The 72,089-nt window shown below is 44.9% G+C and overlaps 3 protein-coding genes across 5 annotated transcripts; 2 read left to right on the top strand and 1 right to left on the bottom strand.

Moving 5' to 3' along the window:
* The first annotated feature begins 22,435 nt into the window (after nt 1-22,435).
* On the top strand, nt 22,436-25,977 carry LOC125514594 (uncharacterized). 2 transcript variants are annotated; one of them, XM_048679940.2, is made up of 3 exons: nt 22,492-22,780; nt 22,861-25,409; nt 25,542-25,977. In XM_048679940.2, coding segments are annotated over exons 1-3 (2,910 nt in total). In that variant the 5' UTR covers nt 22,492-22,778; the 3' UTR covers nt 25,901-25,977. The 2 variants fall into 2 exon arrangements, with proteins under 2 accessions (XP_048535889.2, XP_048535897.2); XM_048679932.2 differs by having other exon boundaries at nt 22,436-25,409.
* Nucleotides 25,978-26,795: 818 nt separating this feature from the next.
* Nucleotides 26,796-31,418, bottom strand: LOC125514612 (uncharacterized). The gene is made up of 5 exons (XM_048679950.2): nt 30,674-31,418; nt 29,670-29,983; nt 29,485-29,544; nt 28,169-28,653; nt 26,796-27,647 (listed from the first exon to the last, which is right to left on the bottom strand). The coding sequence occupies exons 1-5, from the start codon at nt 31,024-31,026 to the stop codon at nt 27,225-27,227; spliced, it is 1,635 nt and encodes a 544-aa protein (XP_048535907.1). The 5' UTR covers nt 31,027-31,418; the 3' UTR covers nt 26,796-27,224.
* A 17,591-nt stretch (nt 31,419-49,009) lies between these two features.
* Nucleotides 49,010-55,102, top strand: LOC147991439 (uncharacterized). Of its 2 annotated transcripts, none has more exons than XM_087522912.1 (5): nt 49,010-49,347; nt 51,312-51,472; nt 52,281-52,311; nt 54,240-54,342; nt 54,586-55,102. In XM_087522912.1, the coding sequence occupies exons 1-5, from the start codon at nt 49,060-49,062 to the stop codon at nt 54,678-54,680; spliced, it is 678 nt and encodes a 225-aa protein (XP_087379038.1). In that variant the 5' UTR covers nt 49,010-49,059; the 3' UTR covers nt 54,681-55,102. The 2 variants fall into 2 exon arrangements, with proteins under 2 accessions (XP_087379038.1, XP_087379035.1); XM_087522909.1 differs by having other exon boundaries at nt 49,012-49,347; nt 52,278-52,311.
* The last annotated feature ends 16,987 nt before the right edge of the window (nt 55,103-72,089 follow it).

Genomic DNA, 72,089 nt, shown 5'->3' with positions numbered 1-72,089 from the left:
CTCTGAATATCCACTCGGATGGAGATAATACACTCGGACGCTTCACCGCTAGTTGGTTCCACTAGCGAGCATTCGAACATGGAAGGCAAGAAGGCCACGCGGAACCTGTAACGTTCAGGGAGCATAACGCCGGGCATCTAGCGTAGTTATGACGGTAGTTACCAGTAACGCATGTAGTAATTCTCTCCTTCATCTCCCTTGTGTAACACCCTCGATGCAGCTATATCTCCTACGTGTCGAAGCACGACTTAGAGGCATAACCGCATTGAAAGCAATGTCGCAAGTAAGGTAATCTTCACAACAACCCATGTAAATAGATAAAAGGGGAAAAGGTACATAGTTGGCTTACACTCGCCACGTCACACAAATACATGAATAACATTACAATCATCCAATACACTCATGGTTCGACTACGGTACCAAAATAAAGATCAACCCCTACATGCGACAAAGTCCCCGATCGCCCCAACTGGGCACCACTACTGATCATCTGGGAAAGACACATAGTAACGGCGAGAGTCTTCATCGAACTCCCACTTGAGCTCAAGCACATCATCTGGAACGGTATCATCGGTCCCTGCATCTGGTTTTGGAAGTAAACTGTGAGTCACGGGGACTCAGCAATCTCACACCCTCGCGATCAAGACTATTTAAGCTTATAGGTAAGGCAAAGGTATGATGTGGAGCTGCAGCAAGCGACTAGCATATATGGTGGCTAACCTATTCGCAAAAGAGAGCGAGAAGAGAAGGCAAAGCACGGTCGAACAACTATGATGAAGAAGTGATCCTAGAACGACCTACATCAAGCATTACTCCAACACCGTGTTCACTTCCCGGACTCCACCGAGAAGAGACCATCACGGTTACACACGTGGTTGATTCATTTTAATTAAGTTAAGTTTCATGTTATCTACAACCGGACATTAACAAATTCCCATCTGCCCATAACCGCGGGCACGGATTTTGAAAGTTCAAATCCCTGCAGGGGAGTCCCAACTTAGCCCATCACAAACTCTCACGGTCAACGAAGTATATTCCTTCTCCTGAGACATTCTAATCAGACTCGGCATCCCGGTTACAAGACATCCTCGACAACGGTAAAACTAGAACAGCAACACCGCCCGAATGTGCCGACAAATCCCGATAGGAGTTGCACATATCTCGTTCTCAGGGCACACTCAGATTGTCCAAACTTCCGGTAGGCCAGCCCAGACTTGCCCTGGTGGCCACCGGCGGCTGACGAGGTTGACCAACACTCAGAGGAGCACTAGCCCGGGGGGTTTAAATAAAGATGACCCTCGGGCTCCGGAAACCCAAGGGAAAAAGAGGCTATGTGGCAAATGGTAAAACCAAGGTTGGGCATTGCTGGAGGAGTTTTATTCAAGGCGAACTGTCAAGGGGTTCCCATTATAACCCAACCGCGTAAGGAACGCAAAATCCGGGAACATAACACCGATATGACGGAAACTAGGGCCGCAAGAGTGGAACAAAGCACTAGGCAAAAGGCCGATCCTTCCACCCTTTACCAAGTATATAGGTGCATTAAGATAAACAAGATAATATGGTGATATCCCAATAATAAACAATGTTCCAACAAGGAACGATCTCCAATCTTCACCTACAACTAGCAACGCTATAAGAGGGGCTGAGCAAAGCGGTAACATAGCCAATCAACGGTTTGCTAGGACATGGTGGGTTAGAGGTTTGACATGGCAATTTGGGAGGCATGATAAGAAAGTGGTAGGCATTGTAGCATAGGCATAGCAAAAGAGCGAGCATCTAGCAAGCAAAGATAGAAGTGATTTCGAGGGTATGGTCATCTTGCCTGCAAAGTTGTCAGAGTTGACTTGATCCTCGTAAGTGAACTCAACGGGCTCCTCGTTCACGAACTCGTCTCCCGGCTCTACCCAAACAAGAACAACAAGCAAACGGAACATAATCAACCACGTGCAATGCTCAAACAAGCATGGCTAATTCATCAATTAACAGGTTCAAACAAGCATGGTAAAAGTGCAAATGACAACAAGTTTCAGACTTAGTGAAATTAACACAAGTCTGGAATTTATCATCAGGAAGCACACTCTAGAGCATGAAAACTATATGGTACAGGAACTTAACATGGAAAAGCAAGGCATGGCATGAAGCTACTCAAAGCACTTAACAAAAGTCCTTAGTGACCTTGAGCCAAAAGGGATCAGAACATACAATTGCAAGCATGTGAACATGGCAAAAACATAAACAGATCTCAGCCTTAGTGAAAAACTGGAGCATGCAAATCAGTTAACAAGTAGGCATGTTTACGAGCTCGATGCACTCACTACATAGCATGGCATGACAAGATAAGCATACAACCATCAAGAATACATGGCATAGGAGCCAGACATGGCAAGAACAATAACAAAGCATGCACGGATCAATAGCAACATCCTCGGCAAAATCGCTAAACATGTCAACAATCTGCCAGGATTCACGATATAGCAAAAGTATAGCTCGATTGACTCAAGCTAGGGTGCGCCATAAATGCGAACAAAGACACGGATGGATAGAGCACCACAATGTTAACAAATCATCCTTACTGATCATCCTCACAAGAGGCATGGATCACTAGGAAACAACATGAACATATGGCATAACGACAAAAACGGAACAAGGACTTAGTGAAATTCTAAGTCCCTGAAATCAGCATTACCGATTACACTACTTTGCAAGCTTGTGCTAGTCACCACAAATATCACAAAAATACATGGTAAGCACCCCTGTAAAGATGGCATGCATATAACAAAAGACATGTAGAGCTCAGGATCATAGCATGCACACATTAAACATGGTAAAAATGACAAATAGCTATTTGCTGAAACAGATCTACCAAACTCATCACATAGCCCTCTTCCAACAGCATTTCGGGCATCAAGATGAGCTCAAATGAAAATGATGCAATGAGATGAAATGATGTACTCGTCGAGACGAACATTTTGATATGCTACATGCACAAATCAGAGCTACGGATGCAGAGTTATAGCATGCCAAAGTTTGCAAAAAAATAGGGTTCAGGAATGAAAAGTCAACCCTCGCGGATCTGGATCTGGATCTGGCGCGTGTACTGTTCACCGGAGCACGACTCCCGAGGTTCGCCGGACTTGGAGCTTGAGGGCATCGCCGGTGACGAGGTAGGGTAGGGCGGTGGAGGTGGCCGGCGTGGCCGGGCGGCGGAGGCGCGGCGCCGGAGCTCGGTCGGCGCGGTGGAGTGATACGTCTCCAACATATCTATAATTTTTGATTGCTCCATGCTATACTATCTACTGTTTTGGGAAATATTGGGCTTTATTATCCACTTTTATATTATTTTTGGGACTAACCTATTAACTGGAGGCCCAGCCCAGATTTGTGTTTTATGCCTATTTCAGTGTTTTGAAGAAAAGGAATATCAGACGGAGTCGAAACAGAACGAAATCAACTGGAGAAGTTATTTTTGGAAGGAAACACACTTGATGGACTTGGACCCCACGTCAGAAGATACAGGAGCTGACCACGAGGGTGGGGGCGCCCACCCCCCTAGGGCGCGCCCCCTGCCTCGTGGGGCCCCCGTGGCTCCCCTGACGTGCTTCTTCTGCCTATATAACTCCATATACCCTAAAACTTTCAGAACACACAATAGATCGGGAGTTCCGCCGCCAGAAGCCTCCATAGACACCAAAAGTCAATCGGGACCCTGATTCGGCACCCTGCCGGAGGGGGGATCCCTCACCGGTGGCCATCTTCATCATCCCGGTGCTCTCCATGACGAGGAGGGAGTAGTTCTCCCTCGGGGCTGAGGGTATGTACCAGTAGCTATGTGTTTGATCTCTCTCTCTCGTGTTCTTGATTTAGCACGATCTTGATGTATCGCGAGCTTTGCTATTATAGTTGGATCCTATGTTTCTCCTCCCCCTCTTCTCTCTTGTAATGAATTGAGTTTCCCCTTTGAAGTAATCTTATCGGATTGAGTCTTTAAAGATTTGAGAATACTTGATGTATGTCTTGCCGTGGATATCTGTGGTGACAATGGGATACCACGTGCCACTTGATGTATGTTTTGGTGACCAACTTGCGGGTTCCGCCCATGAACCTATGCATAGGGGTTGGCACACGTTTTCATCGTGATTCTCCGGTAGAAACTTTGGGGCACTCTTTGAGGTCCTTTGTGTTGGTTGAATAGATGAATATGAGATTGTGTGACGCATATCGTATAATCATACCCACGGATACTTGAGGTGGCATTGGAGTATCTAGGTGACATTAGGGTTTTGGTTGATTTGTGTCTTAAGGTGTTATTCTAGTACGAACTCTAGGGCTGTTTGTGACACCTATAGGAATAGCCCAACGGATTGATTGGAAAGAATAACTTTGAGGTGGTTTCATACCCTACCATAATCTCTTCGTTCGTTCTCCGCTATTAGTGACTTTGGAGTGACTCTTTTGCATGTTGAGGGATAGTTTTATGATCCAATTATGTTAGTATTGTTGAGGGAACTTACACTAGCGAAAGTATGTACCCTAGGCCTTGTTTCAACACATTGCAATACCGTTTACGCTCACGTTTATCACTTGCTACCTTGCTGTTTTTATTATTTCAGATTACAAATGCCTTTATCTACTATCCATATACCACTTGTTTCACTATCTCTTCGCCGAACTGGTGCACCTATACAATTTACCATTGTATTGGGTGTGTTGGGGACACAAGAGACTCTTTGTTATTTGGTTGCAGGGTTGCTTGAGAGAGACCATCTTCATCCTATGCCTCCTACGGATTGATAAACCTTAGGTCATCCACTTGAGGGAAATTTGCTACTGTCCTACAAACCTCTGCACTTGGAGGCCCAACAACGTCTACAAGAAGAAGGTTGTGTAGTAGACAACAAGCTCTTTTCTGGCGTCGTTGCCGGGGAGGTGAGTGCTTGAAGGTATATCTTTAGATCTTGCAATCGAGTCTTTTAGTTTCTTGTTTTATCACTAGTTTAGTTTATAAAAGAAAAATATATAAAAAATGGAATTGAGTTTGTCTCATACACTTCACCTTTTTAATATCTTTCGTGAGTATGATGGAAAGGATAATTGTGCTCATGTGCTAGAAGAAGAAATCTACAAAATGTTTGGCACTAAATCTTTGAATGATGAGCATGATTGCAATGTTGTTAGTACAAATTCTTTGAATATCCATGATGCTAATGATGATTGCACTAGTTATGATGAAAATACCTCCTATAAACATGTCAATTTTTGTGGAGTAGATTGGGTTTGCAAGTACACACTGAATAGGGAAGATAGATATTGTAAGAGGCATAAGTACTTAGAAACCAAATTGTTGCAAGAAGAGCTAGATGAATGTGCTGAAAATTTAAATTATCTTGGCCGTACTTGTGGACTTTGCAATGAAAGTGGTCATTTAGCTATCCGATGCAAATTGTTTCATGATCTGATCGTGTCCAAAAATTGTGATGACTTGATTTCCCTTGCACATTATAATGAACTTAGTTTGCTTATGGTTTATGAAGAAATGAAATGTTTAACTAATGATCTTCCAGAATTAGCCCATTACAAACTTCTTGGTTTTGATCTAGAGAAGATTTATATGTATTGTGCGGTGAATTGCATTGAAAATCCTTATATTGCCAACTACATAAAGAAAAGGAAACAAATAGAAGATGAAGAGAATACTAATGAAAGGGAAGAGACTTCCCAATATCCTCCTATTATCTCTTATGATGAATCAGGTAACGAGGAGGAGCCTCCTATTCAACCAATCTCATTAATAAGGAGCTCCAAAAAGAGGATTGAACCCACACACGATGTGGTAAAGAAGAAGAAAAGAAAAAGGAAGAGAGGTAAAAAGGTATCTCTCCCAAATAAAGTTGCTCCTATTATTGTTGTGCCTCATGAAAATGAAGATAATGATACTTCTTATGATCTTGAAAATCTTTTTGGCACATGCTTGGAAGAATATAATAATTGCTATACTATTGGTGTTATCCATGCTATTAATGATGAGAGTGATTATGCTTATGATACAAAAAGGCCCAAGCTTGGGGAAGCTATGTTTGATGAGGATGACATATTTGAGAATATATTTACTGCAAGTAATGATTGTCCCAAGCTTGGGGATGCTATGTTTAATAATGATGATATTTTTAGCCTTCCATGTTTTGATATGCAAAGTGATTATGATGACAACAAAGTTGCTACTTATGATGATTATTGTGATGAAACTTATGCTATAAAAAGTAGTGATGATTATATTTATAAAAAATTTCATGATTATGATTACCTCTTTTCTGAACATTACTCTTTTAGTGTGGAAACAATTTATAGTATTCAAGTTTCCTATGATACTCCCACTATTCCGAATGAGAAGAATTTTGCCTATGTGGAGAGTAATAAATTTTCTATGCTTGTAGATCATGAAAAGAATGATTTAGGTGCTGGTTACATTGTTGAATTCATTCATGATGCTACTGAAAATTATTATGAGGGAGGAACATATGCTTGTAGGAATTGCAATAATGTCAAGTTTCCTCTCTATGTGCTTGAAATTTTGAAGTTATGCTTGTTTTACCTTCCTATGCAAGTTGATTCTTGTCCCCATAAGTTGTTTGCTCACAAAATCCCTATGCATAGGAAGCATGTTAGACTTAAATGTGCTAGTAATATTATTCATGATGATCTCTTTATGTTCAAAGTCTTATCCTTTAGGTGAGCATCATTGAAATCATCATGCCTAGCTAGGGGCGTTAAACGATAGCGCTTGTTGGGAGGCAACCCAACTTTATTTTTGTTCCTTGGTTTTTATTCCTATTTATTAATAAATAATTCATCTAGCCTCTGTTTAGATGTGGTTTTATGCTTTTAATTAGTGTTTGCGCCAAGTAGAACCTTTGGGAAGACTTGGGGAAAGTCTTGTTGATCATGCTGTCAAAAACAGAAACTTTAGCGCTCATGAGAATTACTGCCATTTTTATTTGGAGAGTGATATTTAGTTAATTATTTTTGAAGATGATTAATAGATAAATTCCTCAGGTCCAGCAATTTATTTGAGAATTTTATGAGTTCTATAAGTATACGTTTGATCCAGATTACTACAGACTGTTCTGTTTTTGACAGATTCTGTTTTTCGTGTGTTGTTTGCTTATTTTGATGAATCTATGGCTAGTAAAAGAGTTTATAAACCATAGAGAAGTTGGAATACAGTAGGTTTAACACCAATATAAATAAATAATGAGTTCATTACAGTACCTTGAAGTGGTGATTTATTTTCTTATACTAACGGAGCTCACGAGTTTTCTACTTTAAGTTTTGTGTTGTGAAGTTTTCAAGTTTTGGGTAAGGATTCGATGGACTATGGAATAAGGAGTGGCAAGAGCCTAATATTGGGGATTCCCAAGGCACCCCAAGGTAATATTCAAGGACAACCAAGAGCCTAAGCTTGGGGATGCCCCGGAAGGCATCCCCTCTTTCGTCTTCGTTCATCGGTAACTTTACTTGGAGCTATATTTTTATTCGCCACATGATATGTGTTTTGCTTGGAGCGTCAATTTATTTTGTTAGGATTTTCTTGCTGTTTGAATAAAATACCAAGATCTGAAATTATTAAATGTTAGAGAGTCTTCACATAGTTGCATAATTATTCGACTACTCATTGAGCTTCACTTATATCTTTTAGAGCATGGTGGTAGTTTTATTTTGAAGAAATAGATGAACTCTCATGCTTCACTTAGATTATTTTGAGAGTCTTAAATAGCATGGTAATTTGCTTAAAATCCTAATATGCTAGGTATTCAAGAATAATAAAAATTCTCATATGAGTGTGTTGAATACTAAGAGAAGTTTGATGCTTGATGATTGTTTTGAGATATGGAGATGGTGATATTAGAGTCATGCTAGTTGAGTAGTTGTGAATTTGAGAGATACTTGTGTTGAAGTTTGTGATTCCCGTAGCATGCACGTATGGTGAACCGTTATGTAACGAAGTCGTAGCATGAGGTGTTTATTGATTGTCTTCCTTATGAGTGGCGGTCGGGGACGAGCGATGGTCTTTTCCTACCAATCTATCCCCCTAGGAGCATGCGTGTAGTACTTTGTTTCGATAACTAATAGATTTTTGCAATAAGTATGTGAGTTCTTTATGACTAATGTTGAGTCCATGGATTATACGCACTCTCACCCTTCCACCTTTGCTAGCCTCTCTAGTACCGCGCAACTTTCGCCGGTACCATAAACCCACCATATACCTTCCTCAAAACAGCCACCATACCTACCTATTATGGCATTTCCATAGCCATTCCGAGATATATTGCCATGCAACTTTCCACCGCTCCGTTTATTATGACACGCTTCATCATTGTCATATTGCTTTGCATGATCATGTAGTTGACATTGTATTTATGGCAAAGCCACCATTCATAATTCTTTCATACATGTCACTCTTGATTCACTGCATATCCCGGTACACCGCCGGAGGCATTCATATAGAGTCATCTTTGTTCTAGTATCGAGTTGTAATTCTTGAGTTGTAAATAAATAGAAGTGTGATGATCACCATTCAATAGAGCATTGTCCCAAAAAAAGAAAGGCCAAAAAAAGGGAAAGGCCAAAAAAAATAAAGGCCAAATAAAAAAAGAAAATAAATAAAAAGGGGCAATGCTACTATCCTTTTTCCACACTTGTGCTTCAAAGTAGCACCATGATATAGCGAGTTTCATATATTATGCTTCAAAGTAGCACAATGTTCTTCATATAGAGAGTCTCATATGTTGTCACTTTCATATACTAGTGGGAATATTACATTATAGAACTTGGCTTGTATATTCCAATGATGGGCTTCTTCAAAATGCCCTAGGTCTTCGTGAGCAAGCAAGTCGGATGCACACCCACTAGTTTCTTTTGTTGAGCTTTCATACATTTATAGCTCTAGTGCATCCGTTGCATGGCAATCCCTACTCACTCACATTGATATCTATTGATGGGCATCTCCATAGCCCGTCGATATGCCTAGTTGATGTGAGACTATCTTCTCCCTTTTTGTCTTCTCCACAACCACCATTCTATTCCACCTATAGTGCAATATCCATGGCTCACGCTCATGTATTGCGTGAAGATTGAAAAAGTTTGAGAACATCAAAAGTATGAAACAATTGCTTGGCTTGTCATCAGGGTTGTGCATGATTTAAATATTTTGTGTGGTGAAGATGGAGCATAGCCAGACTATATGATTTTGTAGGGATAGCTCTCTTTGGCCATGTTATTTTGAGAAGACATGATTGCTTTATTAGTATGCTTGAAATATTATTATTTCTATGTTAATATTAAACTTTTGTCTTGAATCTTATGGGTCTGAATATTCGTGCCACAATTAAGAAGAATTACATTGAAATTATGCCAAGTAGCATTCCACATAAAAAATTATCTTTTTATCATTTACCTACTCGAGGACGAGCAGGAATTAAGCTTGGGGATGCTTGATACGTCTCCAACGTATCTATAATTTTTGATTGCTCCATGCTATACTATCTACTGTTTTGGGCAATATTGGGCTTTATTATCCACTTTTATATTATTTTTGGGACTAACCTATTAACCGGAGGCCCAGCCCAGATTTGCTGTTTTATGCCTATTTCAGTGTTTTGAAGAAAAGGAATATCAGACGGAGTCGAAACGGAACAAAATCAACTAGAGAAGTTATTTTTGGAAGGAAACACACCTGATGGACTTGGACCCCACGTCAGAAGATACGGGAGCTGACCACGAGGGTGGGGGGCGCGCCCACCCCCCTAGGGCGCGCCCCCCTGCCTCGTGGGGCCCCCGTGGCTCCCCTGACGTGCTTCTTCTGCCTATATAACTCCATATACCCTAAAACTTCCAGAACACACAATAGATCGGGAGTTCCGCCGCCAGAAGCCTCCGTAGCCACCAAAAGTCAATCGGGACCCTGATCCGGCACCCTGCTGGAGGGGGGATCCCTCACCGGTGGCCATCTTCATCATCCCGATGCTCTCCATGACGAGGAGGGAGTAGTTCTCCCTCGGGGCTGAGGGTATGTACCAGTAGCTATGTGTTTGATCTCTCTCTCTCTCTCGTGTTGTTGATTTAGCACGATCTTGATGTATCGCGAGCTTTGCTATTATAGTTGGATCCTATGTTTCTCCTCCCCCTCTTCTCTCTTGTAATGAATTGAGTTTCCCCTTTGAAGTAATCTTATCGAATTGAGTCTTTAAAGATTTGAGAATACTTGATGTATGTCTTGCCGTGGATATCTGTGGTGACAATGGGATACCACATGCCACTTGATGTATGTTTTGGTGACCAACTTGCGGGTTCCGCCCATGAACCTATGCATAGGGGTTGGCACACGTTTTCATCGTGATTCTCCAGTAGAAACTTTGGGGCACTCTTTGAGGTCCTTTGTGTTGGTTGAATAGATGAATATGAGATTGTGTGACGCATATCGTATAATCATACCCACGGATACTTGAGGTGACATTGGAGTATCTAGGTGACATTAGGGTTTTGGTTGATTTATGTCTTAAGGTGTTATTCTAGTACGAACTCTAGGGCTGTTTGTGACACCTATAGGAATAGCCCAACAGATTGATTGGAAAGAATAACTTTGAGGTGGTTTCGTACCCTACCATAATCTCTTCGTTCGTTCTCCGCTATTAGTGACTTTGGAGTGACTCTTTGTTGCATGTTGAGGGATAGTTTTATGATCCAATTTTTTTAGTATTGTTTAGGGAACTTACACTAGCGAAAGTATGAACCCTAGGCCTTGTTTCAACACATTGCAATACCGTTTACGCTCACGTTTATCACTCGCTACCTTGCTGTTTTTATTATTTCAGATTACAAATACCTTTATCTACTATCCATATACCACTTGTTTCACTATCTCTTCGCCGAACTGGTGCACCTATACAATTTACCATTGTATTGGATGTGTTGGGGACACAAGAGACTCTTTGTTATTTGGTTGCAGGGTTGCTTGAGAGAGACCATCTTCATCCTACGCCTCCTACGGATTGATAAACCTTAGGTCATCCACTTGAGGGAAATTTGCTACTGTCCTACAAACCTCTGCACTTGGAGGCCCAACAACGTCTACAAGAAGAAGGTTGTGTAGTAGACATCATGGAGCGGCGGAGCGGCAGACCGCGGCGGCGAGGTGGCGGCGCCCACCGGCGAGGGAGGCAGGCGGCAGCGCGGCGAGCGTAGGCGGCGGGGCGGCACGGGCAGCGCCTCGCCAGAGCGCGAAGGGATGAGGCGGCGCGGGGCGGTGCCACTGGCCCGGTGGGTGGCTCGGGCGGGCCTCCCGCAGGCTCGTCGGGCCGCGCGGTCGAGTGGCGCGACAGGGACAGGTGGCGGTCGCTGAGAGGGCGCGGGCGGTGGCGGACGTTGTCCGGCGCCGGCGGACACGTCCGGCGCGCGGAGAGGAGCGGGGAGCTAGGGTTAGGGTAGACTTGATCCGAAATTTTCGGGGAGGAGGCCTTTTTATAGATAGGAGGAGCTAGGAGGCTCCAAATGGAGTGCGGTTTTCGGCCACGCGATCGTGATCGAACGCTCTAGATGATGGAGAGGGTTTAGGTGGGTTTTGGGCCAAATTGGAAGGGTGTTGGGCTGCAACACAAACGAGGCCTTCTCGGTCCCTCGGTCAACCGTTGGAGTATCAAACGAAGTCCAAATGGCACGAAACTTGACAGGCGGTCTACCGGTAGTAAACCAAGGCTACTTGTCAAGTCTCGGTCCAATCCGGAAATGTTTAACCCCCACGCACGAAAAGAGGTAGAAAGGACCACCGGAGGACATAGGAGCGCCGGAATGCAAAACGGACAACGGGGAAAATGCTCGGATGCATGAGACGAACACGTATGCAATGCAATGCACATGATGACATGATATGAGATGCATGACAAAGGCAAAAACATACGGAGACAAAAACCCGACACCGAGGAAAATAAAATAACTTAGGCCGGAAACGGCAAGGGTTGGGATACAGATATGGTAAATTACATCCGGGGTGTTACAACAGTCCACCACTACGAAAGGATCTCGTCCCGAGATCTAGGACTGGAAAAACGCCGAGTACTCAGAACGGAGGTGATCCTCGCGTTCCCAGGTGGCTTCACGGTCGGAATGATGTAACCACTTGACTTTGAGGAATTTGATTGATTTGTTGCGAGTCTTGCGCTCAGTTTCTTCAAGAATAGCAACTGGGTGCTCACGATAAGAAAGGTCTTCTTGGAGATCAATGTCTTTGAAGTTGACGGTGCGGTCAGGGGTCTTGAAGCACTTGCAGAGCTGAGGGACATGGAACACGTCATGCACGTTTGCAAAGTTGGAGGGAAGCTCAAGTTGATAGGCGAGATCGCCTCTCTTGCTGACGATATTGAAAGGACCCACGTATCTAGGGGCAAGCTTCCCTTTGATACAGAAGTGACGAGTACCTTTCATTGGAGAGACGCGGAGGTAAACATGGTCTCCGATCTCGAAAGCCAAATCACGATGCTTACTATCATAGTAGCTCTTCTGGCGCGATTGCGCTGCTTTGAGGTTATCACGAATGACTTTGCACATTTCCTATGCCTCTGTGATCAAGTCATTTCCAAGAAGTTGACGTTCACCGGTCTCTGACCAGTTAAGAGGAGTACGGCACTTCCTGCCATAGAGAATTTCAAATGGGGCCTTGCCCGAACTCGCTTGGAAGCTGTTGTTGTAGGAGAACTCGGCATATGGAAGACAATCTTCCCACTTCATACTGAAAGAGATCACGCAAGCCCTGAGCATATCTTCAAGGATCTGATTGACACGCTCGACTTGACCGCTAGTTTGAGGATGAAAAGCTGTGCTGAAATGGATGTTGGTGCCCATGGCCTTCTAAAAGAATCCCAAAACTTGGAGGTAAAGATGCTGCCACGATCTGAAGAAATCAACTGCGGAATGCCGTGCAGAGAGACAATCCGAGAGGTATGCAGCTCCACCAATTGAGCTGCAGTGATAGACTCTTTGATAGGCAGAAAATAAGCCACTTTAGTGAGTTTGTCGATGACAACGAATATAGCATCATTGCCACGCTTGGACTTTGGAAATCCCGTCACGAAGTCCATCTCAATGTGGTCAAACTTCCATTCTGGAATGGCAAGAGGTTGGAGGAGTCCAGCTGGTCGTTGGTGTTCTGCCTTCACTCTTCTGCAGACATCACATTCATTCACGAACTGAGCAATCTCACGCTTCATTCGAGTCCACCAATACGCCTGCTTGAGATCCTGGTACATCTTCGTGCTCCCAGGGTGGATAGAGAGGAGAGAATTGTGAGCCTCGTTCATAATGACTTTACGAAGGTCACCTTTAGGCACAACAATGCGATCCTCAAAGAAGAGAGTATCCTTGTCATCAAGACGATAGCACTTGTACTTGGGTTGACTCTTGGCAATCCCAATCTTCACCTTCTTCACCATAGCATCAAGAAGTTGAGCCTCGCGAATTTGATCTTCCAAAGTAGGAGAGACTTGGAGGTTGGCGAGGAAACCTTGAGGAACAACTTGCAGATTGAGTTTGCGGAAAGCTTCACAAAGCTCGGGTTGGTAAGGCTTGAGAATCAGACTGTTGCAGTAAGCCTTTCTGCTCAATGCGTCAGCAATTACATTGGCCTTGCCTGGAGTATATTCGATACTCGGATTATACTCTTGAATCATTTCGACCCAACGAATCTGCCTGAGGTTGAGATTAGGCTGAGTGAAGATGTACTTGAGACTCTTGTGGTCAGTGAAGATGTCCACTTTTCTTCCCAATAAGAGATGTCTCCAAGTCAAAAGAGCATGCACAACTGCCGCCAACTCGAGGTCATGAGTGGGGTAGTTCTTCTCGTTGGGATTCAACTGGCGAGAGGTATAAGCCACAACTTTCTTCTCTTGCATCAACACTGCACCAAGACCTTGAAGAGAGGCATCACAGAAGACCTCGAACGGTTTGGATTCATCAGGAGGAGTCAGAACTAGAGCAGTGACTAATTTCTATTTCAGGGTGTTGAAAGCGATGTCACTTTCCGGAGACCAAACATACTTCACGTGCTTCTGGAGAAGGTTTGAAAGAGGCTTCACGATCTTTGATAAGTTCTCAACGAACCTTCGACAATAGCTTGCGAGACCAAGGAAGCTGCGGAGTTGCTTCACGTTCTGAGGTGGTTCCCAATTCACAATTGCAGACACCTTCTCAGGATTCACAGCAATGCCCTTGGTAGAGATGATATGCCCAATATAGAGAACCTCATCGAGCCAAAACTCGCACTTTGAAAACTTGGCGTAGAACTGATGTTCTCTGAGCTTATCGAGCACCAAACGCAAGTGCTTGGCATGATCTTCCTTGTTCTTGGAAAAGACCAAAATGTCATCGAGGTAGACCAAGACGAAGTCATTTGTGTAGGGGTTGAAGATGAAGTTCATCATGCGAGAGAAAGTCGAAGGAGCGTTGACGAGGCCAAAAGACATGACGGTGTATTCATATGAACCATAGCTTGTTCTGAACACCGTCTTGGGGATATCTTGCTCACGAATTCGAATCTGGTGACAGCCCATACGGAGATCAAGCTTGGAGAATACTTGAGCACCTTTGAGTTGTTCAAACAGCTCGTTGATGTTGGGAAGTGGGTACTTGTTCTTTATAGTCTTCTTGTTCAATGGATGGTAGTCAACACAGAGTCGGTCCGTTCCATCCTTCTTCTTCACAAAAAGAATTCCACAACCCCACGGAGAAAAACTAGGTCGGATGAGACCCATACGCTCTTGTTCATCGAGTTGTTTCTTCAGCTCCTTCAACTCTTTGGGTCCCAGCTTGTAAGGATGTTTGCAAATAGGTTCCGTGCCAGGCTCAAGATCGATGACGAATTCAACTGGCCGGTGCGGAGGCATTCCTGGAAGCTCTTCTGGAAAGACATCTTGATATTCGCAAATGACCGGAATTTGAGAGATGGCATCCAGTTCATCCTTCTCATTGAGAGAAAACAGACGGATGGTATTATCCCGAGCGGCAAAGACAATTACATCCTTAGACGAATGAGTCAACTGAATCTGCCTGGCTACACAATCAAGCTGAGCCTTGTGCTTAGAAAGCTAGTCCATTCCAAGAATAAGATCAATATCCGAGTTACCAAGAACCATTGGAGAAGCCAGAAACTTGAAATCACCCATCATGATAGAAATATCTAGAATCTCGTAGTTTGCGAGCAAACATTTACCCGGTGAGACAACTGCTAACGGTTTATGCAAAACTTGAGAAGACAACTCATGCTTAGATGCAAAAGGTCTCGAGATGAAACAATGTGATGCACCAGTGTCAAAAAGTACTTTTGCAGGAACATCGTTAACAGGAAGTTTACCCATGATGATATCTGACGAGTCCTCTGCCTGAGCTGCATTCATCAAGTTAACCTTGGCGTGCTTGGGGTTATGCTTGACCACAGCTGTACTTGCCGATCTCGCAGGAGGAGGAGGAGGAGGGAGACGCCTCTGATTGAAGCATTTGTTGGCATAGTGACCCTTCTGTTGGCACTTGTTGCACATGACCTCTGAAAGCAGACGGTGATACGGAGCACTTGATCTTGGAGCTTGAGACGAAGTCTTGTTCTGAAAGCCAGGGTTGGGTGGGTGGGAAGATCCACTGCCACCTTTGCTCTTCTACTGATAAGGCTGGCGGAACGGAGGAGGAGAAAGCCAATACTTTTGCTACTTAGACACTTGAGTTGAGGAAGGAGGAGTAGCATCTCTGACTCGCTTCTTGGAAGCATCGCACTTCAGTTGAGCAGTCTCTTGCTTCATTGCCATGTTGTAAAACTCATCGTACCTCTTGGGCTCAAAGAGAACGAGAGCTAGCTGGATTTCTTCTCTGAGACCACCCCTGAACTGGTATATCATGCTCTTCTCGTCAGGGACGTCCTGCTTAGCAAAATGGGCGAGCTTCTGAAACATTTTGTTGTACTCGTAAACAGACATAGTGCCTTGCTTCAGGTTGCGGAATTCCTCACGCTTGCTCTCAACCACACTCTGAGGAATATGATGAGCTTTGAAGTCTTGACGAAATTCATCCCAGGTAATCACACGGCCTCCTCTGGAATCTTTGTACTGTTGAAACCATTCTGCAGCTAGGTCTTTGAGTTGGAAGGAAGCGAACTTGACAAACTCCTCAGGCCTGATGTTACTGCACTCGAAATGCTTGCATATGTCCATGAGCCAATCATCAGCATCTGTTGCCTCAACACAATTGCTGAAGGTCTTTGGCTGGTTAGCAAGGAACTGGTTGAGTGTAGCAAACTGATTCTGATTGTTGCCATGACCCTGGTTCCCTTGGTTGCACTCTTGAAGAAGTTGCATGATCAGCTGCGTGTTTGCATTGGTAGCGGCCATCACAGCTTGCCATGCCTCTGGAGGTGGAGGTGGTGGTGGCGGATCAGGATTCGGAGTCGTGCGCGTTGGAGGAGCCATCCTGAAGAGGTTGGCATCCGTTAGCAACTTGACAGACAAATATTGAAGCTAAATCAAACGGGTTGAAATTGCAACATATAGTCTTCACGTCCGAACCCAAATGAACGAATGCATTCCAATTGAAATGGTCACATATCCATAAATTGAGAAGCCACTTAGAATTGAGGTAGAAGAAAAACAACAAGGTATGGACAAGAACGAATACTTGGTGAGGATTACCCAATCCCAAACCAAATATCCACGAAAGAAGAACTAGAGCTACAAGAATTCCCACCTATGAAACTTCCGAACCTTTCCGATTATGCAATCAGGTGTTGGGGATACAGGGGAAGCATAATATCTCACCCAAAACTAGAAAATCCTACATCCAGCTGTATCCATACTTCGACACATAACTGAGAAACCTTCGGAAATCATTTACCTCAACCTTCGAAAAGCATCCGTTATACGAGTTATGGCAATACTCCCGAACTCCCGCCCTAGTACTAGGTGGCGTCGAGGTTATCTCACCAACAACTGCATAAAAGAGATTTTTGATGTCGGCAAAACTCAGGTATTCCAGAATCTCAACGATAAAATTGTGACAACAACACCTCGGAGCTCAACTCCCCGGGACACTGCCACAACCCCTAAATGACAGGAGGCACCAAGAACAATGTTCTCGTCACAAATCGATCGGAACGATTCCAAGATACCCGCGTGATCCTAAAAAACAATTTAGTGAAATTTGAGAAGAGAAGAGTCAAAACTCTATGTCAGGATGCCTCACCAGAGCGATGAAGGGACTGGGGAGTAAAAAGAATTCCTAACTCTCCGATATATATAATCCTAAATGACTCAAAACATTTTTCTAGACTCAACAATGCCAACGATTCGATCAAGCAGGGGGCTCCTAAGGTCGGGGAAGGCTCTGATTACCAACTTGTAACACCCTCGATGCGGCTATATCTCCTACATGTCGAAGCACGACTTAGAGGCATAACCGCATTGAAAGCAATGTCGCAAGTAAGGTAATCTTCACAACAACCCATGTAAATAGATAAAAGGGGAAAAGGTACATAGTTGGCTTACACTCGCCATGTCACACAAATACATGAATAACATTACAATCATCCAATACACTCATGGTCCGACTACGGTACCAAAATAAAGATCAACCCCTACATGCGACAAAGTCCCCGATCGCCCCAACTGGGCACCACTACTGATCATCTGGGAAAGACACATAGTAACGGCGAGAGTCTTCATCGAACTCCCACTTGAGCTCAAGCGCGTCGTCTGGAACGGTATCATCGGTCCCTGCATCTGGTTTTGGAAGTAAACTGTGAGTCACGGGGACTCAGCAATCTCACACCCTCGTGATCAAGACTATTTAAGCTTATAGGTAAGGCAAAGGTATGATGTGGAGCTGCAGCAAGCCACTAGCATATATGGTGGCTAACCTATTCGCAAAAGAGAGCGAGAAGAGAAGGAAAAGCACGGTCGAACAAGTATGATCAAGAAGTGATCCTAGAACAACCTACGTCAAGCATTACTCCAACACCGTGTTCACTTCCCGGACTCCGCCGAGAAGAGACCATCACGGTTACACACGCGGTTGATTCATTTTAATTAAGTTAAGTTTCATGTTATCTACAACCGGACATTAACAAATTCCCATCTGCCCATAACCGCGGGCACGGATTTTGAAAGTTCAAATCCCTGCAGGGGAGTCCCAACTTAGCCCATCACAAACTCTCACGGTCAACGAAGTATATTCCTTCTCCCGAGACATTCTGATCAGACTCGGCATCCCGGTTACAAGACATCCTCGACAATGGTAAAACAAGTCCAGTAACACCGCCCAAATGTGCCGACAAATCCCAATAGGAGCTTCAGATATCTCATTCTCAGGGCACACTCAGATTGTCCAAACTTCCGGTAGGCCAGCCCAGAGTTGCCCCTGGTGGCCACCGGCGGCTGACGAGGTGGACCAACACTCAGAGGAGCACTGGCCCGGGGGGGTTTAAATAAAGATGACCCTCGGGCTCCGGAAACCAAAGGGAAAAAGAGGCTATGTGGCAAATGGTAAAACCAAGGTTGGGCATTGCTGGAGGAGTTTTATTCAAGGCAAACTGTCAAGGGGTTCCCATTATCACCCAACCGCGTAAGGAACGCAAAATCCAGGAACATAACACCGATATGACGGAAACTAGGGCGGCAAGAGTGGAACAAAACACTAGGCAAAAGGCCGAGCCTTCCACCCTTTACCAAGTATATAGGTGCATTAAGATAAACAAGATAATATGGTGATATCCCAACAATAAACAATGTTCCAACAAGGAACGATCTCCAATCTTCACCTGCAACTAGCAACGCTATAAGAGAGGCTGAGCAAAGCGGTAACATAGCCAATCAATGGTTTGCTAGGACATGGTGGGTTAGAGGTTTGACATGGCAATTTGGGAGGCATGATAAGCAAGTGGTAGGCATCATAGCATAGGCATAGCAAAACAGCGAGCATCTAGCAAGCAAAGATAGAAGTGATTTCGAGGGTATGGTCATCTTGCCTGCAAAGTTGTCAGAGTTGACTTGATCCTCGTAAGCGAACTCAACGGGCTCCTCGTTCACGAACTCGTCTCCCGGCTCTACCCAAACAAGAACAACAAGCAAACGGAACACAATCAACCATGTGCAATGCTCAAACAACATGATGCAAACATGGTATGATATGCGGGATGCGGTATGCGAAGAATATGCAAGATTTGACAAGGAATGATTGAACCTGGCCTAAACTTGGAAATACAAGAGTGCCACTGGAAAGGTGAGGTGATTTCGGTTGAAATCGATATAAAGATCACCGGAATCGGATGCACGGTTTGGAAATGGCAAGCAAAACAAATATGGCACCGGTCTGCGATAATCAGCAAGTGACCAACTAAATGCATCAAGATAAATATGCTGCAGCACTCCAACATGACAACAAAATACATGGCAGGGATCCACTCATCAAGCTTGACAAAAGATGAACACTGAGCTATGGCTAATTCATCCATTAACAGGTTCAAACAAGCATGGCAAAAGTGCAAATGACAACAAGTTTCAGACTTAGTGAAATTAACACAAGTCTGGAATTTATCATCAGGAAGCACACTCTAGAGCATGAAAACTATATGCTAGAGGAACTTAACATGGCAAAGCAAGGAATGGCATGAAGTTACTCAAAGCACTTAACAAAAGTCCCTTAGTGACCTTGAGCCAAAGGGATCAGAACATACAATTGCAAGCATGTGAACATGGCAAAAACATAAACAGATCTCAGTCTTAGTGAAAAACTGGAGCATGCAAATCAGTTAACGAGTAGGCATGTTTACGAGCTCGATGCACTCACTACATAGCATGGCATGACAAGATAAGCATACAACCATCAAGAATACATGGCATAGGAGCCAGACATGGCAAGAACAATAACAAAGTATGCACGGATCAATAGCAACATCCTCGGCAAAATCGCTAAACATGTCAACAATCTGCCAGGATTCACGATATAGCAAAAGTAGAGCTCGATTGACTCAAGCTAGGATGCTCCATAAATGCAAACAAAGACATGGATGGATAGAGCACCACAATGTTAACAAATCATCCTTACTGATCATCCTCATAGGAGGCACGGATCACTAGGAAACAACATGAACATATGGCATAACGACAAATCGGAACAAGGACTGAAATTCTAAGTCCCTGAAATCAGCATTACCCATTACGCTACTTTGCAACCTTGTGAGTCACCACAAATATCACAAAAATACATGGCAAGCACCCATGTAAAGATGGCATGGCATATAACAAAACACATGTAGAGCTCAGGATCATAGCATGCACACATTAAACATGGCAAAAATGACAAATAGCTATTTGCTGAAACAGATCTGCCAAATTCATCACATAGCCCTCTTCCAACAGCATTTCGGGTATCAAGATGAGCTCAAATGAAAATGATGCAATGAGATGAAATGATGTACTCGTCGAGACGAACATTTTGATATGCTACACGCACAAATCGGAGCTACAGATGCAGAGTTATAGCATGCCAAAGTTTGGACAAATTAGGGTTCGGGGATGAAAAGTCAACCCTCGCGGATCTGGATCTGGATCTGGCGCATGTACTGTTCACCGGGACAGGTGGCGGTCGCTGAGAGGGCGCGGGCGGCGGCGGACGTTGTCCGGCGCCGGCGGACACGTCCGGCGCGCGAAGAGGAGCGGGGAGCTAGGGTTAGGGTAGACTTGATCCGAAATTTTCGGGGAGGAGGCCTTTTTATAGATAGGAGGAGCTAGGAGGCTCCAAATGGAGTGCGGTTTTCGGCCACGCGGTCGTGATCGAACGCTCTAGATGATGGAGAGGGTTTAGGTGGGTTTTGGGCCAAATTGGAAGGGTGTTGGGCTGCAACACAAACGAGGCCTTCTCGGTCCCTCGGTCAACCGTTGGAGTATCAAACGAAGTCCAAATGGTACGAAACTTGACATGCGGTCTACCGGTAGTAAACCAAGGCCGCTTGGCAAGTCTCGGTCCAATCCGGAAATGTTTAACCCCCACACATGAAAAGAGGTAGAAAGGACCACCGGAGGACATAGGAGCGCCTGAATGCAAAACGGACAACGGGGAAAATGCTCGGATGCATGAGACGAACACGTATGCAATGCAATGCACATGATGACATGATATGAGATGCATGACAAAGGCAAAAACACACGGAGACAAAAACCCGACACCGAGAAAAATAAAATAACTTTGGCCGGAAACGGCAAGAGTTGGGATACAGATAAGGTAAATTACATCCGGGGTGTTACACCTTGTAACGTAGCTTTAATGGGGGCAGCAAGGGTTGGCAACCCTTCTATAACCAGACACCCAGAGAAAACATAGCCTCGGGGCTCGAGACGTAGGGCTTTTACCTCTCCGTGAGGTGTTTGAACTCGTAAAATCCGAGTGTCACACCTCGCTATAGCTAGGTTCCACCCCTATTCGTACCCCTAGTACTCACTTGCAGATTCATTGCCTCGGCAAGTTGCTCTAGGCCGGCACGCAAGGAAGCACTGTGGCACCGACATCGTGGCTGCCGTGGACGAGGTCGCGTCGTACCGCCCACACCATCACTGTCAACGTACACGTAAGCGTACCCTGTCAGCAGAGAAAGAAGCCGGCTTCGCTGAGATGAACGAAATTGTGGCTAGCACGTTCGCGCCCGCCTCCATCGTCGCGGAGAAGTAGAACACGGAGGTCGCCGCTGCTTGGGTCCCATGAAGGCCACCACTGAGGCGACGCCGGCGTACACAGCTGGTGTCTTGCCCAATCGCAAATCATCGTCTTCCACTTCCTCTCCGGCACCGAGAAAAATACTCTCTTTGTTTATTTTTATAAGACCTTGAAGACATTTCAGACAATGTATAAAACAGTCCATTTTAAGTTATCTGGAATGACTTACAAAAATGAACTGAGAGAGTAATAAAATTCATGATGACGTGGCCACGGCGACGCCCAGAATAATACTGCAGTATAATTTTGTGAACCGGAGAAGGCAGTCTTGCAGTAAGACGTGACCGTGGCATGTCCCTCCTGAGCCCGGTCTCGACGCTACCCGAGATACTACTATCGATCAGCATTTAAGCAGTATACGCTGCATTTTTCCTGCATTTCACGATCGACAGGTCTAGTCCGTTGCAAAGCTGGCGTAGAGGTTTCGTCCGATCCTATCCCAATCGGGTAAATCCCTGGACGTGGGATGCATTTACGATTGGCCTGTAGAAACCGTGTCGCTCGAGCAAGGTTGGATAGCTCCGCACATTAATTGCGCGCCGTGTGATCGCCGGCAATGGCAAGGTGACTGATCGACCCGCCTGTGGCACACGAAGGATGGGGTTCTGCTTCTGCACAAAGCCCATATCCATATAAATTCAACACCACTCCCGCTGTAATCTGCACATAGCCAAACAGCCATTTCCTGCCCAGCTCAATGGCCTCGCCGTCCTCCATGCCTGCCCGTATTCACATCTTCCTCCTAGCAGTCCTGCTTTCTCCCGTCCCGTTTTCTTCTTCCGGTCCGACCAACGGCAGCGACACCGACCTCGCCGCCCTTCTGGCTTTCAAAGCGCAGCTCGCGGACCGTCTCGGCGTCCTTGCCGCCAACTGGGCCACCGGCACGTCCTTTTGCCGCTGGGCCGGTGTCTCGTGCAGCCGGCGCAGGCAACGCGTCACCGCCTTATCATTGCCCGACACGCCTCTCCTTGGGCCACTGGCACCTCATGTCGGTAACCTCTCTTTTCTCTCCGTCCTTAACCTCAGGAACACCAATCTCACAGGGCCTATCCCTTCCGAACTTGGCAGGCTACGTCGTCTCAGATTCTTCGGTCTTCATCAAAATAGCCTGTCAAATGCCATACCTGCTGCCCTAGGCAACCTCACGAGGCTCGAGTTTCTCTATCTTCATTTGAACCAGTTGTCAGGCCAGATCCCTCCTCAGATGATGCTACGCATGCGCAACCTTACACAGATTAATCTGTACGGGAACGGCTTGAGTGGACAAATACCTCCGTATTTGTTCAACAACACGCCTTTGTTGACGTTCGTTAACTTTGGGAACAATAGCCTCTCAGGTCCTATACCACACGCCGTTGCATCACTATCCATGCTTGAATTATTAAGACTGGATTTTAATCAACTCTCTGGCCTGGTGCCACAAGCCATGTTCAACATGTCTAGATTACAGGAAATTTCCTTAGTAAATAATCGTAACCTGACCGGAACATTTCCGAGCAATCAAAGTTTCAGCCTCCCAATGTTACAGGTTGTTTCCATATATGGTAACAAATTTGCCGGTCGGTTACCATCAGGGTTTGCATCATGCCAATACCTACAAGTAATTGATTTGCACGAAAATTCTTTTGTGGATGTTCTGCCGACATGGTTGGCCAAATTGACAAACCTCAAAAAACTTAACTTGGGTTTTAATCACCTTATTGGCTCGATCCCAGCGGCCCTTGGTAATCTTACCAAAGTCACTAAACTACAACTCGCAAACGGCAGTCTAACAGGGGAGATTCCACCAGAATTAGGTCTTATGCAGGAACTCTCTTATCTTGATCTTCAATACAACCAATTGACTGGTAAATTTCCAGCTTCGCTCGGTAACTTGTCCAAATTGTCTTACCTAAATTTCCAAGTGAATCACTTGTCCGGTCAAGTACCATCAATGCTTGGAACAAATACAGTTTTGAATATTCTTGCTTTGGGAGACAACAATTTAGAGGGGAATCTAGATTTCTTGTCAGCTCTTTCCAAGTGCAGACAACTCCAATTCCTTGATTTTGAAAAAAATCGTTTTACAGGCACCATCCCTGGCTATGTGGGAAACTTCTCTTCACGTTTAAACTATTTTGGTGCAGGTGCCAACCAGTTGATAGGTGGCCTTCCAGTAGCAATTTCAAATATAAGCAACCTTCTATGGATTGATTTTCGGGATAACCTATTCACCGAGCCAATTCCAGAATCTATCACTACGCTGGAAAATCTTGCATGGCTTGATCTCTCCTGGAATAACATGCCAGGCCCTATCCCTACACAAACGGGTATGCTTCGAAGTCTAGAACGATTGTTTCTCCAAGCCAACAAATTATCAGGCTCCATACCAAGAAACTTTGGTAATCTTAGCTGGTTAGAAAGCTTAGACTTTTCATATAACCAGTTAAGCTCAACGATACCAACGAGTTTCTTCCACCTGGATAAACTTATCACACTTGATCTTTCACACAATTCCTTTACTGGTGAAGTACCGGTAGATGTTACTGGTCTAAGACAAACCTATCAAATAGACATATCTTCTAACTTGTTGATAGGAAGCATACCAGAAACATTTGGACAACTTAGTATGCTTACCTACCTAAATCTATCACATAACTCTTTCAAAGGCTCAATTCCAGTTCAACTCGAAAAAGTAAAAAGCCTAGCATCATTGGACCTCTCGTTTAACAATCTCTCTGGTACCATTCCAATGTTCCTTGCTAACTTGACGTACTTGAATACCTTGAACCTATCATTCAATAGGCTAGAAGGACAAATACCCGAGGGAGGTGTTTTCTCAAACCTCACATTGAAATCTTTGGTTGGGAACCCTGGGCTATGCGGCGCTCCGCGGCTAAAATTTCCACCATGCCTTGATAGAAATCATTCAAGTAAAAGCCACTTGCTTCCATTTCTACTGCCAACCCTCATATTAGCTTTTGGCGCCATTGCCATTTACGTATACCTATGGTTCAGAAAGGAACTTAAGAAGGGAAAGGACAATGTTTCTGTTGATCCAACTGATGCCATAGGCCATCAGATAGTCTCCTATCATGAGCTTGTTCGCGTCACCAATAATTTCCATGATGAAAACATCTTGGGATCCGGAAGCTTTGGAAAAGTCTTTAAGGGCCAACTGAGCAGTGGTTTGGTGGTTGCGATAAAAGTTCTTGACATGCAACTAGAGCAGGCCATCCAAAGCTTTGATGCGGAGTGTCGAGTGCTTCGTATGGCACGACACCGCAACCTGATAAGGATACTTAACACATGTTCCAACCTTGATTTCAGAGCACTGGTGCTTCAATACATGCCAAATGGTAGCTTAGAGATGCTCCTTCATGGATCACAGAGCACAACAACGCGCTTGGGATTCCTTGAGAGACTGGGCATCATGCTTGATGTTTCGATGGCAATGGCTTATCTACACCATGAGCACTGTGAGCTGATCTTGCATCGTGACTTGAAGCCTAGCAATGTGTTGTTTGACGAGGACATGACGGCGCATGTGGCAGACTTTGGCATTGCAAAGTTGGTTCTAGATGACAACTCCATGATAAGTGTGAGCATGCCTGGAACAATTGGGTACATGGCACCAGGTATTTAATTAGCTAGATGTTGTTATTTTTCTCAGCAAACATTTGTTTGAACCAATGATAAATTACGACTCTACTCAAAACAACATGGTTGAGCAACTACATCTAATCTATATTTTGTTCTTTCTCAAACAGAGTATGGGTCACTTGGAAAAGCATCGCGGAAGAGCGACGTCTTCAGCTATGGGATTATGCTCCTTGAACTCTTCACTGGAAAGCGACCCACTGCCACTATGTTTGGCGCACAATTAACGCTCAGGCGGTGGGTTCATGAGGCATATCCTGCAGAGCTTGTCAAGGTCGTCGATGGACAGCTATTACATGGCTCCTCTCTTTCTAGCTGCATCTTGGACGATGGCTTTCTTGCTTCAATATTTGAGTTGGGTTTGATTTGTTCTAGCGACTCTCCAGACCAGCGAATGACGATGCACGATGTGGTCGTGACGCTGAAGAAGGTCAAAGCTGAGTACACTAAACGGACAACAAAAACATGACGTGGCACAACGGAATTATCGTTCTCCCTTGTTGCTTGCTATAACTATATACAGATGTATCTGTTCTCATTTTGTCACTTACTGCAGCACATGCCTTTTGGGTCGTATTATACACTTGACACATATAGCTAGTTCGAGTGCATATGTATACAGGATGAATTCTACCTGTATAAGTATAGCTAATTCGACATACATAAATATACATGATGATTATACTTGTGTACATATAAATAATTTGAACTAGCTACTATGTCTTAATTCCATAATAAAGCGGTCCACTTGAGTGTTGCGATATGGCTCCCGGTGACAAGTAGCCATTTGTTTTGAAAAAAATTGAAATTGACCTTTATAAGTTTGAAAAATCTGATTTTGTTTTTTACCAATTCGTGGGAGATGGCGCAGATTGAAACAGAGGGAGATGAGGAGAACACTTAGAGAAAAGGGGGAAGTGGGCGCAGTTACCCAAATTCGACACGCCCCCCTCCCTCCACCTGATATGAATGTGTCGGGAGGAGTGGGGCGACACTTGGGATTGGGTAGGCTCCGGGGTGCAACTGCAGCGGGTCGCTTAACGGCTAAAAGGAGACGTGCTAGAGAAGAGAATGCACGAATCGAACCCACCACGCAGGCAAAACTCGCATGGGCTGAACTAAACATGTCTAACGTTGTTTAAACTTTAAACCTGAAACGTTGGATAGAAATTCAACAAGATCTGATGTGTTCAATAATGATGCAAAAAGATTGTGGTGTGGCAGTTACTTTTCTCAAGTTATATTTGAGTCATGGTAACTTTTCGCTTTTACTTATATAGTTCACCGTGATGCTACGTACGTTAAAAAACACCATATTTTCGAGAGATTATAAGCTATAAAATATGTTACTCATTTAACAAAATGACTTACTAGCACTACTTTCATGGACCAAACGAGTCTGCAGTATGAATGACATTTAGTTCATCGACTTCATATTTGCTTGCCGAATCCTGAGATCTCTGAACACAAAAAACATGGCTTTACATACATTTGCACTACTGGCAATGACGAAACAACTTGTATTATGCCGGACTATAGTTCTATCTGATGTTACTTTATACAATCCAGGTTTCACAAGAACAATTTGCAGGCACCCAAAAAATCTCAACTCAGCATTACTGCTGTTACTGTCCCAGGTAAAGGGGAGCTGCCGAAGATATGCCACTTCATATATTCTTCCAAACTATGCCTACTTGCAGAAACCAATTAGGTAACACATCTGGTTTTCCATGTGCCAGAAATTTGGGCAGCAAAGACAAAACCGAATCTGGAGACAGGACCGTTCCTGGAACTCAATCGCTTCCGTACTTTTTAGGTTTTCGGACTCGTTGGCTCCTCCGCGTGTCCACAGCTACAAAAACAGGCTTTTCATTCTTCAAATTGTGCAGATCTTTCACAGTTCTCTTCTTTGCAGGTACATCAGGGGACTTCTCGATTTGCTCTTCCAAAGGAGGCAGAGAGCTCCCAGATTTCTTCTTTGGTTTCTTGCTTCGTTTATTTCCAGGGCCGACTTGCTTCACACTTGGAGCTATTTCATAAACTGGTTCAAGCTTAACTACCTGTCTTGCAACAGTTTCTTCTCCTCTGGAAAGAAGGGTGTTAGCAACCTTATTAGCCAGCTCCACATGATTCTGTGCTTCCTGCTTCACCTTCTCAAACTGCTGGTACCCTTCTACTAGGGCTGCTCGATTGTCTATTAGGACATCATCAGCATTCTGCAAATACAACCAAAAATCATCAGCTAAAAGTGTGTTCGACAAATGTCCATCCAAAAGTTGGTAGTATGTCTCCATTTCACAATAATTCAAGAAGAAAACTACAAATCTGATGCATGGTTTAATATTAAATTTGACTTAACTAGTTAGCTACAATCATGAATGGATGGTAACTCCAGAAAACATAAGGGAAACAACACGAATCATATGAGCTTCAGCACTGCTTCCTCATAAAAGTGCAAAACTGAGGCAACTAGCCACTTTCGACCAATAATACAGTAAACAGTGCCCAAAATCATTAGTTTCAGATTGTTACCCAACAATGCTCAGAAAATATGTCAACAATCTACTTCAAGGCGATTACAATTACAAAGACCTGCATTCGTACAACTGAAACTCCTAAGATGGTAACACTGAAAATATAGATTATTCATTACATTTGGCTCTGAATTGTCAAATTATAATTAATTTTTAAAAACTGTGGTTAAAATAGAGAAGACTGGTATGGAACATGAGCTTACTTCTTTGTATAATTCTCCTAGATGAGTATGATCAATTAAGGGATTATCTGCACCAAAGAGTGTCTCAAATGTGACTTTCTTTGCATATGGTTGTGTTGCACCTTCTTCTGCAATATTTCTCTTTCCACATTCCATCACATAGTCAGTGCACCTATCTGATAAAGCAGTTGGCACTCCAACAAGTGGTCTAGGTTTATCCTCCTCCTGAAGCAAACTATTCAGATCCCTCTTTTTCTGAGGATGGTGTCCATCCTTCTTACAAGAGGCTAACTGGGTTTGAGCCTTCTGACTCTTTGGAGGCACCTTAACTTGTGTGTGATTGCTGCAAACCTTGCTGAGATGACCTTGAAGCCTAAGGACTCGAGACTGGATACTATCAATTGTCCGAAGAATATCTGTTAAAGAATATTGTTCTAAGACCCTATCTGTTTCCTTAGACTCCGGTAATGTATTGTCAGGAACTCTTCTTTTGGTATCCTCAGCAACTGCATTAGAAATTACAAGCAAACCAAGGATTAGACATTGGTAAAATAAAACTACGCCGCACCATATATACAAAACAATGACCAAGATGCACGTGTTCTGGTTTTCCAACTTCAATAATCTAACTGTAATAACTACAATGATATTCAATATTGTTGTATCCCCATATATTATCAACAAATAAGTAATAACAAGATACATAAAGGGATGGACAATCAAAACAAATACGATAGATGCAAAAGCGGCTAACATATGTATATCAAGATCAAAGGCTGTAAAGATAGCAGTGGTGGAGCTACATCCACATCTTTGGGTGGGCCAAAATGGACCAGCTTAAAAAATACTAGTACAGTACATCTGAAATTTTGCTCTTAGGGCCCAAAATTCACCACCAGTCTTCAATAAATTTTTGTTGAGCTGGGCGGGCCATGGCCTGGTTTTGCCCAGCCGTAGCTCCGCCACTGAAAGATAGTAAAGTGAGTCCAAGCAGTAGTTTGCACCCAACAAATTTTTGCAAGTATGTCACATCTCACAACTTGCCTGCACTGATTAGCAGGGTCGCTAATTCCGCTCGAGTCATATTAAGTAGGTAATTAGTGTTTCCCTTTCTTTTCTAAATGAGAGCAATGTGCATTCTTTGAAAGAAATAACTTCTAGAAAAGAGGTAACCTAAAACTAATAATAAAAGTTACTTGCCAAACCCACAGTTGTGTAGCACAAACAACTAATGTTATATGTACATAGGACATAACTATGATAAAGATTACACTTTCTACTTTCAAACTAATAAAATAGGAGAACTTTGAGTGCAAGGGCAAAGCCATCCACCATACCTGCATCATCATAAATCAACAGACCATCTGTTTCAGCTCCACTATTTCTGTTTTTGCTTTCTGCAAAAGAAGGAGACACGTCATCATTACCAAGTATCAGTACAAGCTCAGTGCAAAATACGGATCTACTGCAGGATATAAAATTTAAATTTTCTTGCCCTGCAGAATAAGGATAGATGTCAAACCATGATAATAGGATAATATTTGATGACTATCCATGTACAATGAGGTGTCCACAATGTCTTCAAGCCTTTGCCGTTGTCTCCTCTTCATAATATTTCTATCATGGCCTTGGGCATCCTGTTTTGCCAGTTCTGGACCAGAACTATCGGTTGCAATCATCTCAGACTGCAGATCTTTTTCATGACTGATTAAAGCAAGTTCCCTGTCATACTTTGCTACTTGCGACGAAAGCTCCTTCATACGCAATTCTAACCACTGGCATCGCCACATAATTGGGCGAACGGCCTTTCTCCACTCAGCTGTCACTTGCTTCTGTCTGAAACATGATTTATGTCATTTACAAACTATTAATAATAAGAAAGGGATACAGAGTACACAAAACAAAATTCATCTATAAATAGGACCCTGATAAGAGCCACACGTGTGGCACAAAACAATTCCGCCCTGACGTTTTTTAATGGCAACTTTAGTTACCCGGGGATGGCAACTTTAGTTGTGAATTATGGCAACTTTCTGTTTGGATGACAAGTTTCAGTTTTTTGGGGTTTCATTTTTTCTTATGGCAATTTTAGTTGTAAAAACGGCAGGGAGGTGTTACTTTGTGCCACACGTGTGGCACTTATCATTTGGGTATAAATATCACATATAAGAAGTATTACGCATTCATGCGCCAATCTTAATCGCCCCTAATCTATGTCAACGTAAGGCACCCCAAAATAGGCATGCTTTCACTTGTGCAGGTGGGGCCTGTTTCACACTTCGAATTTTGCAGTTTTGAGTCATGAAATTTGGTGACGACAGGGCATGTGTAAAAGGGACACAGCAGCACATGTCAGATTAGTTCTTATTTTATTGTTATTATGGTAATCAGTAAAAGAAATTATCCATTTTACAGTATCCAGTAATTCTATGAATAGGACATGTCCGATCTTTCTTTTGTGTCGAAACAAAATCATGCTAAGACAGAATCGAAATTTTTACAGGGGCCTTGCGGAGATATGTGCACCTGGCCATCTTTGGAAGAGAAGCGGCGCCGTCCACATTGAAATTACCCAGGAAAGGCGAGTCCACCTCCATGTCGTGCATGCCTGACTTGGTCTCGTCATCAGAAACAGAGCAGGAGGGCCCAAATGAGCTCGAGCACTCCGTGCTGTCCCCATGGCCGTCTTCGGAGAGGAGAAGATTATCAGCAGCCGTGTCACCTGAAGACTCGATCGTCTCCACCGTATGACCACGGACAGGCACCGGCGCGCCGGGGCCGGGGCGAGCAGGGGGGTGGGGGCGAAGAAGGTTACCCAGACAGCTGGCCCTGCCATCGGCGACATGACCGCTGCTGCCCACCGCCGGAGCCGCTGGCATGGCCAAAAAGCAAGAAAGATACCCGACCGCGGAGACCAGAGGAAGAAGAGGAAAATGCGCCTCCTGCACGCCTCCCCGAAAAATTCCCCAGGATCAAGAAACCCCCTGCAGACCAGGGGCGGATCTAGACGGACGGCGCGCGCCCAGGGATCGCGGGACTGGACTAGTCGCCGGACGAAAACCGCCCCATACCTCACAACCGAACGGCTGCCGACTCCGGACGGAGCGGAGGGGGGCAGGAACGCGACGCCCCGACGAGGAAGGACGGGGACGGCGGTGGGCTGCAGGAGCGATTGCTCGGAGCGGGAAGCTGCGGATTTCCGGGAGGGGGGAGGGGAGGGGAGGGGAGGAGGGAGAAAATCGGAGAAGAAGAGCAGGCGAGAGGGAGGGGGGATTGGGATTTCGGACGGAGGGGAGGGGGGTGGTGGTGTTCGGTTGGGTTGGGGGGTTTGGTTGGGTTTAAGAGGTTGCTCGTGGAAACAGACGGAAAACGTAAGCAGCAAGATGGGTGGATCGGCCAATCATATCGTCCGAGGGGAGAGAGAGGAGACTAAATTCAAGCGGAGAATGGATTCGGGTGGCGATGCGGTGGGGCGAGAGGCGGCGCCGCGTCGTGGCACTCATGACTCATCACACTGGATCCGGTTGGTTTCTTTCTTTCTTTCTTTTCTTTCCTTGGGGGCATGAGTACGATGGAACGAACAAACGCAGCAGGCAGCAAATCCGTTCTCCGTCCACAAATGACAAGCCGTCGCCGTCTTGTTCCCGGAAATTTGGAAGGCATTTGTGTCGAATTATTTTAGGATCCCAATAGTTGACGAACGTTCGTTGTGAGGGATGGCATTTGCGAGAGGCATAACATTTTATTCAGAGGTGCATGGCTGTTTCTAAAAATAAGAAAAATTTGAGGCACGAACGAACAGAGACCGACACCGTTTGGTCTCGTGTCGCAACTAAACCTGAAAAATACGTGCGCTTATCATCCCCCTCAGGAGACCTTCGCTAGATAACATTCTAGTTATTTAAATTTCCGGCAACTCAAACACCATGTAACACTATTTATGATGTCCATACTACTTTCCGTTTCCCGCCACGAAAACCAACAACATGCCCATTCTTTAGAGGGACACCGACAATTTCCCTATCTCTAAAATAACGGTCGTTTTATCGGAAGTTGTGGCAAAAAAAAAAAACTCTCCGACAGTTTTCATAGACTGGCTTTATCTTAAAGGATCCCATAAAAGAGGTCATTTCTCCCCGTTGATTTACGAGAGGATGGCCTTCCCGTACCTTTTTGGCGGGATTGCAACCACCTGAAACTTCCGTGCGCCGTCACCTGGAACGCCGCCGCCCCGCCGAACCTTCACCGGAGAGCCATTGTGCCGTCACCGGCCGCCTCCTCTCCCACCCCGGTTGTCGCCGCCTCACCCGCACTGCCCACCGCCACCACTCGTGCTTGCCGCTGCCTCGCCCGTGCCTTTCGTCGCCGCCGTCCGCACCCATCGCCGCCTCGCCCGCGTCAGAAGCGTCACATCCGCACCCGCCGCCCCGCCATGCCCCCTGCCGGCAGCCACCCCACCACCGTTGGTGTCACTGACTAGCGAGTCATGGGGATTACCTCTTTTTTGTTTAATTAAAAATTAAAATAAAAATGTAGTCAGGGGGAGAAGATTAGGGGAACCGACAAAATTTGCTTTTATAAAACTTCCCCTAACTTTTCCGGGAAGGCCAAAAAAACCACTTATGCGGGTAACTTTTAGGGGAACTATTGGAGTTTCTTAGTCACTTGCATGGCAACATCGTCTAGTCGTAGTGTCTTAACATCAGTTGCCTCGCTGAGCGTCTCTCTAAGACTAGGGAGCATGTGTCATTCTTTGAGGACAATAATGCGCCCCTCAATCACCTCGGACCTCCAAACTTCAGTTTGGACTCGGATTGTGACTTGTATGCTCGGACAGTAGAGTGGATGAAGGGCTAAGAAAAGTTGACCTCCACAAGCGAAAAAAACTAGTGTGCAACATGTTGAGATCCAAAGGTCGTGCCTAGATCCCTCATCCCATGAAAAAAATGCAACTGGTTTTTGGGTTGTAATCTACAAGAGCATGCTAGAATACAATAAAGTCAGACTCAAATGTTTCTATTAACTACAAGATCATGTCTCGAGATGAATGCAGTAAAGTAGGACTTAGCTATTCATATGTTGTGAGAATCAACTCTACCTACTCAAGATTTCATGAGAGAATCCAACATGATTCTTATGAGATTGTGCCAATGAAGAATAATCCCAAATTCATGAGTAAGGGTACCCACCGAAGAGGAAAGCTTTTATGGGTGCAAATGGATCATATCATCGGCCCGGGTATCTAGGGCCTTTCCAGTCACGCGTCGCGTGGGAGTTGTCATTCTTAAGTGATAAGAACATTAGCTCCCTTTCAAGGAATTAACGGTTGCAGGAGATTTGTTTCCCTCCAATTACAAGTTCGAATGGTCGTATCCCTTGAATACAAAATAGGTAGGGGGCGTAGTGCTATCAGCCATCTGGGTCCTGAACCTATCAACCGTGTTACCATCATCGTCGATGAGACCCCTTCGGGAACCAGCCCCTCCCTACAATCTTCAAACAACATCCAGATGGAATGAATCTCTTCGGTGATCCTTCTGAAGGAAATATGCCCTAGAGGCAATAATAAAGTTATTATTTATTTCCTTATTTCATGATAAATGTTTATTATTCATGCTAGAATTGTATTAACTGAAAACATAATACATGTGTGAATACATAGACAAACAGAGTGTCACTAGTATGCCTCTACTTGATTAGCTCGTTGATCAAAGATGGTTAAGTTTCCTAACCATAGACATGAGTTGTCATTTGATTAACGGGATCACATCATTAGGAAAATGATGTGATTGATTTGACCCATTCCGTTAACTTAGCACTTGATCTTTTAGTTTGTTGCTATTGCTTTCTTCATGACTTACACATGTTCCTATGACTATGAGATTATGCAACTCCCGTTTACCGGAGGAACACTTTGTGTGCCACCAAACGTCACAAACGTAACTGGGTGATTATAAAGGTGCTCTACATGTGTCTCTGAAGGTACTTGTTGGGTTGGCGTATTTCGAGATTAGGATTTGTCACTCCGATTGTCGGAGAGGTATCTCTGGGCCCACTCGGTAATGCACATCACTATAAGCCTTGCAAGCATTGCAACTAATGAGTTAGTTGCGGGATGATGTATTACGGAACAAGTAAATAGACTTGCCGGTAACGAGATTGAACTAGGTATTGAGATACCGACGGTCGAATCTTGGGCAAGTAACATACCGATGACAAAGGGAACAACGTATGTTGTTATGCGGTCTGACCAATAAAGATCTTCGTAGAATATGTAGGAGCCAATATGGGCATCCAGGTCCCGCTATTGGTTATTGACCAGAGAGGTGTCTCGGTCATGTCTACATAGTTCTCGAACCCGTATGGTCCGCACGCTTAACGTTCGTTGACGATATAGTACTATGAGTTATGTATGTTGGTGACTGAATATTGTTCAGAGTTCCGGATAAGATCACGGACATGACGAGGAACTCTCCAATGGTTCGGAGATAAATATTGATATATGGGATAATAGTGTTTGGACTCCGGAAGGGTTCCGGAATTCACCGGAAGGGGTTCCGGATGTTTCCCGAAATGTTTGGGTACGAGAACACTTTATTTGGGCCAAAAGAGAAAGCCCACAAGGTTTTTGGAAAGCGCAAAAGGAAGTTTTGCGGAGTCCAGGGGCCAGACGCCGGGAACCCTGACGTCTAGCCCTGGAGTCCGAGAAGGACTCTTGCCTTTCGGGTGAAACCGACTTTGTGGAGGCTTTTACTCCAAGTTTCGACCCCAAGGCTCAACATATAAATACAGGGGCAGGGCTAGCACCCAAGAGAGATCAAAAAACACCAAGCCATGTGTCGGATACCCCGTCCCCTCTAGTTTATCCTCCGTCATAGTTTTCATAGTGCTTAGGCGAAACCCTGCGGAGATTGCTCTTCACCAACACCGTCACCACGCCGTCGTGCTGCCGGAACTCATCTACTACTTCACCCCTCTTTCTGGATCGAGAAGGCGAGGACGTCATCGAGCTGAACGCGTGCTGAACGCGGAGGTGCTGTACATTCGGTACTTGATCGGGACGGATCGTGAAGGTGTACGACTACATCAACCGCGTTGATAAACGCTTCCGCTTACGGTCTACGAGGATACGTAGACAACACTCCCCCCTCTCGTTGTTATGCATCACTATGATCCAGCGTGTGCGTAGGATTTTTTTTAAATTACTATGTTCCCCAACACCTTCACCGACCAAGATGACATACCGGGCACCTTGCATCCCAGTCACGATGATCGGCGGATTCTCCAGCATGAAGAAGCAAGTGCGCCCAAAAGGCACTGTAACCGTGCAAGGCAAAGCGAGAGAGATTGACCCCTCTCGATCGGCTCAGTTCGTAAGGATCGGGCAGCTCTATAATCCTGTCGTGAACATGAGCTCCTAGCATTCTCTAGGTTTACCTGGATGTTTTCGCTTGCAGCGTTGCTGGCATGACGTGGTTAGGAAAATGGGCAAATTAGAGTGACAAAAGCACATCTATCATTTGCCCATTTTTCTAGTGTCACTCTAAAAAATGACATCGCACTTCTGCCATTCTTACCTTTTTAGTGTATCACAAAATTCCTTTTGAGTGGCAAAATCAAAATATCCGGAGGTCAAATTAATTTTGTTTATGCCACTATAACAAGGCTAGAGTGGCAAAAGTGAAACGTAAGAGTTAGAGCATCTCCAGCCGCACCCCCAACAAGCCCCCTAGGCGATTTTTTCGCGTCGGCGCACAAAAATCGGCCCAGTCGTGCCCCAGGAACCCGTTTTTCGCCGTTTTGAGCCGAAACTGGCACTGGCGGACCCAGGCCAAACCCGACGCGCTGGGTGCGCCCGAGGGTGCCGGGGCGAGCGGTTTTTGCGCGAAAGAGCTGCGGACCTGCCGAGTCAGCGACACTCGCCTCGTCGTCCTCACAACACCTCGGGTTTCCCGCGTGGAATCAGTGACAAGGCCGCGCCGCCCGTGAGGAATCAATGGCAAGGTTGCCGCTGGTATCCATACGGCGCGCGGCTATAAAAGCAGGGCCTCCCCTCGCCTCTGGCCACACCCGCCCACAGCCGCCGCCGAGCTCTGCCTCTCTCTCTCCATGCACAGCCTCCGCCGACCTTCCTCCCCTCCCCTCTCTCCCCAAGCCCACCCGATGGCCGAGAGGTTCCCCGGCGATGGGGCGGCGGCCAACGGCTTCGGCTGCCGCTCGCTCCATGAGTGGGAGGCCTATCTCTTCTTCGAGGAGAACATCTCGGCACCACCAGACATGCGCGCCGGGCCTACAGGGTTGATAACCGACAAGTATAGGGGATCGCAACAGCTTTCGAGGGTAGAGTATTCAACCCAAATTTATTGATTCGACACAAGGGGATCCAAAGAATATTCTCAAGTATTAGCAGCTGAGTTGTCAATTCAACCACACCTGGAAACTTAGTATCTGCAGCAAAATGTTTAGTAGCAAAGTAATATGATAGTGGTGGTAGCAGCAACAAAAGTAAAGACAGCAAAAGTAATGTTTTTGGTATTTTGTAGTGATTGTAACAATAGCAACGGGAAAGTAAATAAGCGTAAACCAGTATATGGAAAACTCGTAGGCACCAAATCAGTGATGGATAATTATGCCAGATGCGGTTCATCATGTAACAGTCATAACATAGGGTGACACAGAACTAGCTCCAATTCATCAATGTAATATAGGCGTGTATTCCGTATATAGTCATACGTGCTTATGGAAAAGAACTTGCATGACATCTTTTGTCCTATCCTCCCGTGGCAGCGGGGTCCTATTGGAAACTAAGAGATATTAAGGCCTCCTTTTAATAGAGAACCGGAACAAAGCATTAGCACATAGTGAATACATGAACTCTTCAAACTATGGTCATCACCGGGAGTGTCCCGATTATTGTCACTTCGGGGTTGCCGGATCATAACACATAGTAGGTGGCTATAGGCTTGCAATATAGGATCAAAAACTCACATATATTTATGAAAACATAATAGGTTCAGATCTGAAATCCTGGCACTCGGGCCCTAGTGACAAGCATTAAGCATAGCAAAGTTATAGCAACATTAATCTCAGAACATAATGGATACTAGGGATCAAACCCTAACAAAACTAACTCGATTACATGATAAATCTCATCCAACCCATCACCGTCCAGCAAGCCTACGATGGAATTACTCATGCACGGCGGTGAGCATCATGAAATTGGTGATGGAGGATGGTTGATGATGACGACGGCGACGAATCCCCCTCTCCGGAGCCCCGAACGGACTCCAGATCAGCCCTCCCGAGAGGTTTTAAGGCTTAGCGGCGGCTCCGTATCGTAAAACGCGATGATTTCTTCTCTCCGATTTTTTCTCATTGAAACTCAATATATGGAGGTGGAGTTGGAGTCGGAGACGCAACAGGGGGCCCACGAGGTAGGGGGCGCACCCTAGGGGGGCGCCCCCCACCCTCATGAGAAGGGTGTGGTCCCCCTGGTCTTCATCTTTGGTGAGGATTTTTTATTGTTTTTTCTAAGATGTTTCATGGAGTTTCAGGTCATTTCAAGAATATTTGTTTTCTGCACATAAAACAACACCATGGTAATTCTGCTGAAAACAGCGTCAGTCCGGGTTAGTTCCATTCAAATCATACAAGTTAGAGTCCAAAACAAGGGCAAAAGTGTTTGGAAAAGTAGATACGACGGAGACGTGTCAACTCCCCCAAGCTTAAACCCTTGCTTGTCCTCAAGCAATTCAGTTGACAAACTGAAAGAAAGAAAGAAAAAAATTTACAAACTCTGTTTGCTCTTATTGTTGTAACTATGTCAAGCCAGCATTCAAATTTTCAGCATAGATCGTAAGTAACCACATTTGCAATAATTCTCAGGTCTCATGATTACTCATATCAATAGCATAATCAACTAGCAAGTCATAATAATAAATCTCGGATGACAACACTTTCTCAAAACAATCATAATATGATATAATAAGATGGTACCTCGCTAGCCCTTTCTGAGACCGCAAAACATAAATGCAGAGCACCTTTAAAGATCAAGGACTGACTAGACATTGTAATTCATGGTAAAAGAGATCCAATCATAGTCATACCCAATATAAATTAAAAGTGATGAATGCAAATGACGGTTGTGCTCTCCAGCTAGTGCTTTTTAATAAGAGGGTGATGACTCAACATAAAAGTAAATGGATAGGCCCTTCGCATAGGGAAGCAGAGATTTGTAGAGGTGCCAGAGCTCAGTTTTGCAATAGAGATAAATTGTATTTTGAGCGATATACTTTCATTGTCAACGTAACAACTAAGAGATGGTGATATCTTCCATGCTAAACACATTATAGGCGGTTCCCAAACAGAATGGTAAAGTTTATACTCCCCCTCCACCAACAAGTATCAATCCATGGCTTGCTCGAAACAACGAGTGCCTCCAACATACATCAGGTCCGAGGGGGAGTTTTGTTTGCAATTAATTTTGATTTAGTTTGCATAAAGTATGGGACCGGGCATCCTGATGACCAGCCATTTTCTTGTGAGTGAGGAGCGGAGTCCACTCCTCTTGAGAATAACCCGCCTAAAACGGAAGATAAGGACAGCCTTTGTTGATACATGAGCTATTCGAGCATACAAAACAGAATGTTTATTTGAAGGTTTAGAGTTTGGCACATACAAATTTACTTGAAACGGCAGGTAGATACCGCATATAAGAAGGTATGGTGGACTCATCTGGAATAACTTTGGGGTTTAAGGGATTGGATGCACAAGCAGTATTCCCGCTTAATACAAGTGAAGGCTAGCAAAAGACTGGGAAGCGACCAACTAGAGAGCGACAACAGCCATGTACATGCATTACAATTAATAAACATTGGATGCAAGCATGAGTAGGATATAATCCACCATGAACATAAATATCGTGAAGGCTATGTTGATTTTGTTTCAACTACATGCGTGAACATGTGCCAAGTCAAGTCACTTAAATCATTCAAAAGAGGATACCACCCCATCATACCACATCATAATCATCTCAATAGCATGTTGGCACATAAGATAAATCATTATAACTCATAGTTAATCAAGCATGGCACAAGCAACTATGATCTCTAATTGTCATTGCAAACATGTTTATTCATAATAAGCTGAATCAAGAACGAGGGACTCATCATATTTACAAAAACAAAAGAGGTCGAGTTCATACCAGCTTTTCTCATCTCAGTCAGTCCATCATATATCATCATAATTGCCTTTCACTTGCACGACCGAACGGTGTGAATAATAATAATAGTGCACGTGCATTGGACTAAGCTGGAATCTGCGAGCATTCAATAAACAGGAGAAGACAAGGCAATATGGGCTCTAGGTTAAATCAACAATAATGCATATAAGAGCCACTTCAACAATTTAATTATGGTCTTCTCCTATTGACCGCCAAAGAAAAGAAAAGAAATAAAACTATTTACACGGAAAATCTCCCAACAAGCAAAAGAAGAACGGGATTGGATTTTCTTTTTAATTATTACTACTACAGCAGAAAAATAAACTAATACTAATTTTTGGTTTTTTCTTAAGGTTTAACAAACACACAAGAAGAAAGCAGGAAAAGGAAAATAAACTAGCATGGATATTACAGTGAAAAAGTATGAGCACCGACATCTAGCAATGAGTGTGTGTGAGCATAAATGTACTGTCGGTGAGAAATACGTACTCCCCCAAGCTTAGGCTTTTGGCCTAAGTTGGTCTATGGCCACGGCTGGCCTGGCGGATATCCATAATAATAGTTGTTGGGGTTGTACTGTGATGAGGAAGGATAGTTGGGATCATACTGATGTGCAGCGGTTATCACCTGCTGAGCTGCAGCGTGGAGTCGGGCTGCCTCCGCTCTCCTCTCGTACTCTTCTGCCTCCTCTCTGGTAATAACATATCTTCCTTTTGTCTGTGAATCAAAGAAGGCAGGAGCAGGGAGAGTAATACGGAAAACACGTCGTTTATCAAAAATTAAACGATATAAAAGAGGTGATTCAGGCCTCTCAACAAACTGGTGCGAAGCCATAGAGTCATAATCTAAATATGCAGGAGGCAACTCCATATCACCCTCACGAATGTCTATTTCAAGAAAATGAGCTAATCGGGTTGCATAAATTCCTCCAAAGAAATCTCCATTATGTCTATTATGATGCAACCTACGAGCTACAATAGCTCCCATATGATAAGATTGGTCTCCTAACACAACACTCCTAAGAATGCTGAGATCAGGGACACACATGTGACATGCTTCATCCTTAGCATTTATGCATCTAAGGATGAAAAGAGCAAAATAATGTATAGCAGGAAAGTGAATGCTCCCTATGTTAACCTGCGTTATATCTCTGGACTCCCCCACAGTTATACTAGTAAGAAAGTTTCTAAATTCAGATTTAGGGGGATACCTAATACTGCCCCATGATGGAAGTTCGCAAGCAGAAGTGAAATCCTCTAGGTCCATGGTATAAGATTTGTCATAAAGATCAAACATGACTGAAGAAGAATTACGCGAAGATGAATACTCAAACCTCCTCACAAAGGAACTTGTGAGATCATAATACTGAGGGCATTTGTTAGCCTCAAAATCCTCAAGACTGGCATTGCGCAAATATGCTTTGAATTCTTCTTTAATTCCCGCACGGTCCATAAAATTTTCCGACGGTCATTCGCAAGGCCGTACTGGAGCGTCTCTTGGTGGATCCTCGTCAGCATCGCGCATAGCAATCCTGGGTCCTTGCTTCTTATAGGAACCACCTTGGTACATCTTCCTAAACATATTGTTTTTCTCTGAAAAATTCTGAAATTTTTAGTAACTTCAAAATAAAAGTAAACCAACTTCAATAAAACTGATAGCAACTACTCCTACAAGTGCCCATAGCCTATATCAAGCATTAGAACTACTTGGTGAAGGAAATATGCCCTAGAGGCAATAATAAAGTTATTATTTATTTCCTTATATCATGATAAATGTTTATTATTCATGCTAGAATTGTATTAACCGGAAACATAATACATGTGTGAATACATAGACAAACAGAGTGTCACTAGTATGCCTCTACTTGACTAGCTCGTTAATCAAAGATGGTTATGTTTCCCAACCATGAACAAAGAGTTGTTATTTGATTAACGAGGTCACATCATTAGTTGAATGATCTGATTGACATGACCCATTCCATTAGCTTAGCACCCGATCGTTTAGTATGTTGCTATTGCTTTCTTCATGACTTATACATGTTCCTATAACTATGAGATTATGCAACTCCCGTTTACCGGAGGAACACTTTGGGTACTACCAAACGTCACAACGTAACTGGGTGATTATAAAGGAGTACTACAGGTGTCTCCAATGGTACATGTTGGGTTGGCGTATTTTGAGATTAGGTTTTGTCACTCCGATTGTCGGAGAGGTATCTCTGGGCCCTCTCGGTAATGCACATCACATAAGCCTTGCAAGCATTACAACTAATATGTTGGTTGTGAGATGATGTATTACGGAACGAGTAAAGAGACTTGCCGGTAACGAGATTGAACTAGGTATTGGATACCGACGATCGAATCTCGGGCAAGTAACATACCGATGACAAAGGGAACAACGTATGTTGTTATGCGGTCTGACCGATAAAGATCTTCGTAGAATATGTAGGATCCAATATGGGCATCCAGGTCCCGCTATTGGTTATTGACCGGAGACGTGTCTCGGTCATGTCTACATTGTTCTCGAACCCGTAGGGTCCGCACGCTTAAGGTTACGATGACAGTTATATTATGAGTTTATGCATTTTGATGTACCGAAGGTTGTTCGGAGTCCCGGATGTGATCACGGACATGACGAGGAGTCTCGAAATGGTCGAGACGTAAAGATTGATATATTGGAAGCCTATGTTTGGATATCGGAAGTGTTCCGGGTGAAATCGGGATTTTACCGGAGTACCGGGAAGGTTACCGGAACCCCCCGGGAGCTAAATGGGCCATGATGGGCCTTAGTAGAAAAGATAATAGGCAGCCCTACATGGGCTGTGCGCCTCCCCCTTCCCCTAGTCCTATTAGGACTAGGAGAGGTGGTCGGCCCCCTCTCTTTCTTTTCCCCCTCCGCGAATCCTATTCCAACTAGGATTGGGGGGGAATCCTACTCCCAGAGGGAGTAGGACTCTCCTGGCGCACCCCTTGTGGCCGGCCAGCCTCCCCCCTTTGGTCCTTTATATACTGAGGTAGAGGCACCTTAGAACACACAAGTTGATCCACGTGATCTATTCCTTAACCGTGTGTGGTGCCCCCAGCCACCATAGTCCTCGATAATACTGTAGCGGAGTTTAGGCGAAGCCTTGCTGCTGTAGTACATCAATATCGTCACCACGCCGTCGTGCTGACGGAACTCTTCCCCGACACTTTGCTGGATCGGAGTCCGGGGATCGTCATCGAGCTGAACGTGTGCTCGAACTCGGAGGTGCCGTAGTTTCGGTGCTTGATCGGTTGGATCGTGAAGACGTACGACTACTTCCTCTACGTCGTGTCATCGCTTCCGCAGTCAGTCTGCGTTGGGTACATAGACATCACTCTCCCCTCTAGTTGCTATGCATCACATGATCTTGCATGTGCGTAGGAAGTTTTTTGAAATTACTACGAAACCCAACACTTGGAACCATATAAATTTGATATGCAAGCTCAAGAACATGGTCACCTATGCAGCACAAATTTGCAAAGAATAAAGCACTAGAACAAAAACTAATTGGACCAATGGAGGAGTCACATACCAAAGAACAATCTCCCCAAGCAGTTTTGCGAGAGGTGCTTTGAGCAAGGAGATCGAAAATCACAGTAAAAGTGGCTGGAACTCGTGCTTGAGTTGGTTTTTTGGGTTTGTGTGAGACAGAGAAAGAAGATGGGTGCTGGGATAAGTAGAGGAGGGCCATCGTGGGCCCACGAGGCAGGGGGGCACGCCTTATAGGGGGGGGCGCCCACCACCCTCATGACCAGGTGGCAACTCCTCCCGCGGTAATTTTTACACAGTAAATCCTCAAATATTCCCGAAAAAAATCATATTAAATTGGCATGGCATTCTGAGGACTTTTATTTTCGGAATATTTTTATATTGCACAGATAAGTCAGGAAACAGACAGAAAATACTATTTTTACTTTATTTAATATAAATAACAGAAAATATAGAGAGGGTACATAAGTTTGTGCTTCTAGTTTCATCCATCTCATGCTCATCAAAAAGAATCCACTAATAAGGTTGATCAAGTCTTGTTAACAAACTCATTTCAATAATCATGAAACCGGAGAAATTTCGAATAACACTAAGTTACCTCAACGGGGATATGCACATCCCCAATAATAAGAATATCATATTTCTTCTTGACAGTAGGAAGAGGAAATTCATAACCTCCAAATATAATCGATGGAATTTTTCCAATAGAGTTGATACTATGAACTTGAGGTTGTTTCCTCGGAAAGTGTACCGTATGCTCATTACCATTAACATGAAAAGTGACATTGCCTTTGTTGCAATCAATAATAGCCCCTGCAGTATTAAGAAAAGGTCTTCCAAGAATAATAGACATACTATCATCCTTGGGAATATCAAGTATAACAAAGTCCGTTAAAATAGTAACGTTTGCAACCACAACAGGCACATCCTCACAAATACCGACAGGTATAACAGTTGATTTATCAGCCATTTGCAAAGATATTTTAGTAGGTGTCAGCTTATTCAAGTCAAGTCTACGATATAAAGAGAGAGGCATAACACTAACACCGGCTCCAAGATCACATAAAGCAGTTTTAATATAATTTCTTTTAATGGAGCAAGGTATAGTAGGTACTCCGGGGTCTCCAAATTTCTTTGGTATTCCACCCTTACAAGTATAATTAGCAAGCATGGTGGAAATTTCAGCTTCTGGTATCTTTCTTTTATTAGTAATGATATCCTTCATATATTTAACATAAGGATTTGTTTTGAGCACATTAGTTAATCGCATACGCAAAAAGATAGGCCTAATCATTTCAGCAAAGCGCTCAAAATCCTCATCATCCTTTTTCTTGGATGGTTTCAGAGGAAAAGGCATGGGTTTCTGAACCCAAGGTTCCCTTTCTTTACCATGTTTCCTAGCAACAAAGTCTCTTTTATCATAACGTTGATTCTTTGATTGTGGGTTATCAAGATGAACAACAGGTTCAATTTCTACATCATTATCATTACTAGGTTGAGCATCATCATGAACATCTTCATTAATATTTTTACTAGGTTCATGTTCACTACCAGATTGTGTTTCAGCATCAGACATAGAAATATCATTTGGATTATCAAGTGGTTCAGCAATAGGTTCACTAGAAGTTTGCACGGTTCTATCATTTTTCTTCTTCTTCTTCTTTTTAGAAGAACTAGGAACATCAATATTATTTCTTTGAGAATCTTGCTCGATTCTCTTAGGGTGGCCTTCAGGATACAAAGGTTCCCGAGTCATTCTACCAGTTCTAGTAGCCACTCTAACATCATAATCATTTTTCTTACTATTCATTTCATTTAGCACTTCTTTTTGAGCTTTAAGTACTTGTTCTACTTGAGTGGTAACCATAGAAGCATGTTTGCTAACAAGTTTAAGTTCACCTTTAATATTAGCCATATAATCACCCAAGCATCTAATCATATAAGCATTTTCTTTTAATTGTCTACCAAAATAAGCATTGAAGTCGTCTTGCTTATACATAAAGTTATCAAACTCATCCAAGCACTGACTAGCAATTTTAGTAGGAGGAATTTCAGCTTTATCATATCTATGGAGAGAATTTACCTTTACTACCTGTGTCGAGATATCAGGATCAGGAGGTTCTTCAGTAAATAAATAATTAAGATCATATGTTTCTTCAACAGGCGGTATATTAAGACCATGTATTTCTTCAATAGGAGGTAAATTCTTAACGTCTTCAGCTTTAATACCTTTTTCTTTCATGGATTTCTTTGCCTCTTACATATCTTCGGGACTGAAAAATAGAACACCTCTCTTCTTCGGAGTTGGTTTAGGAATAAGATCATTAATTGGAGCAGGAGATGGCTCAGGAGCTGGCTCAGGAGGTGCCCAATTATTTTCATTTGTCAACATATTATTCAATAGAATTTCAGCTTCATCGGTGTTCTTTCCCTGAAAAGAGAACCAACACAACTATTCAGGTAATCTCTGGAAGCATCGGTTAGTCCATTATAAAAGATATCAAGTATTTCAGGTTTCTTAAGAGGATGATCAGGCAAAGCATTAAGTAACTTGAGAAGCCTCCCCAAGCTTGTGGGAGACTCTCTTCTTTAATTTGCACGAAGTTGTATATTTCCCTCAAAGCAGCTTGTTTCTTATGAGCAGGGAAATATTTAGCAGAGAAGTAATAAATCATATCCTGGGGACTACGCACACAACCAGGATCAAGAGAATTAAACCATATCTTAGCATCACCTTTTAATGAGAACGGAAATATTTTGAGTATATAAAAGTAACGCGATCTCTCATCATTAGTGAACAGGGCAGCTATATCATTTAACTTAGTAAGATGTGCCACAACAGTTTCAGATTCATAGCCATAAAACGGATCAGATTCAACCAAAGTAATTATATCAGGATCAACAGAGAATTCATAATCTTTATCAGGAACACATATAGGTGAAGTAGCAAAAGCAGGGTCAGGTCTCATTTTATCTCTAAGTGATTCTTTGTTCCATTTAATTAATAACCTCTTAAGCTCATATCTATCTTTGCAAGCAAAAATAGTGGCAGAAGATTCCATATCAAAAAGATAACCCTCAGGAATAACATGCATATTTTCATCATCACTATCATCATCGTATTCAGATTCAATAATTTCTTTTTCTCTAGCCCTAGCAATTTGTTCATCAAGAAATTCACTAAGGGGCACAGTAGTATCAGGCATAGAAGCAGTTTCGTCATAAGTATCATGCATAGCAGAAGTGGCATCATCAATAACATGCGACATATCAGAACGCATAGCAGAAGCAGATGTAGGTGTCACTAACTTACTCATAACAGAAGGTGAATCAAGTGCAGAGCTAGATGGCAGTTCCTTACCTCCCCTCGTAGTTGAGGGATAGATCTTGGTTTTTGGATCTGTCAAGTTCTTCGTAGTGTCCAGCAGATATAAATCTCAAGTGACTCAAAGAATAGAGCTATGCTCCCCGACAACGGCGCCAGAAATTAGTCTTGATAACCCACAAGTATAGAGGATCGCAACAACTTTCGAGGGTAGAGTATTCAACCCAAATTTATTGATTCGACACAAGGGGAGGCAAAGAATATTCTCAAGTATTAGCAGCTGAGTTGTCAATTCAACCACACCTGGAAACTTAGTATCTGCAGCAAAATGTTTAGTAGCAAAGTAATATGATAGTGGTGGTAGCAGCAACAAAAGTAAAGACAGTAAAAGTAATACTTTTGGTTTTTTGTAGTGATTGTAACAATAGCAACGGGAAAGTAAATAAGCGTAAACCAGTATATGGAAAACTCGTAGGCACCGGATCAGTGATGGATAATTATGCCGGATGCGGTTCATCATGTAACAGTCATAACATAGGGTGACACAGAACTAGCTCCAATTCATCAATGTAATGTAGGCATGTGTTCCGTATATAGTCATACGTGCTTATGGAAAAGAACTTGCATGGCATCTTTTGTCCTACCCTCCCGTGGCAGCGAGGTCCTATTGGAAACTAAGGGATATTAAGGCCTCCTTTTAATAGAGAACCGGAACAAAGCATTAGCACATAGTGAATACATGAACTCTTCAAACTATGGTCATCACCGGGAGTGGTCCCGATTATTGTCACTTCGGGGTTGCCAGATCATAACACATAGTAGGTGACTATAGGCTTGCAATATAGGATCAAGAACTCACATATATTCATGAAAATATAATAGGTTCAGATCTGAAATCATGGCACTCGGGCCCTAGTGACAAGCATTAAGCATAGCAAAGTCATAGCAACATCAATCTCAGAACATAATGGATACTAGGGATCAAACCCTAACAAAACTAACTCGATTACATGATAAATCTCATCCAACCTATCATCGTCCAGCAAGCCTACGATAGAATTACTCACGCGCGGCGGTGAGCATCATGAAATTGGTGATGGAGGATGGTTGATGATGACGACGACGATGAATCCCCCTCTCCGGAGCCCCGAACGGACTCCAGATTAGCCCTCCCGAGAGGTTTTAGGGCTTGGCGGCGGCTCCGTATCGTAAAAACATGATGATTTCTTCTCTCTGATTTTTTTCTCATCGAAACTCAATATATGGAGGTGGAGTTGGAGTCGGAGATGCAACAGGGGGCCCACGAGGTAGGGGCGCGCCCTAGGGGGGCGCCCCCCACCCTCATGAGAAGGGTGTGGTCCCCCTGGTCTTCATCTTTGGTGAGGATTTTTTATTGTTTTTTCTAAGATGTTCCATGGAGTTTTAGGTCATTCCAAGAATATTTGTTTTCTGCACATAAAACAACACCATGGTAATTCTGCTGAAAACAGCATCAGTCCGGGTTAGTTCCATTCAAATCATACAAGTTAGAGTCCAAAACAAGGGTAAAAGTGTTTGGAAAAGTAGATACGATGGAGACGTATCAGGGTGGAGATTCAGCGCTGGTGGAGTCCCCATTCCCCCGGTGCCCGACGTCGACGCACGCCCCGACCTCTTCCCGCTGAGGTCGATCGCGTGCGGGCGTCGCTGCCGGAGAAGCAGCGCGCCCTCCCGCGGTACGCCGCTGACAACCACGCGTCGTGGGCGGCGTATTTCCAGCGCCGGCAGGCGCAGTGGCTAGCGTCCACCAACGGGGCAACGATGGTGGGGGTGTCAAGAACAACGAGGGGCGCCGCCTATGGTGGGGCGCCCCCAGTTGCACGCTCCACAAGGTACTCCAGTACCTCGAGGGCGGCAATGACCCGCCGTTGGCATACCCTGCCGCGGCCGCCGCCCCGATCCCCGCTGGAGCGCCGGGCAATGGATGCCCAGGAGGTTCGGCTCCTCCTCTCACTCCTCCTCCCGCACCTCTTCCCACTCCTCCAGCTCGCCGGCGGTGTTCAACGTCAAGGCCAAACCCACGCAGCGGAGACGCCGCTCGGCCGGCGCACCCGCAACGCCCGCATCGTCATCAACGAGGGCGGCGGGCGCGCCTCCTCCTCGGCTTCTCCGCGCTACGTCAAACCGAAGACGGAGTCGGGGCTCGCCGCCGTGAAGACGGAGCCAGGGCTTGCCGGCGGCGTCAAGGAGGAGCTCGACGACGCGACGGCCTTGAAGTGTGCACGTGACGACTGGGCGCGGACGAACCTGGAGCGCCAGCGCCTCGCCTACGAGCGGTTCGAGGCTCGGCGTCGTGGCCGGGAAGAGGGAGGCGTCGTCGTCCTCGACGACAACGACGATGACGTGCCGCCACCACCGGTCCACCAGGGCGACGCCGGGCAGGGGTCTAGCACGGGCGGCCGCATGAAGGAGGAGAAGGATGACGAGGACAACGGCGGCGGCGGAGGCGACGGCAGCGACTTCGCCTCTCTCGGTGCCTTATTCGGCCTGTAGTCACGTTTATTTATTTTTAAGTATTTTATCTATGTAAGAAACTATTTCAGTTCGCCGATGTAATGCACTGTTTCGCCGAAAATTTGTCCCCCAGGCTGATTTTACTGCCGGTCCGCCCCCACACGGCAATTTTTCGAGCTGCTTGGGGGCCAACGGCCGGAGATTTTCTTAGAGTGGCATAAGAAAATTTGGAGAAAAAAAACCTAGAGTGGCAAAAACAAAAACCTACAAAAAAAATTATCTCTCCTAATAATTCCTGGCCCTACTCCGCACCGAGCTAAACCCTGAGACCGAAGAGGGGACAGGGGACGAAGCAATTTCATGACCCAAAGGATGCTGCGGTGTCTGTACACCCAGCGGCGGTGGGCGCACCGCCGGGGCGGCTTCGTCACCGGCGGCACTGGCTGGTCGCAGAAGGCCCGCCCAGCCGCCGTGATGGGCGCGAAGAAGTCGGAGTGGTGGGCGGTGGACGGCGAGCTGCACGAGATCGGGGAGGGCGTGCCACACCGCGAGCGCTTCGCCATTCCGCGCGACAACCTCCCGAACCGCCGACGCAAGCAGATGCGCGAGCAGTTCATGCGCCGCACGCGTCTCGTCCTCAAGGACTCGGTAATCACAGCCGCACCTAGCAAATATTCCGCGCCTCCCCACTTCTGACCGCTTGCTTGGCCTGTGGTAGCTGCTCCTTCAACCCTAGATTTATTTTTTCTGCTGTTAGGTGTTTATGTATGGCTGGTCGAAATGGGATGATTGCTCCGAGCGAAACCAACAAATTAGGTGAATCGTTAGTGGGGTATCCAATTGAAAGTTTGAAACGGGTTCCATTGGGATTTGGTGGCAGCGTCCCCATTTGCCTTCTTTTCTGTCAGACATACTGTTCATGTTTGATAGCAGTGAACTAACATGGCCTTTCGACTCAGGATTTGGGCTCAAATTGACTGTGATTGGCTATTTTTTATATTCGTTTATGAATGATTTGGATGAGGTCGGATGAAACGATTTCTGCCGGTTGATTTTAGGCAGGACCCATTTAATGTTTGTTGGGAATTTTGTATGAGTTCCACCAGAATCAACTAAATTTGTTCCTCTATTATTAGAGATGATGTGGCCATTCTGGCACCTATCATGCACAAGTTTGGAACCATAGTATGTGCTTTAGAATGAGATGCAACTTGAGTTATAGAATGAAATGAACGACATGTGGTACTATTTGACCAAAACTTTTCCAGGCTCGTATAGTGCCTTTGCTTTGTTCCATAAGAAACAAAGAAATTCTGAAGCACATTATCCTGCTATAATTTAATCTGCTCTTGATAGTTAGATACCATGTTAACTGTGAGGACCACAGTTTTAAATAGCGCGCTATCTCAGTGCTATAGCGTTTGGAGGGGCATCACGTTATAGCGCCAATTTAGCGTGCTAACGCTTTGGCCGCTATTTGCCATAGCCTGCCATTTAGAACTTTGGTGAGGACATGTGCAAAACAAAGAACATGTTGCGTGTAGCAATTTCATGATCAATGCATGCTTTGGATGGGGACAAACAAACTGAACCAATTCTATAACGGAGGGCCAACGCATAACATAGGCTATGCTTAGTTGATTCTGGTGAGCCCTGTGTTAGTAAGTGCTTCCACTGGGGTGTTGCAGCCGCTGGTTCATATAAAATAATTTTCTAGCTGTTTGCGGCATGCCACAACCTTTAGTACAACATTGCTTGGTTTTTTACTAAACTTTGGCTACCACCACACCTCTTTTACTGATGTTGAGGTGTTTCTGTCTTGCAAGTTCACGTGGAGCCTTTTGCTTGGAGACCAACTTCATTAAAAATACGGGCACCTCAGAACTTTGTTTATACAAACAATAAGCCATACAGTCCCACTGTACTGTGGTTATTTCATGTTTCTGGATTCATGTTGTGTTCTTATCTCCATTCTATGTATTTTTGGATGAGATGTTTGTTTGGGATGCAGTGTTCAACTTCCTTTTGCTGCTCATGTTTCATAGTAGTTGTTAATAGTAAAGGCCTTGTTTAGGATGCCTGATCCTTGCTGGGATCCTGACCTAACCCCTACCAACCCCCAATTCATTTTGGTTGGGATAGGGCTTGCCAAACAAGACCTAAGTTGAGACCTAAGATATCCAGGATCCAAGAGATAAGGAACCATTCATATCAATTTCATGTCTGGCTATCCCGAAGCACTTTACAAGATAATATGTAGTATTTAGACCAAATACCAATCCTAGTTTTGCACTACAACGTTCTCACTTTCCTTTCTCTGATGTTGTCCAATTGGAAAAGATGACTTGAGTGTTTAATTGTTATGTTTGTTTGGCTAGCTCCTGTAATGGATTGCTGTATTCAGGAATCAGCTGCTTAATTACATTTTTTTTACAACGGAGTTAATGCTAGCATCAATAAATGAAGGGAAACTTTTTCCTCCATTTTCATGTAATAGTTGTTGATATTATGTAGGTACATGACTATATTATGCAAAAGTTCGATCCTATTAGCGATTTCAAATACTTCCATTCACTTTCATATTATTAGACTTAACCATCACAAACTTACAGGAACATGAAACCTGGTGCAAAAAATATATGGAACTGTACCAAGAACTTAGAGAGAACTGGGAACGGTTGTACTGGGATGAAGGTTATTCAAAAAAGATTGCCGAAGATCGTGCTAATTATGACTCTGCTGAAGAAGATGATCTAGACTTCTCACCATACAGGTAGCAGACCCTGAATAGTTCTATAATTCATTTCACACTAATGAGCAAAGTTGGTCCCTCGAGTTTGGATAATAGGCCACTTTAGTCTTTGATGTTTCCAATTTGGGTCACTCACAGACCCATGAGATAACATGACGGTGTTCATGCCACATAAGCACCCCTTCTATCCTAGTGCCCAAGTCATAGCATCTAATTTATTTGCTCAACTGTCAAAGGAGCCAGAGTTGACATCACTCTATATGTGGCTGATCTTCTTGTTTCCAAGTGTTGCAATATATTATACATTGCCATGAAAAAGTAATTTTGTAAAATTCAAATATCAGTTCCCATGTTCCATTTATGTGCTGATCATTATTGGATGCCTTGAACAGTGAGCTAGGAAAAATGGGTGCTGACGTTGGATGACGATGTGGCTGCCATGTCATCTCACAGATGTGTTCAGCCAAAATATAAATACCATGGACTGAACCGGCCCTTTCTAAACTTCAGTGATGTAGCTTTTCCAATTAATGAAAAGATGTGCACATGCCCCTCCCGCCCCCAGCTAATAAACTTGAAGAAACAACTTGGACATATATCTTGGAGTATATATTTTAATTGGTTTCTTTCAGGACATAACCCAAGTTTACTTAGATGTAATCATGTGTAAATATTGGGTAGAACTACAAACTTTGCGCTTTCCTCTCATTATTCGATTATTGCAGCTTCCAAATGTTTAGCAATCTTTTCAACTAGTCATGAGTGGATTAGCCTCACAAATATATCTTCATTCAAGTGGTCTCATATATTCAATTTTATATTGCAGCAGGAGAAGGAGCTCCAGTGCAGAGCCAAACAAGGTATTTTATCTACTCTTGTACTGTTGATACATGTTGCATGCCATTTTGTTATGCACAGGAACTTGAATGCTGTAGTGCAGCATGATTGCATGCTAATACTCCGGGCTTTTCTGATATTCTTCACATACTGCAAACCGTTAGGAGTCAGGCTGACAGAACCGTTGGAAAAAAACTGAGTAAACTGTTTCAGCTAATTATTTATGCTTACCAGAAGCTATTTTAGTTGGCAGCGGGAAAAGTACTTGAGCTGACAGATCTGTTGGAAAAAACCCGAGTAAACTGTTTCAGTGAATTATTTAGGCTTGCACCGAAAGCCCTTAAAGCTGGCAGTGGGAAAGCCACCTCGTTTTGCTGGGAATGTGTGGGAAAGCCAACTAGATTTTGTACTTGTTCGGGCATCTTAATTTGGCATACATCAGGTAACATGGAAACAGTAGTTGTGCTCTGTATGTTGGTCAGTCTTGACCTTGTACTATCTATTCTACTGGAAGTGCTGCCTAAAAGTACCATATTACCATATGCTACCTGGATTTTGCTACAATTGAACAAAATCTAGCATGAACCATTAAAGAAAATAGAAATCCTCAGTGTACCTTCTTACACTCTCCCAGTTTTTCTCTCTTTAGGTTTATTCTCATATGCTCCAGGCGAATTGAGGCATAGACATGTCTTATCTCCACAAACTTTTGAATCCTCGGCGTGATAAGATTACCACCTAAAAATGCATATTGGTGAATGATCACGTAGCAAAGACCCAACAGAGTCTCAAGATAACCCGCTCTCCATACCTGCCAAACAGCCCACCTAGAACAGATGACAGAATTAACAGAGTTAATCAATGATTTGTTGTGTTTTGAAACCAACGAAACCAGTGACATGAACAAAGTGACCGTGTTTCCCTCTTTTTTTAATGCTGCTGCTGCTCCTGTTGTCTTCTTTGGACTGGCCTCCTTCTGTGACCCTAGTGTATGTGAGCACCCGCAGTCACAAAAACACTGAGCAGGACCTTTGCTCAAGTGTTTAAATCCAAATTAAATTATTAAGCTTAGTTTTCACTGTGCGTTGCTGAAGTTTATGTTTGGCTATGTCCATAGGTGCCAGTGTGGGTGCTTCAGTTGGACCATACAACTTCCTGATTGTGATGAGAGTTATTGGGAAATCTGATGTTGAATTAGTACACAACAAGCTAGTACATTGTTGCACCTCAGTTTACAAGGACGATTACACCTTGTTAATTTTGGAAATGGGGTAGTTTGAACTTTAAGGTTGTGGATGAAGATGATGCTATTGGCTTTGCACAAGAGTAATTGATGGTAGTAACTCGAATTACCATACCCCAGCACTGTGTATACCGTATAAACGGGGCTCTACCGGCATGGGTTTATACAGGGCCTATATAAAGGCGTCCATGATCCCGCAAGAGGGGCCAAGCAATCCAGAGCTCTTGAAACCCTAATGATCATGGTGCATATTGCCTAGATCGACCACCATTGCCCGTCGAGTTGCCTATCAACTTGCTGGATCTACTCTTTGTAACTGATATTAGTTGACATTGTACACTTTTCTCATATAATACCATCAAAGGCAGGAGCAGGGCTATTACCCACGCAAGCGGGGCCCAAACCTGGATATATCATGTTCTAGATCCCCTCGGTGACCTGAGGTGACGTTCCCGTGACTGCATAAATCACATGTGACTACCGTACTGCTGTCAGGCGTCGACAAATTATCCTCGACAATAATCATGGCTAAATGAATTAAATTGTCCAAACATTATGTATCTGTGTGACATTTGTGTAGCTTCCTGATCTGGATCTTCCATTTATCCTCAGTTCTTTGAGTATCTTTTGCCGCATCATTAAACAACCGTGTCAATGACACTACATTTGCGAGTCACAGGTGTTGTCACTTATAAGTTTGTACTGCAGGACCTTGGTTCTGGGGAAAGCAAACAGGGTGAAACATGGGAAAGGGTTACTCAAATTCGTGACAAGTTTGAGTATGACAGAGAAAGGAGAATGAGAGAGCGAGGTAAATATCATGTCTTGATGCTGGATTATTTTGTTTATCCTGTCATTATTGATTGGTTGCATAAAATTAAAAATTGCATGGTTCTTGTGAAATATCAATGGCTGCTCGACACCACAACCCTGCAAATTCTTTTTGCACTGTTAGGTAGTGTTGCATGTAAAGTTTCGTTGGTGTTTCTTTCCTGGAGCTTTTTTATCAGGTGTGTTTATTAATTTGCTCATCTACTGTCTCCCTATGATGCAGCGTTTGCTCCCATGAATATGGAGAACAATTTTGGCCAGCAGAACTGGAAAAGGCCAGAAGCCAGAATGAGTCAGGGTTTTCCTCGGCAAACATAGAAACTAAGTCTGGTCCACATGATTGGGTTTCATAAATCAAACTGGTCGGGGTTTCCAACGTGACCAAGTCCCTGAGATCAGCACTATTCGGATTTCCGAAAGGAATCAAGTTTCAGAAATCAGCAATATCCAAATTTCCGAAACCAGCTTGATGGAAACAATAAGTGATTTGGTGACCAGAGTCAAGTTTTAGCCAGCATGTTGCAATCCTGCGGGAACACTAAAAGGTGGTGCGCGATTGCCGAGTCTTTGTGCTTGCTGATTTCACACTTTTTTAATGCTAATTGAATTGAAAATGAGATGAGAAGTGATGACATGCTTTTATGTTCGTTGATGTAGTCGTACTACAGTTTAGCCTCGTCTGTCAAAATGAGATGAGTGTAACATAAGATACAGCTGCCCTATTTTGCCCTCGCGGCCTTGCCCAGCTCTTATCGTGAGACAGAATGGTTTTTACTCAAAATAGTTCTATAATGCTGGAGCATTTCATTCACCCTTGATTGTGATGAGAATTGACATGTGCTAGTATCATGAGACAAGAATTATGGAACGGGGAGGGAGTACGATTTACCCCCTCCGTTCCTAAATACGTGTAAGTCTTTTTTAGTGAATTCAATATGAACTACATACAGATGTATATAAACGTAGTTTAGAGTGTAGTATATAGTTCATATTCACTTATTTTGCTCCGTATGTAGTCCATATTAAAATCTTTAAAAAGACTTATATTTAGAAACGGAGGGAGTGGTATATATTGCTTGACAGGCTAAACATCAATTATGCTTTACCATCAGTTTAGGATGGTCGCATCCAAATGTGATAATGCGTCAGTCTATTTTTTTAGTAAATGATGCGGTCAAGACCGAAGAAACTGTAATACACACGACAAACAAACATCTCTAATAAGAGTGGTTGTATCTTGCAGACAAGGTGTTGTGTAGCCGAGTGGTCTAAAGCGGGAATCGTGCAGTAGTGTAAGAGCATCTCCATTAGGCTCCCAAGAACACCCCCAGCATTATTTTTTTAGCCCCGACGTTAAAAATACGCTCCACCCACTTTGTTTTTTGCTGGATTTAAGTAAATTTAGCCCCGGCGAGCTCACCCCGAACCCAGCCTCTCGGGTGGTAACTGGGGACGCTGGCGCCATTTTTTCTCCTCGTGTGGCCCACCTGTAGCCACAACTCCCCCATGCTCTCTCTTCCCGTCGCTTTCTTCTTGAGCCCCCACCTTCTCTCTCCCCATCCGCTTCTCTCTCCCCACCCGCGTCCCGGCCGCCCGACCCCGTCCCGGTGCCTCCCCGCCGCAGCTCCGGCCCGCAGCGCCCGGCCTCCCGCGCCGCCCTGCCAGCCCTCTGCGCCTGCGCGCCCGCGTCGGACCGCCGCGCCGGCCTCCCGCATCGCGCTGCCCCGCCAAACGGAGAGCTCGCGGGCTTGACGAGGCCGCGCTCGAGCTTGTGTGCGTTCCTCGTGGCGCTCCTGCGCGCGGTCCACTCCGCTCCAGCCCCATTCCCGGCGCTCCCAGCCTCGTGGCGCTCTTGCACGCAGTCGACGACGAGGAGGAGGCGCTCTGCCCCATCTGCCTCGACACCATGGAGCCGGGCCGCGCCGTGCGCGTCCTCCCCAGCTGCAACCGCGCCTTCCACCAGGACTGCGTCGATCGGTGGCTGGCCATCTCGCCTGGGTGGCCGCCCTGCTCAGCCGCTCGGGCCGCACGGTCGAGCTCGTCCGGCCGGACAACGCCATGTCCGCCTCCTACAGGACCATGGTGCGCGCGCTCTCGCGCTTGCCTGTGCGTGGCCAAGGAGGACGACAGCTAGTTCGTGTGCAAGTCCAACCCCAAGAGCAAGCTGCTGGCGCGAGTTGGTCCTGCCGCGCGCGCTGCTGTGCTACTGCCGGTGCTCATCAAGGCGGGCGAGCGACGGGGCACAGCGAGTCGCGTGAGATGGCGAGGACTGCGGCGGGATCATCGTGGCGTCTTCCTCGCCTCGCCGTCGAGCTAGTGGGGGGCACAACGAGTGGGTAATTTTGGCCCCCCAGGCCAAAAATTTCGCCGGCAGCCCCCCAGGCGGCGAAAAATATGCCTCTTGGGAAGGCCAACGGCTGGAGATGCTCTAAGGGCATCTCCAGCCTCTAAGGGCATCTCCAGCCGCACCCCCAATAGGCCTCCCAAGGTCATTTTTAGCGCCGGCGCTGAAAAAACGGCTCAGTCACGGTCCCAGAAGTCGGCGGACCCAGGACAAACCCGGGGGCGTCAGCCTTCCATTGATTTCTCACGGGCGCGCGGTGAGGCGACACGCCCCCTTCGCCATGCGTACACACGACGCCCCCGGCCGCTATATAAGCTGCCCCTGGCTCGCCGGTGGACGCACCCCGTCCGCAGCCCCCCTCTCTCCCCGTGCATGCACATCCACCGCCGTCGAACTCTCTTTCCCTCTCTCCCCGTGCACACACAGACGATGGCCGAAAGGTTCCCTGACGATGGGGCGGCGACCAATGGCTTCGGCCGCCGCTCTCTGCACGAGTGGGAAGCCCATATCCTCCATGAAGCGAACTACCCAGCGCCTCCTGACGGTGTCCTGGACTAGGGGATACTCACCATGTCGTCTCCCGATCTATTAGATTGGGCCGAGGCCCCCCATGGCCGTATACTTATGGGCCAGTTCGGACAGCTGCCGCATACAAGGAAGATCCCACAAAGACTTGGCGATCAAGACAAGGACTTCTCCCCACCGGCGTATTCGGCTAGGACTCTTGTTAACCTAGGCCTCTGGTGCATTATATAAACCAGGGCCAGGCTAGTCGATAGAATATACAGAACAACAATCATACCATAGGCTAGCTTCTAGGGTTTAGCCTCTCCGATCTCGTGGTAGGTCTACTCTTGTACTATCCATATCATCAATATTAATCAAGCAGGACGTAGGGTTTTATCTCCATCAAGAGGGCCCGAACCTGGGTAAAACTTCGTGTCCCTTGCCTCCTGTTACCATCCGGCCTAGACGCACAGTTCGGGACCCCCTACCCGAGATCCGCCGGTTTTGACACCGACATTGGTGCTTTCATTGAGAGTTCCGCTGTGTGATCGACAAAAGGATCGATGGCTCGCCTGCAGATCAACTGCGACATCGGCGTCTTCGTCACCAGTTCGACTGGTCACCTTGGTTCGACCAAGAATTGCGCCCCGTGTTCGGATCACCATGTTCGGACGAGGGCCTTCATCAAACATCAACTCCGATCTCTATCAAGAACACGGAGGAATCATCTATGGAGCTCGGGGGCTCAACGTCAACATTGCCCTCAAGTGACCGTGCTGTTTTTTTTGGACAGCGAACTCGTATCTGCCGCCACCACCTCCTTGAGTATCGCTTTGACGATCGCTTTGGTGGAATTGTGCGGAATTGAGTCTATAACAACCCTGGAGAATTTCGTCGAGTTCCGATGGAGGAATCTCTGGCAATCCACGATATACCGGAGCCCTGTCAAATCTGGATGGAAATTTGGATGAGTTTAGGGCGTGGTGTCCAGCTTCTAGCTCGGACGTCCTTTGAAAGATCCAACCATTGATCGGCTGCGGAATTCCTATATCTACCACCTCTCAAAATTTCAGCTCGATCCGACCGTCCAAACTCCGGGAACCTTCCGATTAGTGCATCACTTTTCAGATCTGTTTTCTGCGGCGAAACGAATCCGACCCGAGTTCATCTTTTTTATGAACGGGATTTCGGACATCCCTTTTAAAGGAAGTTTTGTATGGGGTATTGTGTTTTATTCCCGAACACATCCCACTAACTTTAAGATCTTTTGAACATGATCTTTAACATTATGCTGGTGTCAAACCAGTCCGGCAATATTACTCCACGGCTGCCGACCTGCGCTAGACACGTCGTCACTTTAGCCGAGCTCAACTTCTTCGGATCATCATCTCGGCAAGCCGAACAAGAGTCCGGCATCGCAAAGGATAAATCATCATCAACATAGCCGCCCCACGGATTACACGGAGCGGGCATACCGGCATCGCCGCACGGTCGCTTCATCAAGCCGGCATCGACCACGTCATGACCTGCATCGACAGGGCCGCACTATTGCTTCTTCAAACTGGTGTCCATCACGCCGACCTACTTCGACTCATCGGCTGACGTCAAGGCTTCGACATCTCGGCTGGACCGGGGGCTTCGCCATCTCTTCATCAACCTACTCCGGACACTTCAGCGTCACTAGCCGACCAGCTCCGTCACGTTAGCTGGGTCGAGGGCTTTGCCTCGGCGAGTCAACCTTTACCAGCATTGCCATGCCGTCGTTTTATCGCCCATCAGGCAATGGGTGTGCGGAGCGAGTCCCAATTTTGGAAATCACCTTCCTTCAGATTGCTACAACAAATAAACTAGGTCTATCAAATGGTGACCGCATTAACGACGGTCGCGTGGTGGTTCGATCAGTTTCCGTACATAGTCCGGCGAACGCCGCATCCGGAGCTCGGACCGACCTGTGAATTCAGGCTTTGCCACGCCTTTACTACATCACGCCGACGCCCTGCATCGACATTGACTTCGGCACCAGGCCATATTTCTTCTATTCCTCACTTTGCATAAATTATTTATTATGCAACATTTTTTTAATTATCATTATTACTATTATCTCCGGTTTGCACTATTTTTTGTGTACAGGAAAATGATCCGGGGACTTCGGCGTCACTCTGCCGGTCTGCATTGACCGTGCTATGTCACCACTTCGGCGTGTCGAGCTCTCCGCTCCGCCACCTCGGGACCAGCTTGGGGGATGGAACCTTGCCCCGCATCAAGCTCGGACCGTGTCATCAATACCGAACACATTAACCAGCTAAGTCGCTTTCATGCTCAAAGCTTTAATTTCTAACTTGTGTTCGGTTCGACCAAGCATTATACTTTTTGGAAAAAAGTTGCTTGTAAAAATTTCCTTGTCCAAACTTTGTTTGTGACGCATAAATTCAAATACCCAATTCATTTGGGGGCTTCCTTCATGAAGCTTTTCCACTTGCATATGATTATACTTGTACGGCTTCGTTCCTTGTTCGTGTATTACGCCATAATATGCACCATATTGACTTAAGCGATTTGCAAGCTGGGTTGCCTTGCTCCTGTGTTTACCCCTACGTTCCCGATTGTTCGGCTAGGGAGTAAAGGGAGCACCTCTGCGATTGTCACGATCGGGTCGCCCGAGCCGGACCTCAGACTGGGTGAAGCCAAAAGCTAGCGCTCTTATAGTTTTCAATGATGGTCGGCACACAACGGAACTCATGAGTACAAAAAATCTATTGCACAAGTCTCATAATAACAATGAGCACCGAAGAAAGGTATCGGTGGGGGTACTATTTTCTTCGAAGATGCTTCTTACACCTCACGGTAATATAACATAAGTTCCCTGAGCGCGCTTTGTCTGTTACAGCCTTATGGCCTGATTGCCTGGTTATTGGAAACACCGTCGATATTCTTGACCGATGGAGTACATAACACTTTTCGGTCCTTGACCGAAGAGGGAGAAGCTGACGGTCGGTTAAGACGCGTTTAAAGTTCGGTTGAACATAGATATGATATAAGTACTTCGGTACATGCAATCATTCTTCTACCCAAGTCACTTGGGGGCTCTTAAGTTTATTTGAGCCGTTTTATAATAAGTGTTCTTCTTCTTAGTCGTTGCAAAGTTTTATTATTATTATTTATCACTCCTTTTTTCGACACGAGTGTGCGGTCACTAGCCGGGGAGCCTAATTTCTCTCTCAAAGCCGCTAGAGTTTAGTTTGCTAAACTGGCCTGATGAGAAGTACTCCGCCCTCGGGATAGGAGGTTGAAGCCGTAGGCTGACCCGCTCGAAGTCTTGAGATATGATGTATCATGTTAAAGCACGACAGAAGCACTTCTTTTTTCTAAGACCAACTTTCGGATTGGCACCGAACACTTGATATTGTTCGGACGTCATGTTTTTATTGACGTTTCTTGGTTTTTCAAGCTTTTTGGCACTTTTAAACTATTTGTGCTTTTCCAGCATTAGTCTCGCAGTGCAACGCCGAACACTTTTAGGGATTCGGCAAAAACATTCTCAGATATTGCTATATATGCATCGGTTTCGAATTGTGTCTTCGGTCAATAGTTGGGTTGCCCGGCTCCTGCACTTGCTTCCTACGTTCCGTTTTGTTCGGCTAGGCGTGCAAAGGGAGAACCACTGTGATTGTGCTTCCAGCTCACATGGTTAAGCACCTCAGTGGAGAAAGCCGAAAACTGACTTTCATAATAAGCGTAAACTGGTCAGCGATCCGATGACTATGTTAAATGATGGGCCGTTCATAACATTGACCGAAGTGTTTACGGCTTGACCCCGACTGTCGCCGAACACTACCGGGGGCTATTAACTGGCCTCCCAAACTAAATACTCAATATTTTGCTCTTACATTAGAGCTGAGGTTTAATGGTTATGCTTAGCATGACAACCCAAAGAAAGGAACCGATAGCGGGACTATTTTCTTTGGAAGACATTTCTTCTGTTAAACAGTAATATAACTCTCTGCGTACCTTTGTTTATAAAACCGTATGGCCAGATTGCCTTGTTTGTTGTAAATCTTTGCCCTCATAAAGGCTTTATAAAGTAGGACAAACACTCCTCGGCTACTGGCCGAGGAGGTGGTAGCCGATGGTCGGTCAACAAAGTTTTGTACAATGCGGATCCGAGCATTAATGATGTAAAGTACTTGGATACATAGAGTCATTACACAAAATTTGTGATTTTACTATGGATATTGATCCTTAATTCGGCCACCCGTGCCAGCATTAAGGCTCGAGGGCTACTGGGCTTCGGGCTTATTATTTACAAATATTAAAGGGGCACATTGATCCCCTGATCTGGTGTTACCACCCGACCAGTGTCTCGGGGGCTACTGCATTGCTTGTCCAATGCAGAAAATTTTATGTGCAATATAGTTTCCGAGGAGATTTTGATCCTCAGGTTGGTCGGCCGCACCCAACCTGAGTCTCGAGGACTGAGCACGCTGCTTTTAGTGTCCCGAAGTATTTTGCCGAGCTTGGACTTGATCCTCAGGCCGATTTTGCAAATCAACCTGAGTCTCAGCAGCTACTGGGATCAGCAGTCTTACGTCATCCTTTAGGTGCATCTCGGATTTTAGACCGATACACACCTTGAGGGCTACTGGCTATATATCTCGGCAGAAAATAAATTGCACCAATAAAAAATATTCACAAAAATCGGCCCACATTCGGGGTAGTGCACCACCTCGGAAGCAGCCCGGCATAAAGCTCGGGCGCTAGTGGCTGGCTCCATAGAGGGCATTTCTGGCATTAAGCTCGGCTAAACTCCTTCAAACTTCTTTGAACCAAGGTGATTTACGACACCTCGGATATAGTCCGGCGTTGGAGCTCGGATATACATTCCGGTGTTGGAGCTCGGATACATAGTCCGGCGTTGGAGCTCGGATACATTCCGGTGTTAGAGCTGGGAACCGGTCCGACGTTGGTGCTCGGTTGCAAAAGATACCTCGAATACAGTCCGGCGTTGGAGCTCGGACGCAAGAGGACGCTGCCGCCCGGGAACAACTTCAAACCCGAGGTGTGGCATAAAAATAACAAGGCATTGGTAAAGTCCGGAAACTTAAAGGGGCTCCTCGGATACCCGACGTGTAAACTCGTCGAATGCATTTCGGCGATCCTCAAGATCGAAGATAAAGAAGATTTGTTGAACTAGTTTTCAAGACCGACGACCGAAGATGAAGAACAGTTCGGAAGAATCAGGAGCGTCCCTAACTTGAAGACCGGTTCAGGGGGCTACTGACGGTGTCCTGGACTATTGAAGGAAATATGCCCTAGAGGCAATAATAAAGTTATTATTTATTTCCTTATTTCATGATAAATGTTTATTATTCATGCTAGAATTGTAATAACCGGAAACATAATACATGTGTGAATACATAGACAAACAAAGTGTCATTAGTATGCCTCTACTTGACTAGCTCGTTAATCAAAGATGGTTATGTTTCCTAACCATAGACATGTGTTGTCATTTGATTAACGGGATCACATCATTAGGAGAATGATGTGATTGACATGACCCATTCCATTAGCTTAGCACCCGATCGTTTAGTATGTTGCTATTGCTTTCTTCATGACTTATACATGTTCCTATGACTATGAGATTATGCAACTCCCGTTTGCCGGAGGAACACTTTGTGTGCTACCAAACATCACAACGTAACTGGGTGATTATAAAGGAGCTCTACAGGTGTCTCCAAAGGTACATGTTGGGTTGGCGTATTTCGAGATTAGGATTTGTCATTTCGATTGTCGGAGAGGTATGTCTGGGCCCTCTCGGTAATGGACATCACATAAGCCTTGCAAGCATTGCAACTAATGAGTTAGTTGCGAGATGATGTATTACGAAACGAGTAAAGAGACTTGCCGGTAATGAGATTGAACTAGGTATTAAGATACCGACGATCGAATCTCGGGCAAGTAACATACCGATGACAAAGGGAACAACGTATGTTGTTATGCGGTCTGACCGATAAAGATCTTCGTAGAATATGTGGGAGCCAATATGAGCATCCAGGTTCCGCTATTGGTTATTGACCGGAGACATGTCTCGGTCATGTCTACATTGTTCTCGAACCCGTAGGGTCCGCACGCTTAAGGTTTCGATGACAGTTATATTATGAGTTTATGAGTTTTGATGTACCGAAGGAGTTCGGAGTCTCGGATGAGATCGGGGACATGACGAGGAGTCTCGAAATGGTCGAGACGTAAAGATCGATATATTGGACGACTATATTCGAACATCGGAAAGGTTCCGAGTGGTTCAGGTACTTTTTGAAGTACCGGGGAGTTACGGGAATAAGGGAGAAGAAGTATATGGGCCTTATTGGGCTTTAGGGGAGAGGGAGAGGCAGGCCGCGCGCCCCCCCCAAGGCCTCCTACTACATGGAAGGACTCCTAGTTGGACTAGGAAAGGGGGAATCCTACTCCCGGTGGGAGTAGGACTCCCCTAGGGCGCGCCATAGAGAGGGCCGGCCCTCCCCTCCTCCACTCCTTTATATACGGGGGCAGGGGGCACCCCATAGATACACAAGTTGATCTTCGTGATCGTTCTCTTAGCCGTGTGCGGTGCCCCCCTCCACCATAATCCTCGATAATATTGTAGTGGTGCTTAGGCGAAGCCCTGCGACGGTAGAACATCAAGATCGTCACCACGCCGTCGTGCTGACGGAACTCTTCCCCGACACTTTGCTGGATCGGAGTCTGGGGATCGTCATCGAGCTGAACGTGTGCTAGAACTCGGAGGTGCCGTAGTTTCGGTGCTTGATCGGTCGGGCCGTGAAGACGTACGACTACATCAACCGCGTTGTGCCAACGCTTCCGCTGTTGGTCTACGAGGGTACGTAGACAACACTCTCCCCTCTCGTTGCTATGCATCACCATGATCTTGCGTGTGCGTAGGAAACTGTTAGGAAATTACTACGTTCCCTAACAGTGGCATCCGAGCCTAGGTTTTTATGGTTTGATGTTATATGCACGAGTAGAACACAAGTGAGCTGTGGGCGATATAAGTCATACTGCTTACCAGCATGTCATACTTTGGTTCGGCGGTATTGTTGGATGAAGCGGCCCGGACTGACATTACGCGTACGCTTACGCGAGACTGGTTCTACCGTCGTGCTTTGCACACAGGTGGCTGGCGGGTGTCAGTTTCTCCAACTTTAGTTGAACCGAGTGTGGCTACGCCCGGTCCTTGCGAAGGTTAAAACAGCACCAACTTGACAAACTATCGTTGTGGTTTTGATGCGTAGGTAAGATTGGTTCTTGCTTAAGCCCGTAGCAGCCACCCTAAACTTGCAACAAACAAAGTAGAGGACGTCTAACTTGTTTTTGCAGGGCATGTTGTGATGTGATATGGTCAAGGCATGATGCTAAATTTTATTGTATGAGATGATCATGTTTTGTAACCAAGTTATCGGCAACTGGCAGGAGCCATATGGTTGTCGCTTTATTGTATGCAATGCAATCGCCCTGTAATGCTTTACTTTATCACTAAGCGGTAGCGATAGTCGTAGAAGCATAAGATTGGAGAGACGACAACGATGCTACGATGGAGATCAAGGTGTCGCGCCGGTGACGATGGTGATCATGACGGTGTTTCGGAGATGGAGATCACAAGCACAAGATGATGATGGCCATATCATATCACTTATATTGATTGCATGTGATGTTTATCTTTTATGCATATATCTTGCTTTGATTGATGGTAGCATTATAAGATGATCTCTCACTAAATTTCAAGATAAAAAAGTGTTCTCCCTGAGTATGCACCGTTGCCAAAGTTCGTCGTGCCCAGACACCACGTGATGATCGGGTGTGATAAGCTCTACGTCCATCTAGAACGGGTGCAAGCCAGTTTTGCACATGCAGAATACTCAGGTTAAACTTGACGAGCCTAGCATATGCAGATATGGCCTCGAAACACTGAGACCGAAAGGTCGAGCATGAATCATATAGTAGATATGATCAACATAGCGATGTTCACCATTGAAAACTACTCCATTTCACGTGATGATCGGTTATGGTTTAGTTGATTTGGATCGCGTGATCACTTAGATGATTAGAGGGATGTCTATCTAAGTGGGAGTTCTTATGTAATATGATTAATTGAACTTTAATTTATCATGAACTTAGTCCTGGTAGTATTAGCATATCTATGTTGTAGATCAATAGCTCGCGTTGTTGCTTCCCTTTATTTTTGATATGTTCCTAGAGAAAATTGTGTTGAAAGATGTTAGTAGCAATGATGCGGATTGGATCCGTGATCTGAGGTTTATCCTTATTGCTGCACAGAAGAATTATGTCCTTGATGCACCGCTAGGTGATAGACCTATTGCAGGAGCAGATGCAGACGTTATGAACGGTTGGCTAGCTAAATATGATGACTACTTGATAGTTTAGTGCACCATGCTTAACGGCTTAGAATTGGGACTTCAAAGACGTTTTGAACGTCATGGACCATATGAGATGTTCCAGGAGTTGAAGTTAATATTTCAAGCAAATACCCGAGTTGAGAGATATGAAGTCTCCAACAAGTTCTATAGCTAAAAGATGGAGGAGAATCACTCAACTAGTGAGCGTGTGCTCAGATTGTCTGGGTACTACAATCGCTTGAATCAAGTGGGAGTTAATCTTCCAGATAAGATAGTGATTGACAGAATTCTCTAGTCACCATCACCAAGTTAGTAGAACTTCGTGATGAACTATAATATGCAAGGGATAACAGAAACGATTCCCAAGCTTTTCGTGATGCTGAAATCGACGAAGGTAGAAATCAAGAAAAACATCAAGTGTTGATGGTTGACGAAACCACTAGTTTCAAGAAAAAGGGCAAAGGGAAGAAGGAGAACTTCAAGAAGAACGGCAAGCAAGTTGCTGTTCAAGTGAAGAAGCCCAAGTCTGGTCCTGAGCCTGAGACTAAGTGCTTCTACTGCAAAGGAACTGGTCACTGGAAGCGGAACTACCCCAAGTATTTGGCGGATAAGAAGGATGGCAAAGTGAACATAGGTATATTTGATATACATGTTATTGATGTGTACTTTACTAGTGTTTATAGCAAGCCCTCAGTATTTGATACTAGTTCAGTTGCTAAGAGTAGTAACTCGAAACGGGAGTTGCAGAATGAACAGAGACTAGTTAAGGGTGAAGTGACGATGTGTGTTGGAAGTGGTTCCAAGATTGATATGATCATCATCGCACACTCCCTATACTTTCGGGATTAGTATTGAACCTAAATAAGTGTTATTTGGTGTTTGCGTTGAGCATGAATATGATTTGATCATGTTTATTGCAATACGGTTATTCATTTAAGTAAGAGAATAAATTGTTGTTCTGTTTACATATATGGTTACACACCCAATGAAAATGGTTCATTGGATCTCGATCGTAGTGATACACATATTCATAATATTGAAACCAAAAGATGCAAAGTTAATAATGATAGTGCAACTTATTTGTGGCACTGCCGTTTAGGTCATATTGGTGTAAAGCGCATGAAGAAACTCCATGCTGATGGACTTTTGGAATAACTTGATTATGAATCAGTTGATGCTTACGAACCATGCCTCATGGGCACGATGACTAAAACTCCGTTCTCCGGAACAATGCAGCAAGCAACAGATTTGTTGGAAATCATGCATACTGATGTATGTGGACCGATGAATATTGAAGCTCGCAGCAGGTATCATTATTTTTTGATCTTCACAGATGATTTGAGCAGATATGAGTATATCTACTTGATGAAACACAAATTTGAAATATTTGAAAAGTTCAAAGAATTTCAAAGTGAAGTGGAGAATCATCGTAACAAAAATAAAAATTTCTACGATATGATCGCAGAAGTAAAATATTTGAGTTACGAGTTTGGCCTTCAGTTAAAACAATGTGAAATAGTTTCACTACTCACGCCACCTGGAACACCACAGTGTAATGGTGTGTCCGAACGTCGTAATCGTACTTTACTTGATATGGTGCGATCTATGATGTCTCTTACAGATTTACCGCTATTGTTTTGGGGTTATGCATTAGAGACAGCTACATTCACGTTAAATAGGGCACCATCTAAATCTGTTGAGACGACACCATATGAACTATGGTTTGGCAAGAAACCTAAGCTGTCATTTCTTAAAGTTTGGGACTGCGATGCTTATGTGAAAAAGTTTCAACATGATAAGCTCGAACCCAAATCGGAGAAGAAAATCTTCATAGGTTACCCAAAAGAAAATGTTGGGTACACCTTCTATCACAGATCCGAAGGCAAGTTATTCATTGCTGAGAATGGATCCTTTCTAGAGAAGGAGTTTCTCACGAAAGAAGTGAGTGGGAGGAAAGTAGAAAACTTGATAAGGTAATTGTACCTTCTCCCTTATTGGAAAGTAGTTCATCACAGAAATCTGTTCTTGTGACTACTACACCAATTAGTGAGGAAGCTAATGATGATAATCATGTAACTTCAGATCAAGTTACTACCGAATCTCGTAGGTAAACCAGAGTGAGATCCGCACCAGAGTGGTACGGTAATCCTGTTCTGGAAGTCATGTTACTAGACCATGACGAACCTACGAACTATGAGGAAGCGATGATGAGCCCAGATTCCGCGAAATGGTTTGAGACCATGAAATCTGAGATATGATCCATGTATGAGAACAAAGTATGGACTTTGATGGATTTGCTCGTTGATCGGCAAGCCATAGAAAATAAATGGATCTTCAAGAGGAAGACGGACGCTGATAGTAGTGTTACTATCTACAAAGCTAGAATTGTCGAAAAAGGTTTTCGACAAGTTCAAGGTGTTGACTACGATGAGAGTTTCTCACTCGTATCTATGCTTAAGTCTGTCCGAATCATGTTAGAAATTGCCGCATTTTATGAAATCTGGCAAATGGATAAACAAAACTTCATTCCTTAATGGATTTATTAAAGAAGAGTTGTATACGATGCAACTAGAAGGTTTTGTCGATCCTAAAGGTGTTAACTAAATATGCAAGCTCCAGCGATCCATCTATGGACTGGTGCAAGCATCTCGGAGTTGGAATATACGCTTTGATAAGTTGATCAAAGCATATAGTTACAGACTTGCGGTGAAGCCTGTATTTACAAGAAAGTGAGTGGGAGCACTACAGCATTTCTGATAAGTATATGTATGACATATTGTTGATCGGACATGATGTAGAATTATTCTGCAAAGCATAAAGGAATGTTTGAAAAGAGTTTTTTCAAAGAAAGACCTCGGTGAAGCTGCTTACATATTGAGCATCAAGATCTATAGAGATAGATCAAGACGCTTGATAAGTTTTTCAATGAGTACATACCTTCACAAGATTTTGAAGTAGTTCAAAATGGAACAGTCAAAGAAGGAGTTCTTGCCTGTGTTGCAAGGTGTGAAGTTGAGTAAGACTCAAAACCCGACCACGGCAGAAGATAGAGAGATAATGAAAGTCATTCCCTATGCCTCAGCCATAGGTTCTATAAAGTATGCCATGCTGTGTACCAGACCTATTGTATACCCTGCCCTGAGTTTGGCAAGGGAGTACGATAGTGATCTAGGAGTAGATCACTAGACATTAGTCAAAATTATCCTTAGTGGAATAAGGATATGTTTCGCGATTATGGACATGAAAAAAAGGTTCGTTGTAAAGGGTTACGTCGATGCAAGTTTTGACACTGATCCAGATGACTCTAAGTCTTAATCTGGATACATATTGAAAGTGGGAGCAATTAGTCAGAGTAGCTCCGTGCAGAGCATTGTTGACATAGAAATTTGCAAAATACATACGGATCTGAATGTGGCAGACCCGTTGACTAAACTTCTCTCACAAGCAAAACATGATCACACCTTAGTACTCTTTGGGTGTTAATCACATAGCAATGTGAACTAGATTATTGACTCTAGTAAACCCTTTTGAGTGTTAATCACATGATGATGTGAACTATTGGTGTTAAATCACATAGCAATGTGAACTAGATTATTGACTCTAGTGCAAGTGGGAGACTGAAGGAAATATGCCCTAGAGGCAATAATAAAGTTATTATTTATTTCCTTATTTCATGATAAATGTTTATTATTCATGCTAGAATTATATTAACCGGAAACATAATACATGTGTGAATACATAGACAAACAAAGTGTCACTAGTATGCCTCTACTTGACTAGCTCGTTAATCGAAGATGGTTATGTTTCCTAACCATAGACATGTGTTGTCATTTGATTAACGTGATCACATCATTAGGAGAATGATGTGATTGACATGACCCATTCCATTAGCTTAGCACCCGATCGTTTAGTATGTTGCTATTGCTTTCTTCATGACTTATACATGTTCCTATGACTATGAGATTATGCAACTCTCGTTTGCCGGAGGAACACTTTGTGTGCTACCAAACGTCACAACGTAACTGGGTGATTATAAAGGAGCTCTACAGGTGTCTCCAAAGGTACATGTTGGGTTGGCGTATTTCGAGATTAGGATTTGTCACTTCGATTGTCGGAGAGGTATCTCTGGGCCCTCTCGGTAATGCACATCACATAAGCCTTGCAAGCATTGCAACTAATGAGTTAGTTGCAAGATGATGTATTACGAAACGAGTAAAGAGACTTGCCGGTAACGAGATTGAACTAGGTATTAAGATACCGACGATCGAATCTCGGGCAAGTAACATACCGATGACAAAGGGAACAACGTATGTTGTTATGCGGTCTGACCGATAAAGATCTTCGTAGAATATGTGGGATCCAATATGAGCATCCAGGTTCCGCTATTGGTTATTGACCGGAGACATGTCTCGGTCATGTCTACATTGTTCTCGAACCCGTAGGGTCCGCACGCTTAAGGTTTCGATGACAGTTATATTATGAGTTTATGAGTTTTGATGTACCGAAGGAGTTCGGAGTCTCGGATGAGATCGGGGACATGACGAGGAGTCTTGAAATGGTCGAGACATAAAGATCGATATATTGGACGACTATATTCGGACATCGGAAAGGTTCCGAGTGGTTCGGGTATTTTTCGAAGTACCGGGGAGTTACGGGAATACGGGAGAAGAAGTATATGGGCCTTATTGGGCTTTATGGGAGAGGGAGAGGCAGGCCACCCCCCCCCAAGGCCTAGTCCGAATTGGACTAGGAGGAGGGGCTGCGCCCCCTCCTTCCTTCTCTTCCCTCTTCCCCTTCCTTGTCTCCTACTCCTACTACATGGAAGGACTCCTAGTTGGACTAGGAAAGGGGGAATCCTACTCCCGATGGGAGTAGGACTCCCCTAGGGCGCGCCATAGAGAGGGCCGGCCCTCCCCTCCTCCACTCCTTTATATACGGGGGCAGGGGGCACCCCATAGATACACAAGTTGATCTTCGTGATCGTTCTCTTAGCCGTGTGCGGTGCCCCCCTCCACCATAATCCTCGATAATATTGTAGCGGTGCTTAGGCGAAGCCCTGCGACGGTAGAACATCAAGATCGTCACCACGCCGTCGTGCTGACGGAACTCTTCCCCGACACTTTGCTGGATCGGAGTCCGGGGATCGTCATCAAGCTGAACGTGTGCTAGAACTCGGAGGTGCCGTAGTTTCGATGCTTGATCGGTCAGGCCGTGAAGACGTACGACTACATCAACCGCGTTGTGCCAACGCTTCCGCTGTCGGTCTACGAGGGTACGTAGACAACACTCTCCCCTCTTGTTGCTATGCATCACCATGATCTTACGTGTGCGTAGGAATTTTTTTGAAATTACTACGTTTCCTAACAGGGGGTACTCACCACGTCGCCTCCCGATCTATTAGATTGGGCCGAGGCCCCCCATGGCCGTATACTCATGGGTCAGTTCGGACAGCTGCCGCATACAAGGAAGATCCCACAAAGACTTGGCGATCAAGACAAGGACTTCTCCCCACCGGCGTATTCGGCTAGGACTCTTGTTAACCTAGGCCTCTGGTGCATTATATAAACCAGGGCCAGGCTAGTCGATAGAATATATAGAACAACAATCATACCATAGGCTAGCTTCTAGGGTTTAGCCTCTCCGATCTCGTGGTAGATCTACTCTTGTACTACCCATATCATCAATATTAATCAAGCAGGACGTAGGGTTTTACCTCCATCAAGAGGGCCCGAACCTGGGTAAAACTTCGTGTCCCTTGCCTCCTGTTACCATCCGGCCTGGACACATAGTTCGGGATCCCCTACCCGAGATCCGCCGGTTTTGACACCGACACCTCCCGACATGCGCGCGCGGTGAAGGCTCAGTGCCAGGGGCGTCCCCGTCCCCCCGCTGCCCGACTTCGAGCACCCCGACCACTTCCAGGCCAAGATCGACCGTGTGTTGGTGTCTCTGTCGGAGGAGGAGCGAGCCCTCCCGGAGTACGACGCCGACAACCACGAGGCGTGGGCGGCGTATTTCAAACGCCGGTAGGCGGAGCGGCTGGCCTCCATCAACAACGCGCCAGTGGTGAGGGGGCGCAACAACAGCAATGGCCGCCGCCTGTGATGGGGCGCCCCCGGCCACATGCTACACGCCGTCCTTGAGTACCTCGAGGGCGACAACGATCCGGCTCTGAAGTACCCGGGTGCCCTGGTCCCCCGCCGGAGTTGCGGTCCATGGATGCCGAGGAGGATGTTGGGTGGGTCCTCCTCCTCCTTCCGCTCCTCCTTCCACTCCTTCGGGTCACCGACTCTCTTGAGCGTCAAGGCCGAGCCCGTGGAAACGCCGCTCGGCCGGCGCAACCGCGGCGTCGTCATCAACGAGGGCGGCGGCGGTTCCTCGGGTCCAGCCTCCCGCCTCGTCAGGCCGAAGACGGAGCCGGGGCTCGGCCCCGTGAAGCGCGAGCACGGCGACGAGGCCGCCATGAAG

Source organism: Triticum urartu, chromosome 1A (genome assembly GCF_056163025.1).
Source record: "Triticum urartu cultivar PI428250 chromosome 1A, HENAU_Tu73, whole genome shotgun sequence".
NCBI classification, from domain to species: domain Eukaryota; kingdom Viridiplantae; phylum Streptophyta; class Magnoliopsida; order Poales; family Poaceae; genus Triticum; species Triticum urartu.
Note: the sequence above shows the minus strand (reverse complement) of the source record. Positions and strands in the feature narration are given on the sequence as shown.

Coding starts and splice junctions, on each gene's coding strand:
- LOC125514594 (XM_048679932.2), top strand. CDS start 22,490: ATGGCCTCGCCGTCCTCCATGCCTGCCCGTATTCACATCTTCCTCCTA. Junction 25,410..25,541: donor AATTGGGTACATGGCACCAG/GTATTTAATTAG, acceptor TTTCTCAAACAG/AGTATGGGTCACTTGGAAAA.
- LOC125514612 (XM_048679950.2), bottom strand. CDS start 31,026: ATGCCAGCGGCTCCGGCGGTGGGCAGCAGCGGTCATGTCGCCGATGGC. Junction 29,545..29,669: donor AATATTATCCTATTATCATG/GTTTGACATCTA, acceptor CTTCTTTTGCAG/AAAGCAAAAACAGAAATAGT. Junction 28,654..29,484: donor GTTGATTTATGATGATGCAG/GTATGGTGGATG, acceptor TTTCTAATGCAG/TTGCTGAGGATACCAAAAGA.
- LOC147991439 (XM_087522909.1), top strand. CDS start 49,060: ATGACCCAAAGGATGCTGCGGTGTCTGTACACCCAGCGGCGGTGGGCG. Junction 52,312..54,239: donor CCAGTGCAGAGCCAAACAAG/GTATTTTATCTA, acceptor TTTGTACTGCAG/GACCTTGGTTCTGGGGAAAG. Junction 54,343..54,585: donor AAGGAGAATGAGAGAGCGAG/GTAAATATCATG, acceptor CCTATGATGCAG/CGTTTGCTCCCATGAATATG.